Source organism: Mytilus edulis, chromosome 11, assembly GCF_963676685.1.
Source record: "Mytilus edulis chromosome 11, xbMytEdul2.2, whole genome shotgun sequence".
Lineage (NCBI taxonomy): Eukaryota > Metazoa > Mollusca > Bivalvia > Mytilida > Mytilidae > Mytilus > Mytilus edulis.
In genome coordinates, this window is record NC_092354.1 from 14,086,924 (window position 1) to 14,159,012 (window position 72,089).

Consider the following 72,089-nt stretch of genomic DNA (forward strand, 5'->3'; position numbering starts at 1 on the left):
TCAATCTTGATACCAGGTAAGCTACTACGACAAAAAAGATAAATATCACGATATGTATTTCTCACGGATAAGTATATACTTCCTACTTATACGATATTTTACAGCTGCATTTGTCATCAGGATATATTTGATATATAGTCGCTGTTTACAAGGTAGTATTAAACTAAGATTTCTAAACAGGGATGTCGGTATTATCTCTTCGCCCGTTTTGGAGATGCCATCACTAGTTATTGAGAAGTTGACTTTTATGAAATGTATGTTTCACACAAAACTACACATTATGTTCTAATTGTTTTGGTTACTGGTTTTGGTCGGTGGCTTACTTTTATAGTAATTGCGCCAAAAATTCGTATAGCATCGATGGATACGTAGTTCGTTTCTGTTTGTGTTAGATTTTAATGTTGTGTCGTTGTTCTCTTATATGTAATGCGCTTCCCTCAGTTTCTGTTTGTAACCCGGATTTGTTTTTTTTCTTTCGATTTATGAGTTTTAAACAGCGGTATATTACTGTTGCCTTTATTTATATTATATTTGAAACTCTGACGAACAGTGGTACGAATAAAAGAGGGACGAAAGATACCAAAGGGATAGTCAAAAATTATAAATTATATATATACTAGCATGCGTATTACAAGAAAAAAACATAGAAAAAAAAACCTAAAAAACACAAACAAAATGATACATCATTATGAATTGTAAAATATCAACTGATAGGTATTTGTTTAGTTCATAATACTGTTCATGTAGTTCACGTGTGTATCATCTGTAAATACATTCCTTCATAAAAAATCAGAAAAAAGGTCCCATTTTTAACGATTTATCCTACGTTAATATAAATGTCTACTAGAACACAGCCGCGAAATAGCGGGAATTTAGAGCTTGGTTGAAAGTATGTATACCGTTGTAGGGAGACATGTTGTAAAAGATTTAGTGTCTGGAGAATTTCAGTAAAAGAGTTCATGTCTGGAAAATTCCAGAAAAGGTATCAAAATGCATAGGTACTTGGAAACAGTTTCAGCCCTCTCCCTTTCTTTCCAAAGTCCGTTATTTTTTTTCTGTTAAAATCCATCATTTCCGCGTTTCTGTATACTATGAACGTACGTATCCTATAAATAAAGTGTTTTTGCTAATAACTATCAATTTCAAGTTTCTTTTCAAACATGTCAAAGGCGATCACTGCATTTATATAGAGAGAGTCTCTGTCAACCCCATATTTATTGTGCTGTCCCGGAGTACTCTTATGAAATTTAGGCGGAATTTTAAAACCGGAAGTCCTGTTTTGCTTAAAAGCGAAATCGCGGACATTTGAAGCCTGGTTGAAATTATGTTTTCTATTTTGGAAGAATTTTTGTACAAGATTTTACGTCTGAAGAATTTAAGAAATGCTATTAAAAGGTACATGGATACAGGACAATATTTTTAAGTCCTCTCTCTTTTCTTCAAAGTCTGTTATCATTTTGTTTTCTGTTATATTCCATTATTTTCGCGTTTCTGTATACTATGAACAGAGACATACATATAATACATTGATGTCTCTGCTATAAACGTACGTATCCATATTAGAAATATTAGAGTGTATTTAATTTTCTATTAACTATTAATTCTAAGTTTAATCTTCATGACGATCACTGCTATATTATATAGAGTGTCTATATATATTATAGTAGTATTTTAATCATAGTATACAGTACATGCAGATAAACGCAAAAATAATTGTCCTGTCCCCGTCTGATTACTTATAAAATTATGTGTAAGTTAAAACCGAGGTATAAAAGTAGTGGTTCTTACGATCTAAAAACCACGATGTGAACAATACTCTGATTGGCTTATTTATTTTTCATTTGTGTTATCTATCATACGATTAGTTCTTAATGTTTAAACCGGAAGTCATGTCAGACATAAAAATCGGTCTGATGACGGAATGAATATCCGGACGCCTTTATTTCCTTTTTTCTCCCACAATAACCCAAACTTAATAGTCATAAGAATGGATGACAAATGCGAATATGCATTGAACCAATAGGACACAGAGGTATGATGATCAATTTATTGTAAGATAAGCGACACGCAAAATGAGGTCTTCTCGTTTAATAGCATAGATACTATATCCCAGTAATGTTTAGTAGTAGTTTGAAGTTGTACAGCTCAAAGTAAACATACTATTTCATTGTTTCTTCCGAATCCCTCTCAAACTATTAACATGTGAAAGGCGTAAGGATAACGTAAATAAGATTAGTGGGTTAATACGAATTAAATATGATCCCTAATGAGCGACATGCCTTAATTGTCTATGATGAGCTTATTACTATATTTTTGTGCATTCTTAAGCTTTAGTTTATTTGTGTCACAGATAACGCATTGATTACCAGTCATATGAAACAAGCTAATACGTAAACAGAAATATTATTTTTAAATGTATATAAAATTTTAAGGAATCAGTGATATTTTTATGTACGTACTGTAAACACCCCTTCTTAAAATTTCGTACTCCAATCTATGTATTGTATCTATGTATGTATACTTAATATTCTGCTGCTACATTTTGTTACGGGTGAATGTTTTATTCAACTTGTGTTTTATTCATTATGATTATTCATATTTAACCCCTCCACATTATTTATGTATATGTCTATCCCAAGTCAGGAGCCTTTAATTCAGTGGTTGTCGTTTGTTTATGTGTTACATATTTGTTTTTCAATCATTTTTTTATATAAAAATAAGGCCGTTAGTTGTCTCGTTTGATTTGTTTTACATTGTCATATCGGAGCATTTTATAGCTGACTATGCGGTATGGGCTTTGCTCATTGTTGAAGGCCGTATGGTGACCTATAGTTGTTAATGTCTGTGTCATTTTGGTCTCTTGTGGACAGTTATCTCATTGGCAATCATACTTCATCTTCTTTTTATAGTTAAAATACGTCTGGTTGACAACCATGTTTGTATTAGTTGTTTTGAACTAGCCTTTAGTAATTAAAAGTACCCTTAGATCGTTACCTTGTAACTTTCGACTGTATGCTAGTTTGATTTGATTAGTGAAGCTATTTCCAACATTTTGTTTCTCAATTTGTTCTTATGTTGCACTGTAATTTCATTGTCCGAGGTTACAGGGAGGGTTGAGCGTTCACGCAGAAGTTAAATTTTGTTACATTTTGTATGTACCATTCACAAGTCAGGAGCCAGTTATTTAGTATTTGTGGCTTGGTGCTACCTCTTATATATGTGTTTCGTTTTATGTTTTGTAATATATCAGGCCGTTAGTTTCTCGGTTTGAAGTGTTTCACATTTTTCCATGTATTTGAATTCAATTGCTGAATGAACGATATAGATTTGCTCATTGTTGTCCGTTAAGGCTGACTTATTGTTAGTAGAGTCTACGTCATTTGACCTTAAATGGATTGCAGTTTCATTGGCAATCAAGGCACATCTTCATATTTTATATCATGCGTTCAACTTCAAACAAATAGCCAAAATTATCCACTTTATTGAAAAACATATTTCAGGAAGGAAAACCTGTTACAATGGATGGACAAAATAATACGAAGGAATTTTAATGTCAGGATACCATGCTCATGCTGCTGCATCAGAATTTGCCTGTGTAGATAGAGACACGTAAGCTATCGCAAGTGGATCTAACAACGAAAATGGAAGGTTATTTTATCCAGTAAAAACACGGTGCGGGTCACTAAAATGTCCGCCATATGCAGCGGATACAGAAGTTTTATGTGTTGTTTTCTCAAAATAGCAATGGCAAGATATTGTTTTGGTTCAATGTTGTTAGCAAATCAGAGAAACATTCAACATTTTGAGACCGCCGAAGGCAAACGTGATCAATTAGTTCACTGTGTAAAAATCTAAAAAAAGGCATTTACTTTTAACATGTTAACACTAAAAAAAAATCATATCATTTAAAGCATTCAGAGCTTTTACCCATCAAGTTGTATTCAATGTTTTATCTGCCACAACAACTTACTTCTGTTACATTTTAATAAATGTTATCAAATTATGCTTAAACTTAAAACTAATACTATTAGCTTAAATATAAACATATTTGAATATACCCTACACACGACTAATTGATTGGTTGTAAGTTGCTTAACCTACAGTGGCAAATATTTAATGTATCTTCAGAACAACAATGAATTAAAAAATGAATTTAAATTGTTGGTCCTGTAATAGAGACCGTCCGGGATTAAGGTCGGGTATCTTTTGACTGCCACTGGAAAATGAGGATCTGTAAGATAAAGACATACATTTTGCCTTGCATTAGGCCACATATGGACCACTCAACAAAAGTTTCAAAATAAAATGTAAATTTATATTCGGGTCTGTTTTCCTAGGACTTGCACACAATAAACTTAACATGTGGACATTCTTTTATTACACATTGCTGAGAGGGTGATAGAGCAAATGTATTATTAAACGATAGATAAAATTAAATCCGTTCTGATTTAATTGCTAATCGTTTTGGAAATGTTTGATTCTTTTCTTACCTTTAAAATATAAAAAGGCAGTATTTTGATTATTTTTCTCAATTTATTTTCATAAGGGGTGGCAACAAGGGCGTGTGCGTATGAGGGTTTAATTTTTTGGATACACATAACTTCGTCATAGTCATGATAGTTGAGTACAATTGTTATGGTACAGAATGTACAAGACTTCGGTATAGTGTGTTCATAGAAGTAGAAATACATGCATACAGCTATACTACATACTATATTTAATATATTACTAAATACGTTCATATTTTGACTTAACTGTAAAATTAGGAGAAAATTTTTTGTCCCCCTACATCTTTCCCATAATTGAAAAAAAAAATGATATTGGTTGGATATTCACAGAACAATAATCTCATGAATCCAAACAAGGAAGTCGGACTGAAGATACCGATGTGGGAATAATCGGTCTATTGTATTGTATTGTAACAGTAATACAAACTAGAACGAATGTACATTATAAATCTATCATGTATTTATCGTTTTGCACTAACTCATCCTCCAATATGATATAGTAACGAAGGAAGTCGGACTGAAGATACCGATGTGGGAGTAATCGTTCTGATGTATTGCACCATAACTGTAATACAAACGAGCATGACTATACATTATAAATCTATCATGTATCTATCGTTTTGCACTAACTCATCCTCCAATATGATATAGTAACGAAGGAAGTCGGACTGAAGATACCGATGTGGGAGTAATCGTTCTGATGTATTGCACCATAACTGTAATACAAACGAGCATGACTATACATTATAAATCTATCATGTATCTATCGTTTTGCACTAACTCATCCTCCAATATGATATAGTAACGAAGGAAGTCGGACTGAAGATACCGATGTGGGAGTAATCGTTCTGATGTATTGCACCATAACTGTAATACAAACGAGCATGACTATACATTATAAATCTATCATGTATCTATCGTTTTGCACTAACTCATCCTCCAATATGATATAGTAACGAAGGAAGTCGGACTGAAGATACCGATGTGGGAGTAATCGTTCTGATGTATTGCACTATAACTGTAATACAAACGAGCATGACTATAACTTATAAATCTATCATGTATCTATCGTTTTGCACTAACTCATCCTCCAATATGATATAGTAACGAAGGAAGTCGGACTGAAGATACCGATGTGGGAGTAATCGTTCTGATGTATTGCACTATAACTGTAATACAAACGAGCATGACTATACATTATAAATATATCATGTACCTATCGTTTAGCACTAACTAATCCTTCGACATGATTTATTAACGAAGTACAGTTTAAACTTTTTATTGATATAGGTGATGTAATATCTATCTAAATATGTAACCATTTATTTAAGAATTAAATGCTTCTTTTTGTAAATGTTTTGGTGTTTAAAAGTGTTAACTACAGTACATTTTATATGCGCTTTATTCTAAAAATGTGCACACGGTCAACTCTTTCACAACCCTTTAAAATTACTGAAAGAAGCTGTCAATACTTATAATTACACTTGTTTGCTAGGATCGTGAAATGCGATTCTTATCATTTCTATTGTGGAAGCTCGTGTCATCATGGATGTAACATTTCATTTTGAAATGTAGATTAATTTAAGAATAACGCGAGACTGCTGTTAGATAATACAAAAATTGCATTATGATGAAACATACATGTAATGTAATTATACTTGTTTGGTATACAGACTCTTGGAATTCTGATTTTAATTTTTGAATTTCGAAATATTTTCTTGAAATGCAGGGTATGTATATAGAACTATTGATTAATGAATATTTTTGTTTATGAAATTTTAATTAGTTTGTCATTACGAACGATCAGTTCGCCATCCAGTATTTAATGAGTTTTGGTTAATATTTTAGAGAATGTGCATTAAAAGGTTGTGATTGATAAAAACGTTCAAAAACAATGGCGATTTAATTAATGAAACTCTCGTATGGTTACGATTCTTATTTTCTCAAATATACTATTAAACGACAGAAGTGTACCCTTTATATGATTGGATAGTTTAGTTTTGTGAAATGATTGATTCTTTTACCTTACAAATATAAAACGACAAATGTTTGATCAGGAACTTTTGATTCGTTTAATATTCATTAGGGAGTTTTCGTTTTTGTGTTTTATTCTTTGGATACATGCATACTTAAGCCTGCCAATTGATACTTTATCGTGTGTTTTTCTATGTTGTGATGTTATGCTATTGTTTCAGAAAAAAGGGAGAAGGTTTGGATCCATTAAAACGTTTAATCCCGCTGCAAATGTTTGCACCTGTTCTAAGTCAGGAATCTGATGTACAGTAGTTGTCGTTTGTTTATGAATTTATACGTGTTTCTCGTTTCTCGTTTTTATATATAGATTAGACCGTTGGTTTTCCCATTTTAATGATTTTACTCTAGTAATTTTGGGGCCCTTTATAGCTTGTTGTTCGGTGTGAGCCAAGGCTCCGTGCGTGTTGAAGGCCGTACATTGACCTATAATGGTTTACTTTTTTAAAATTGTTATTTGGATGGAGAGTTGTCTCATTGGCACTCACACCACATCTTCCTATATCTATTAACTTTTTCCCAGTCGAGTACAGTTATACAAGACTTTAGGATAGTGTTTGCAGAACTGTAGAGATACATACATGCAGCTATACTATATACTATAATCACAATGAATCATGATAATGAATTTATGGATAAAAACGATCATTTAGGAATGTAAACGGAGAAAATGTCCCTCTACGTCTTTTCCTTAATTAAAAGCAAAATGATATGGGTTGGATATTCACGGAACAATAATCTCATTACATTCTAAGTAATTGAAATTCAAATAAGAAAGTCGGAAGTTACCGATTTGGGAATAATCATTACATTGTATATTGTATTTGCCATAACAGTAAAACAAATGAGAATGAATATACATTATAAATCTATCATGTATCTATCGTTTTGCACTAACACATCCTCCAATATGATTATTTTCGAAGGAAGTCGGACTGAAGATACCGATGTGGGAGTAATCGTTATGTTGTATTCCACCATAACTGTAATACAAACGAGCATGACTATACATTATAAATATATCATGTACCTATCGTTTTGCACTAACCATTTTCCAATATGATTAATGATTTATTAACGATAGACACTTTAACCTTTTTATTTGTATAGGTGATGTAATATCTATTTACTAGTATATACCTATATGGAGTTATTTTTTTTTCAGAACAATAGGTCATACTTTCTGAGAATCAATCCGGACGATACTATGTTTCAATGAAATATGCTCCAAGACATAAAATAATGACCTGTGTGAGGTCATTATATTCCTGGATAAAAATGCAATCTATAATTTACTTCAAAATCATATTCGTTTGATAGTTTTTTGTTGCAGATTTGATAATTTATTTTTTAGAGTTCAATCGATGATAGGTGCAAAAGAAATCGTCATTGCCCGCATTTTAATTTTAGAAACAAATATAACGTGAAGTTTAGTTAATTTATCGCTACAATACAGAGACATTATCATATATGTGAGATGAATTTTAATGTGGACTTTCATAAAATAAAGCCAGATTTAACATATTCGTGCGTAAAATTTTGAAAATTTTATTGAGTCACACTGAATATGTTGATTGATTGTTGGTTGCTTGCGTAACGTCCAGTGGCAAATATTTCATGCATGTTCAGGACGATACACACTGAATAAGAAATCATACTGTGACCTACATGTTCTTATATTCGTCTTTGTGTCAGTTCTTAACTTTTTTAAATTTATGTATACCTTTTACTCTATCAAATGATCAACTAATAAGATATTCTTATATTCTATTGAATAACATACACGTAACTCACAATAGGGTTGGGTGGGGAGGGTGTATAATTATATCCTGATTATCTGTTAAAAAAATGTATTGCTATTCAAAAAACAATCTTTCTGAATATTTCATTCGATTCAATTAAAATTGTTGAAAAAAACACTTTTCCGCGATAGAAATGTCATTACAAATTGAAAAAAAAACATACCTCCCCCTTTTCCATAAACTTAGTTGGTAACCATTTATTTTAGAATTGAATGCTTCATTGGCTGATTGTAGCTTGACTGCAGTGTCCAACTCATAGATTGGGCCATTTCATTTTCTTAATTTTGAAACTATAATGCCAATATGTACTAGTTTTATCTATGATAATTTTGATTTTTAAAATCATTTACCAGCCGAACTATTATTATTTGATGTGAACTGTTGTCGGCGAATTATTAAATTTTTATATATTTATATTTTTGTTTTATTGAAACCATACAGTTTTATTGGACAATCATTGATGATGGTTATTCTAAACATTCGATTTACACCTTCAACATTCGTTTTTAACATTTAAAATTCGTAGGTGACATTCAATGCGTCATTGGTTTCATTTCAACACAATCTTAAGAGGTTCCCACACATATTATATTCTTAATTTCCATGCAGTAGTTACATGCTATAGCAACACACATAACTGTACTTGTATTCTTCAGACAACAAGGATACAAACTATATTGGACTTCCTATTTCAAAACATAAACCTTGGAAGATATAGATTTTAACAAAGATATACATAGGTAGATAAGTATAGTTTATTACCAAGTCTTGATGATACAGCATTTCAAGGACACTTCAATCTTTCTTTAAATACATCCTTATTGTCTATTAAGAAATGTGTGTTAGTGATGATCTTGGGTATTTACAGACATTATCAATGAATAAGCAGGTTATGATAGTGCACTTTGTTTTATTGCATGTGTATAAAAAGTATAAATTACAGTCAAAATTTGATAAATGAAAAGGATATCAAATTGTAAGGTAAGACTTGAACTGTCTATTCAAAATATAATCAATCGCTTTTAATTGATTTTCACATGGGAAAGTCAAGGAGGGTCTAAATGAAGTTTATAGAATAGAGGTTAATGAACTGAACGATTAAAAGGAGAAAAAAAGAAAAATAGAAAAGGACACAAAAAAGAAAAAATACAAAAAATACAAAAAGACACAAAAAGAAAAAATACAAAAAATACAAAAAGACACAAAAAAAATACAAAAAATGTAAAAGGCCACACAAATATAGAATAAAGAATATTGGGATGCTAACATATAATGTGTTAAAAGCACCAGGAAAACTTAATATAGAAAATAGGGCTTAATGAGGTTCGCGGGTATAAATTGATTTTTTTTTAAATATAGGATTTCGCTAATTTTTTTTCTACAAAATGAACTTTATCACATACTTCATAGAAAGATAAAACCAAAAGATTGGGTCACCGTTCATTTAAGCTCACAATATTCCTTCGAAAGAAGCATGCATATTAGTTAATGTACTTTTTTCCCGTTGAACTAATAGGAGAAATAGAGGTAATATCGAAATAAAAAGAACTAAATTACAGAAATCGCTTTAATTTAACAATTGTTTAGTTAACGTACGGCTTATTTGAAAAAAATATAATAAAAGATATAGGTCACCGATGAGTTAAAAAAAATATTTCAATTCAAATGCTAACAAATGGCAGGTTTGCACCAAAGGGAGATATTTCGGAGCTTTTCTCAATGAATATCATTTTAAAAGTCATCTGGGGCCAACACGAATATATTTTTTTCATGTTGATTTTTTTACCATATCATAAAGTAACAAGTAGTAGTGTAATAAAAAAATTGTAATGAAAATGTTTCAATTTTTGCTGAAATTTTTGTACCCTCGAGCCTCCTTAAACAAGTTTAATATCAAAACATACAAAAATAAAGACACGAGTGTATTCTTTGAGGGTAAACGGTCGTCACAGCAATTTACGAATAAAACACTTCCGGAGAAATGAATATTTTATTGCATAAAAATTAAAAATTAAAATAACAACAAAAAGTCCTTAAGCAAATGACCAAATCAAAAGCTCAAACCCATCAAATGAATGCTTAAAAACTGCCATATATGGTATCCAGTTATTCGTGGATTCGTAAAATTGTCGAAAGATTTAACAATCTCTAGTAGATAAATCTATTAAACATGGTAGTGAACGTTTGGTTTTGTTGTTTTAATCCGTTGGTATCTATGTTTGTAGGTAATATCCACATATTTAGTTAAATGCAAAATGATGTCGTCCCAAAAATCACCACTGTCAAATGGAACTTTGGATGGATCTTCACATAAACAAGGTAAACACAACGATGAAGCGTCTTATATGTCTTTACATTCACATCGACGTTCAAGTGGATTGTCGAATCAGCAACTATTAAAACAGCTACACAACGGAACGTCCGATTTGCCTTCAAAAATACAACAGGTTAATGCTGATACACGATCACAAAGGCAACGGCCACTTAATGGTAGACTAAAGCCAGGTAATATTATTATTATTCACCCTACAAACTACATTTCTACTAATCAAATACATATGTATATATACCACATATGTGTAGTACATTTATGTGTAGTATACATTGATATTCTACTGGTATCCTGCTGCTGTTGCAAGTAAACAGTTACATTCAAATTACTGTTAACGTCACAGTTCCAAATGGGGTAGTTAAACCAGTCCGTGATGATTTTTTTCATTACAAATTAAACGGTTGGAAAGTTACAATATACGTTTAAGGTCAAAGTTAAAATAAACAAGATAAAAGGAATATCTTACAGTGGACACAAAATATGAAATTTATTTCTACTGACTACGAAACAGCCTTTCATTTTATTTTGTTTGGGAAAGATTAATTTTAAATATGTCTTCACTGTATGTCTATCATGCAATATGTATTATAAGAAGATGTAGTATTAGTGCAAATGAGACAACTCTCTAGGGAATATGTATATTTGAGTGAAGGTAGGGTTTAATAGTTTAATATACAGCATTTAAATTAGATGTTGTTTATTCTTTTGGCAAAAAAAGAAGATAATTTGATACTGTAAACAGAAAAAAATTTGTTAGAAAAGCAATTGATAAATGCTAATGCTCTTCATTAGCAAATGTTTAACATTTTGTTTTTAGTCTATTTGAAATTTTATTTAATTACAGTAGAAAACCAAACACAAAAGGACAATAAATCAAATCAATTTGAAAATACTTTCCCCGTGAATCGCCAAGGAACCTCAATATTGACAATGCCTAGCTCCTGGGAAAAACGTTTACCTGTTAACGGACAAGGAACATTAATTATTACCAAAAACACTCAGACTCCATTTCTTCTTTCTGTTGAGAATGAAAAGGGACATTACCGAATTATTTTGAAAATTGAAAAAGATCAAGTTAGTTTTATAAAATGCATTGGAGACAAAGATGAGGTTCTGTCATCCGTAAGGAAGAAGGGAAGTGGAATTGAAGACGGCAAGATTTCATACTGGTTCAGTTATGATAGAGATAATTTAGTTCTCAAGTATGGTAAGGGATACCTACTGGAAGAGACCACTATCCTTGTTCATGATTTTCTGCAAGGAAACAAACCACAGGAAGGAATGAAAATAAGAGAAAATCTTCATCCATACTTCAATGCAGAAGACAAGAAATTTGTGAGAAAATACGAACTTCTGGATTTTGTTAAATATGGTATGTATGTTAGAATAGAACTTAAAAGTAAACTCTTTAAAGTGTCTAAAATACTTCTTAATTGAAATTGATAATGCTGATGATTTTAAGCTAAAAAGAACATATTGGTGTGAGCCAAGGGTCCCTGTTGAAGACCGTACTTTGACCTATAATGGTTAACTTTTATAAACTGTGACTTGGATGGAGAGTTGTCTCATTGGCACATATCTATGTAGTATACTTATTTCAAAACAAAAAGTTACACGAAGCCACTCAACATTGATGAACCTAAGCGTTAAATAAGACTTATAGTAAGAACAAGACAGTTCTATGCAGTACATCAAATGGAAATCTATGGCATTATTTGTTTAGAGCAACATAACACTATTCCTTTGTACTTACCTTGCAATATACACGTGTTCTTGTTCAAACATGCATTTATACCTGGGAGATGTAAAAGCATATATGTAAAACAACAGACAATATCTTTGTAGAAACAGTTATCTCTAAATTTGTAGTTATTTTAGAATTAAGTGCCGATGAGAAATCGGTTATAGTCTAGGTTAAAAATAATAAAAATAAATTATACTCGGGAGATTTAAATCTTTACCAAGTGTTATCCACTTGTTTATTTGTGAAGAACAGTAGTTGACCTCCAGATGTATTCTGTTTTGTTGTTGTTGTTTTTTTTATAATTCCTTTATATGTTTAATCACTGAAGGTAAATCAACCAACAATAATACATGAATATTTAAAGAAACGGCGAACAAAATCAAAAAATTGAAAAATGACATACAGCTCTTTTCACCTGTTTTTCCTTTCCAGGCGGCGGATTAGGAGTTAATGAGGAATTGGTAGAATTTGAAAAAGACCCGTTCAATACAAATATTTCTCCATTGGTCATGGATAGCTCAAAAGTCAATCTATTTTATCTAGATGAAGGGAATTATATCTTCTAAGCTAGTCTTCCTGTTGCGTGCAGAGAGTTATATGAAAATATAAAAGGTTGTTGTTTAAACTATTCACAAGAAGTCACTGGAGTGTTGCTGTCAGATGCGATTCGATACAGTTTAGAAACCAAAGGATGCATTCTGAACACAAGATTAGAGGAAAAAGCAAGTGGGTTCGGGAAAAGAGATATAAAAGGGACATATCTCCGCATAACTCTTGGCCAACGTTTGGGGAAATCTCCTGGAGTACCATACGTTTTAGAAATATGGCCTAAAGGCCATTATAGTCCAGTTCACAATCATGGAAACGCAAATGCCATCATTAAAGTTCTGTTTGGATCAATACATTTCATGATTTACAATAAACACGTATGTGCTACAGATTCTAAGCCACTGAAAGAGTTTGATGCAATGAAAGACGATATAACATGGGTCGACCGTAACTGGTACCAGACGCATAAACTGATAAACAAGAGCAACGATTTTTGCGCTACTATTCAATGTTATAACTATGACCCTGAGGACAAAACGCATTGGCCGTACTTTGATTACATCAGCAATAACGAAAACATGGCAGAATTCATGCCTGATTCAGACTTTGGATTTCGTGAAATGCATGAAAATATTGTGATGGAATACAAAGGTCGCTCTATTAAATAAGGGTGACAGCGTTTCATAAAAGGCAGAAGACAATTTCTCTTTTTTACCCATTACAAAACATTTATAAAAACTAAACCATTATTGTTCACGAAAAAAATGTACACTACCAAGTATTCTATAAACAACGCACTTGGTTGTACTTTTTTTTTCTTCAGTATTTACAACACTTTATGATTTCAGTCTATCATTTTTTTTAAATAGCAAAAAACCTCAGTATCAGAATACCAAAAACCTCAGCAACACACAGCACATTATGTACGACTAATTGCATTTTAGCGTTTATATAGCTTTTACGGCGTGTTGTGAAAGTACGGCTGCATTACTTTAAAAGTTACACTTTCTAGTAAATATCAAAGCCGGACATTGAACTTAATCAATAAAAGATGCATGTCAATTATTGTGCAGAAAGTTAGGATTTTCAGCTTGTCTGACCTTAGCATTATTTTTGGCTGAATTAACTGTAACTGTGAGTTACGAGTGTCAAAATATAAATAAAATTGAGAATGGAAATTGGGAATGTGTCAAAGAGACAACAATCCAACCATAGAACAGACAAAGGTCACCAACAGTTTTCAATGCAGCAAGAAATTCCAATGCATTTCAACGCACCTTATGACAATACCACTTTGTCAATCAGAATGAAATTCTTTGCAGTGTTTTAAGAAATGATTTTACCTTGAAATCATGTATTATTGATTAAGCATTAAGTGTTTCAGAAATGATTTTACCTTGAAATCACGAATTATTGGTTAAACATTAAATGTTTCAAAATGACAAATTTTCGGTATAACGTCAATAATTATGTAGACTTCGAAGCACAAACTTTTTATCGCCTTAAATACGCAAATAAAAGATCCAAAAACTATAATAATACAGAACGTCGACATATTTTTGAAGATATAGCAAGTATTTGGTTTACAATTTTTATGTCACCCGATCGACAATGTCGGGTGACATATTGCTTTTCCTCCGTTTCTTTTTCTGTATTATTATTATTATTATACTTCCACCTATTTTGTCCGGCATGTTTTTTGGAGTGAAATGGAACCAATCTTAATGATAGTTCACTATAAGGTGGAACAAAAAATTTCGGGGTGCAGGTGGGTCTAAGACCATTAAAATGGCTGCCGTTTCCATGGAAACAGAATAATTGTGAAAAATTCCAGTTTTTGGTTTTGGTGTATAATTTCTAGATTCTTAAACTCAGAATCATCATATTTTGATACAATGTAGGTGCCAGCCATATACTGGTTTTGGATGATTTTGGCAATCATTGGAACTACTATGTTGCCATGGAAACTGCACCAAAAATTTCAAAAATATCAAAATGCTCCAAATTTTTTAAAACCTCATGGTAACGATGAGCAACATTGGTAGATGTGGAATTTGGCATTGGAATTTCCAAAATGTCTGCCGTTACCATGGAAACAGAGCATAAGTGTCAAAATGCTCTAAAAACTTCAGGGTTTGGTGAATAATTTTTATATGCTTGAACTTGAAATCAACAAATTTTTACACAAGATAGTTATCCACTATATACAGGTTTTGATTGATTTTGACAATCATTGGAACTACTCTGTTACCATGGATACAGGATCAAATATCTCAAAAGTTTCAAAATGCTCCAAAATTGATGAAACTTAATATGATAGTTTACTGGCAAGTCTGGATGAGACTTTTGACTTTGGAATTTCCAAAATGGCCACTGTTGCCATGGAAACTGCAAAAAAGTCAAAATTTCTCAAAATGCTTTGAACTTAATGAAACTTTATGTTATTGTTAACTGGCAAGTACAGATGAGACTTTTGACTTTGAAATTTTCAAAATGGCTGCCGTTGCCATGGAAACAGAAGAAATGTGATTTTTTTTAAAATGCTCTGAATGTACGGAAAATTTACAGAAAGATGTATTGCCATGAATACATGTGCATTCACTGTTAAATCATTTTGAAATGGCTGCCGGTTAGTGGCAATAGGGGAAGGGTGACATCCGCTATTGCTTGCAATGGCGATTTTAGTTTTATTTGTTATTCCAACTGTCATCTTCTCCCTACCCAGTTTACCCCTATTACTTATAATGATGTGGACCGCGCATTGTTATTGAATTTTACGTAATTTGATTGGATTAAGTTATTTTTTGTTCACCTTCAAACTGTTTATGCTTTTTACACGAGTATATTGATTACATCAGACCGTTCACGAATGTGAATAATAACTTAAATAACCTTTGAACTGGACACTGAACGAGTCTATATTACGTTTTATCAGTGCAACTTAAGGTATGAATGGAATGAATTGCCACTGCTGATATTTCACAAAAAATTTCCTCATACACAGTAGATAAAAAAAAGTTTGAGACTATTGCGAAGAAAAGAGACAGCTTACTAGTAAGACGTGTTATTCCTTCAAACAATTTATTTTTGAAAGCGAAACGCCGAAATACATTTAACACATGGCTACGACAGGTAAAGTTACTGTTTATATTAACAAAAATAACATATTTTTCAGTCTCATTGGAATATTATAATTACAATTATCCCTAACTTATGTAGTCAGCAAATAAGGTCAAAATATGTCCGATCTGCCCATTTGTGGACATCAAAAGTCAATACGATTGGTCAATTTCGTCTACCTCACACAATCTTGTTACGCACTATAGTATTCGAACATTTTCTTGCATTCTGCAATACATAGAACAGAGTAGTCTGGTTCAGTATACACGTTTGGCAGCATTACTTTGAAAAAATATTATCTAGAAAATATCATACCAGTACATTGAAATTAATCAATAAAAGATGCATAGTTATCATTGTACATAAAATGAGCATGTTAAGCCTTTCAGCTCTTTGAAAATATGATAATATTAATTGTAGCTGATTAACTGTAACAGTGATTAACATGTTTCCCATTTTAAATACATTGAAATCGAGACCAACTGCAATTCAGAAGCAGATACACCAACAGAATGTCGTTTGCAAATAAAACAAATAGTTAGAAAATAAAAACCAATTGTTCAATTGGAGGTCTATCCACATCAGTTTTCTTAATAATTGATGAGAAGCTATGTCTGGTTAACTCAAAACTACTATTTACACCGAATCATAGGTTTTTTCATACTGATTCCAAAAATTAAGGGTTTATATTTTTTACTTTTTTCTGGTTAAAGGGAGATAATTAGCTACTTCTAGTTTAGAAAATGTCACTGCTTGTCTCATATGAAAGCTTTATTCGCACTGATTAAAAAATATATAGTTTGTTTATACTTATGCCTGTAATTAGGAAGATAATATGGTACGGTTTATAAAATGTCTCTTTCGGTCTAAAATGATAGGTTTGTGTATGACCATTCACAACATAAATGGTTTCAATGTACTTTGCGAAAAATTACTACTTCCGGTTGACATTTTTCAAGTCATACATCATCTGACATTTTACAAAATTTAAAAGATCGTTTGGCTTTATGATGTTCAAATCTGAAGAATAAATCAAATAAGATAATACATCACACTATCATGATAGTACAAACATTAAGCACTAGTTCTTTTGAAGATAACATTAAATTTGTTGGAGAAAATGCAGAAACAAGATAAAGACAAAATTCAGAACATGACCTTGAACGCATGTACTAAGTTAGGACCCAATGACCTCGACTTAGACAATATACGTATAGTATATTTCCCGTTTCGTGCCGAATACAAATAAATTTCATTTTTCAAGACACTATACGTATATTATTTTTATACTGAAATCGATAAAAAAAAAATAAGAAAAATAAAAAAATATGTAACAAATATTGTTAAAAAAAAGTGTTTTGGAAGTTTCCCTCTTGGGGTACCATTTTAGGGTATTTCCCTTTGAGCGTAGTCTAGGCGGTAAGACATTGAAATGTTAAGGAATTAGAAAGGGAAAATGAACTTAATTGATAACATTTGATACACATGGTATATAAATTACCAATTTGAAGACATAACAAGTTTAAATACATAAAGTTTGACCATTGTTACTACACGTTGTCATGGTTGTGACGTGACGTTGTTAATGAAATACAGTAGTTCCGGTAAGTAGACGGGGCTTACAGGTTAGTTGAGGCCATTGACGTATAAAGCTAACGTCTATACGTATAGCTTTATCTGTATAGTAAAATAGGTGATTGCAGTATAATATAGGTTTATACGGTTAAAAAGTTACAAAAACGTTACGACAAATTTATTGGATAAAGGTAGATACCACCTATGAGATTGCACCGCATTGCTTCACACCAAATCACACAAATATTCTGTCGAATGTATCGAACAAATATGAAAAAGAGTTTTGTCGTTATCTTTTTTGGTTACGGAGAATATACGCTAACAAAAAAAACCAGTGTTTATAATAAAAGTCTTCACCTTAACAAGATGAGTTTTAAAAGCGCGCTCGATATGATGTCCAAAATATCCAAGCAACATTTCGCGAAACTGTATAATGTTTATAATGCATGATAAGGATTTTGCGGTAGGAGAAAAAAAGTAATAATAATGATCAGAACAAAAACAATAGGTCCTTCCAATAATAATCATCCATGTCATCATTATCAAATAATAATGGCAACTTTATAAATTTAGTACGTCAGAAGCACTTCTCGATATAAGGATTGACCGGGAACGCTTAAATATACAAATATTTAAATGAAAATATGTACAAAGACCTGCTTACGTAATGGACTATATGAACAAAGACTAAAAAGAATAACCAAATTAATCGTAGGTCAACATTGACTGCAGAAAAAAGTATAATTGAATGACAGAGACTGCAAATAGTAAAGCTGATCATCATTATAAGCTCTAAATAAAGGCAACAGTAGTAATGAACCAGGTTGAAGTAATAATCAATTAGCCTCATAATTAGACATTTCAGGGGCACTAACTCCTATAAGATGCCATTAGATTGTTTGAGAGCTTTTATATCTTAATTACAATAAAGCAAACATTTTGCACTTGTTTTGTTATAAATATCTTTAAAAGTGTTGGGGAAAACGCCAAAACAAACAAAAGTCAAAATTGAGAACTTGGCCTTGACCATTTAACTTGACCTCCTTTTTTATTTTAGGACCTAGGGGACTCAAATAAAAAGATTTTAGGGCAATACGGCTAACGGTTTATGAGTTAAAAAACATACCGACAAATTTTATAGTAAAGGTGGATAATTTTTATGGAATCAATTCGATCCAAATTGGCCAACAATTCCAGAGGATGTAAGAACAATTAAGAAAAATAATTTTGTCGATGTCTTTTTTTGTTACGAAGAAGTGGTACACACTTGATAAACAGTGAATTACAAAAAAAAATTGATCGGCTGAGCAGGGTGAAATTTAAAAGCGCATACACTATACGATACAATAAAATAATATATAAGCGACATATTACGAAAATTGGAGAGACCTAAATATTGATCTGACTGAATAAATTTGTATTGACTTTCCGCTTTGTAAATTCCTTGGAGTTCTGTATTTGTATTGTATTTTTTCAACTGCTATAAATTATAGTGCTTCCGAAGATGTATAACAAAAGTGGCATTCTATAGGTTGCCCTTTGTAAATACAGCTGTTTCTCAAACCACGCCTCTTTTGGGGAGATTTAGAATATTCATAGAAAATTAATTTTGTTTACATACTGGTTCCCAGTTATGCTCTCTGTGTTCCATCTTATAGAGACATTACTTGGCGATGTTACCAGTAAATATACACGTGCATATTGTTTACATTGAAATCTGTGGTAACCCTTCATTTGAGGTATGGGTAGTTAAGAATATTAGTGTTAGTTTAAACTCTGAAAAGTTCAGGGTATATAAACGTTGAAAATATGCCGCACAGCCCTATATTTTGACCTTTGAAAAAAAATTGTAGTGCATATGAACTTTCAATTCTAGGATAAGATTTTTTTCAAAACTTCATAGTAAAAGTGGTACAGTTTTAGCCATAAAAGGAGTTCCTATGGGAAATTGCATTGTCAATATTTACAGAAATGCAACCTATAGCTTTGTATGTGTGTCTGATCGTTTCAGGGTGTTTGAAAGTTTGCAACAGTGTACACCAGTACATATTCTACCATTTAGTTGGTTCAGCATACATTTGTATGTAGCTACCTTTAAATTTTAGCAGTTATACGTAGTATTTCCACAACTATAACATCCCTGTGTTACCAGAGTCATTATCTGTATCAACCATTTGATAAGCAAATATACAATTACAGAGGTTGACTCTCTACGTGTTCAGTACTTTTAATTATTTTAGTTATTCCCCATTCATACATTAATGATGAATTCAAACTGTTTCGAGATACTTTTAATGTTCCAATCATTGCTGAAATACTTTTTGAATCATAAATTATTGTTTGAAATGAAATAAATAGTTTTGTCGCTGTTTGACTTTTAATGTAGATATTTCTCAAATGTCATTCACTTACAGAAGTGAAAAATAAAAAAAAAATTAAAAAAAACAAATATCAAAATAAGGTTGTCAAAGACAAGATTCATTAGAAAGGTTATCAAAAATACCAGGATTATAATCAATTACGCCAGACGCGCTTTTCGTCTACACAAGACTCACCAGTGACGCTCACATCAAAATATTTGTAAAGCCAAACAAGTAAAACGTTGAAGAGCACCGAGGAATAACTCAGTCATAAAAAACAATATAACATTTAAAAAAAAAAACGTTTAAAGAGTTTATTCAATGACGTAAAGCTTATCCAAGGACAAGTTTAAACTCGTAAATAATGTGATGTGGTATGATTGCTAATGATACAATCCACCCTGTTCATATAACAAGCATTATCTTTTAAAATTTCAATATCTATATTGTGAAGATAGAGGAGTTAAACGGCAAAAATGTATCTTATCAAAATAGGCAAATTGCCAATAAGACAATCCACCCTGTTTAAATAACACGCATGATCTTTAAAAATGTCAATCTCTATATCATGTATATTGTCAAGCTAGAGGACTTAAACGGCCAAAATGCATCTTATCAAAATTGGTAAATTGCCAATGAAGCCTCCCTGTTCAAATTACACGCATGATCTTAAAAAAATGCAATCTCTATATTGTGAAGATAGAGGAGTTAAACGGCAAAAATGTATCTTATCAAAATAGGCAAATTGCCAATAATACAATCCACCCTGTTTAAATAACACGCATGATCTTTAAAAATGTCAATCTCTATATCATGTATATTGTCAAGCTAGAGGAGTTAAACGGCCAAAATGCATCTTATCAAAATTGGAAATTTGCCAATGAAGCCACCCTGTTCAAATTACACGCATGATCTTAAAAAAAATCAATCTCTATATTGTCAAGCTAGAGGAGTTGAATAGCCAACATGCATCTTATCAAAATAGGCAAACCCTTCGGAAGTTAACAAGAGAGAGTGACAACCTTTCTTTCGAGAATTTGAAGACATGAATGTTACAAATTCAGGTTAAACTAATGATAATGTGCATAAACATCATTGGATTTCAAATGTTTGGCATTAAGGGTGAATGTTCACTTGCAAGTGAATAATTCGACCTCATTGAGTCCGTATTCATGTGAACTTCAATTTAACCCCTTAGCTTGAGATGGATAACACGTGAATTGTATGTGGAAAATTATTTAAAAGAAAATAATGTCAACATTGAAAGAGAAACAAAAATTAATCATTTGATTGACTGATTCGATCCACAAAACAATATTCTTATACAGATAAAAACGATGATTAACATTTATTTTTCGTCTATAATGTGAAATTAAATAGACCTAGAAAAATCCAACAGCACGAGTTTGCTTAATCTATTTTTATCTACATTTATGTTTACATAGCTTATATAGTCATCTCGATAGTTAATTAAATGGCGTCTAGACTAAAATACCCACGAAACGAAGCTACGCATCATTATGCTCGTGCCCTGTTAATTAATTATTTTAGACTTTTAATAGTTAAGATAAATGTTTTACATTGTTATATATCAAATATGATAAGTTGATCCAAATCGGTGAGCACGAATTTGACAGATAGTGCCGCTTTAATACATTTGCTGATAAAAAAAATAGTTGACAGTCAATAAAAACGTTGATCATTTGTTTTTGTTTCGTGTTCGTATTGTCAACAAATTGAGTTCTAATTATGTCATTAGACATTTGGTTTCCCGTTTGAATGGTTTTACACTAGTAATTTTGGGGACCTTTATAACTTGTTGTTCGGTGTGAGCCAAGGCTTCGTGTTGAAGGCCGTACATTGACCTATGATGGTTTACTTTTTTAAATTGTTATTTGGATGGAGAGTTGTCTCATTGGCACTCACACCACATCTTCCTATATCTATGAAATAGAAATTCGGCAAGTCAGTCGGCAAAATAGAATACAAAGTTGTAGATGTTAAAAAACGGAAAATTAAGAACAGTTGAGCCAAAAAGGCTACCACAATTTTAACGACAATGTTTCAATAAAACGGGAGGTTTTGCTAGCTACAAAACTAGGTCTTACCCACCATCTTTTCTTAAAAGGTCCTGTACCAAGTCAGAAAAATTACAATTGTTATATTACAGTTCGTTTCTATCTGTGTTGCATTTCAGTGTTTCTGTTGTGTCGATGTTCTCCTCTTATATTTGATGTATTTCCCCCAGTCAAAGTTTGGAACCCGGATTTTTTTTTCTCAATAAACTTATGAATTTCGAACAGCGGTATACTACTGTTGCCTTTACATAACCTTTTATAATACAAAAGTTGTACAAACTCAAATAAACAAGAAAAACAATTCAAATAATTTATTTCAACTCCCTAAAGGAGATTATCATTTTAAAGCTGGGAAAAAATCTGTTCTTATAATGATAAATACAGTAATAACAGTTATTTCTAAATAAAAAAAATAATGAATAGTAGAACAGGCGTACCAACACACTAATGACGCTACTGCCGACTCTTACAACACACATACAAAAAAAAAAAAAAACACGGAACAATATATAAATATTAACTTGGAACACGCAAGGTTGAAAAAAATCTTCTGTTCTTATAATTTTAAATACAGTGATAACATTAATTCCTAAAACAATATGAATCGTAGAACATGTCTACCAACACACCAATGACGCTACTGCCGACTCCTACAACACACATACACAAAATTAAAAACAAAACACGGAACAATATATAAATATTAACTTGGAACACGCAAGGTTGAAAAAATCTGTTCTTATAATTTTAAATACAGTGATAACATTAATTCCTAAAATAATATGAATCGTAGAACAGGTCTACCAACACACCAATGACGCTACTGCCGACTCATACATCACACATACACAAAATAAAATAAAAAAACACGGCACAGTATATAAATATCAACTTGGAACACGTAACGTTGAAAAAAAAATCTGTTCTTATAATGATAAATATAGTGATAACAGTATCTCCTAAAAAAATATGAATCGTAGAACATGTCTACCAACACACGAATAACGCTACTGCCGACTCCTACAACACACATACACAAAAAAAAACAAAAAAAAACACGGAACAATATATAAATATTTACTTGGAAAACGTAAGGTTGATTTTTTTTCTTATAACGATAAATACAGTGGTAACAATAATTCCTAAAAAAATATTAATAGTAGAACAAGCCTACCAACACACTAATGACGCTCCTGCTAACTCCTACAACACACAAAAAAAATAAAAAAAAGAACACGGAACAATATCTGAACCATAAATATTAACTTGGAACACATACGAAGTTTTGTTTAATTCTTTTTGAGTGTTTAGAATGCCAATACATTTTCACCTACCGGTTAAAAAAAACATTGAACTTAAACAAAATACTAACTTTATCGGTAATTTATAATATTTTCTATATTCCTAAGTCCGAAGATCATAACTTTGCGGCTATCCTCATGGTACAATATTCGAACTTGTTCTAAAACTTGTCAGGGTTACACTAGACAACATACATTATCAAGGACCATAAAAACCATCAGACCGGAAAAAATTCATACTTGACTCTGTATTTTGTCGATATAACACTATATACCAAAAATCAAATCAGAATCTTCAAACACGAAGAATAAAGTGGACAGCTGATTTTCTTGACTGCCTGAGGAACGGATGGACGTAGTACAAACATACATAAAGAAATAGGTATAAATGCAATCTTTATATACTCCTCATAAAAAGCATTGTAAAATGAATTCAAAATTATATAAAACATAACTGATATACATACACATTTTTTTTTTGTAGTTTGTATTTTTTATATTTAAAAAAATAGACATTTTTATAACTAAAATACTGAATTCAAAGTTAAATTTCCCAAAATAGAGCTCCATAAAATCCGTCAAAATCAAACGTTGGACTGTTTCAACCATCTGAACGAATAGAAAACATAAACCTCCTGAATTGGTACATACATTGTCCGAATAAAATGGTGGATTAAACCTGGTGTTATATGTAGCTTATCCTCAAACTTGTGTGACAATTGTTTATAATTCCGTTATATTGACAAAATTGTTCAAACAACTTTAACAAACATATTTGGTCTACATAACAATAATATGGATCCATCAACTAATCTTGTTTTACAACACACGTTGACACATATAATTCAGCATTTTATCTTTTTTCTTAATATGCCTTTCCAAACTTTCTGCCAAAAAACCGAACTCTGAGGAAAGTTTAAAACAGAAAATCTGTAACCAAATGTTAAAATCAAAAGGTCAAACACGTCACACGAATGGATTACAACTGTTAAAACGATCGTCCGATTCGAACAAAATTAGAACTTTGTCTATAACTGTGGAAAATGATTACTTGCGTGACCAATGACTATAAAAATCATCAGTCTGGAAAAAAATGCAAACTTGATTCTGTGTCTCGTTATGATAAAAATATATGATAACAAATCAAACACGAAGAAAAAAGTGGGACAGCTGATTTTCTTGACTGCCCGAGGGACGGACGGACGTGTAAACCTATAATAAGTAGAAGTGGTATAAATCAAATTGAGAATGAAAACGGGGAATGTGTCAAAGAGACAGCGACCCGATCAAAGAGCAGATAACACGAGATGGCCACCAATGGGTCTTTAAAGCAGCGAAAATTCCCGCACCTGGAGACATGCTTCAGCTGACCGTTCGAGGCCTGGATAGCCAGTTAAGTTCGTTAAATCTCCGATCACCAACATGACAACTTAATATTCTCATATATATAGAGCTCCATAAAACCCCTCAAAATCAAACGTTGGACTATATCAACCATCGGAACGAACACTTCCTGACTTGGTTATCGGGTGGATTCAACCTGACGTTATATCTTGCTATTTTCTAACTTGTGTGACAATGGTTGATAGTTCCGTTATATTGACAAAATTTTGGGCAAACAACACTAAAAAGCAAATTTGATTTATGTGACTATAATTGTGATCCATCATCCAAACTTGTTTCACCACACATTTAATTCAACATTTTATCTTTTTTCTTATGCCTTTCCAAACTTTCTGTCGCAATTGTTTACTCATTCCAATGTAAACTACAAAATTCAAAGAAAATCCAATCAACAAAACTAAGTCTGCAATTGGACTCACCCAATTATATAGTGTATAAGCATCATAGATACCACTCAAATTCATCAACAGGTAAATCACAATAAGGATAATGTAAGGTAATTCTGATATCAGAAATATTATGCAAATAAGAACCACTATTATTGTTGAAATTCTGTTCCTTTTCTGAACGACTTCATTATCAGTCCATGGAAGATTTCTTCTTAGTATTGTCAATTTACAGGATATGTAAATAGTACATGCAAATACGACTAAACACGCTAGACATATGCAGATATTAGATGTCAGGTACATATACATGTAAGTATGTTTGAAATAAGGAGTAAGTAAGGAATTTCCACAACACATACCATTTACACTCTCATAATAAAATGCAACTTTGAGTATTGGACTAAACAGAGCGAGGCTAAACAATAATATAAACAAACACATCAGAGCACTCACTTTGCTTGTAAGATATCGATTGCTCCACATTGGAAATAAGAGAGCTGATGTTTTTACTAGACACAACAGCGAAGTGATGAGAACGGAAATCAAGTGGAAACAATGTTTGATATTTGCAAGAAAGTTATAAACGGCACATTGTGGATAGTTGAAATAAAAAACATAAGCTAACATTGTGTCATCATAATAATATATATGGTGGTAGTTCTGTACATAGGAAACGAGCGCAGGTACAGACATACCGATTGCACCTAAAGTGTCAGATAAAGCTAGTGCTGATAAAATGACTGTCACTGGAGATCTCTGGTCCTTCTGAATGAATAGATATATAACGAAGGTGTTGACTGCTATAACTTCGCCTACAATAACAACTCGTGAGTATATGCGATTGCTTTGTCTGGTATTTCAACAACTGATTCCTGGCCATTAAGGCATCCAGGTCGAACTTCTAAACAATTGGTTTTCGAGGTGAATTCAATTATGTAATCAAGCCCGAGAAAGAACTCTGCTGTTATTCCAGTAAAGTCATCCAGATAGTTGTTGGAGAAAAAATGTTCAATACAGGAGTGTTGCTTAGATGAAATGTAAAAAGCTCTTTTAGATGAGAATAAAATGCCATAGAAAAAAAGCCCCTGATCTGAGCTGATGTTGCCAACATGGAGTTTTATGTTCATTTGGTTTGTGAAGTACATAAATTTCCAGCAGGCAGTTATGTTTCTGAGGAAGAAGTTAATATCATTATTATTGAGCGAATGATTGTTTCTTTCAATAAAGCTTTTAAACTGCGCAGTGCAGTGGGTCAAATCGTCTGTAAAATATATTCCTACATCGGAAAAGTACGGAAATACTTCGTGCTCATTATAACTAATGTTGTAGGTAACCATCGGATCACAAAACAATTTTCGAAATGAAACTTCGTTTGTACAGTTACGAAACAAGTCCTGTATGTAGTGGATTGGGATCCATTGAAAGAAAAAACTTCTCAATGTTTGTAAACTATGAGAACATTTCCTATTGATCGTTATTTCTACAGCAATCAAATTTGAATCATTAAAATTTATCAAAACAGATTCCTTTGGTTTATTAAGAGGATATATCATTCCAAGAGTCCAAGGTGACCTAGCAAGCTCTTCCAGATTTGTTGTGTCACAAGTTGTTTGTTTCTCAAATTCTGAAATTTAAAACAAATACTACATGTATAATACTATTTAAATACTCGGGCATGTATTTTGTGTGATGGTAATAATGAGAATGGCTAGGATGATCGAGAATCTTGTATGATAATAATAAGAATGGCTATGATGATCAAGAATCTTGTATGATAACAATAGGAATGGATATGATGATAGAGAATCTTGTATGATAATAATAAGAATGGCTAGGATGATCGAGAATCTTGTATGATAACAATAAGAATGGCTATGATGATCAAGAATCTTGTATGATAATAATGACAATGGATATGATGATCGAGAATCTTGTATGATAACAATAGGAATGGATATGATGATCGAGAATCTTGTATGATAACAATTAGAATGGATAGGATGATAGAGAATCTTGTATGATAACAATAAGAATGGATATGATGATCGAGAATCTTGTATGATAACAATAAGAATGTCTAGGATGATCGAGAATCTTGTATGATAACAATAGGAATGGATATGATGATAGAGAATCTTGTATGATAATAATAAGAATGGCTAGGATGATAGAGAATCTTGTATGATAACAATAAGAATGGATAGGTTGATCGAGAATCTTGTATGATAACAATTAGAATGGATAGGATGATAGAGAATCTTGTATGATAACAATAAGAATGGATATGATGATCGAGAATCTTGTATGATAACAATAAGAATGTCTAGGATGATCGAGAATCTTGTATGATAACAATAGGAATGGATATGATGATAGAGAATCTTGTATGATAATAATAAGAATGGCTAGGATGATAGAGAATCTTGTATGATAACAATAAGAATGGATAGGTTGATCGAGAATCTTGTATGATAACAATAAGAATGGCTAGGATGATAGAGAATCTTGTATGATAATAATAAGAATGGATAGGATGATAGAGAATCTTGTATGATAACAATGAGAATGGATAGGTTGATCGAGAATCTTGTATGATAATAATGACAATGGATATGATGATCGAGAATCTTGTATGATAATAATAAGAATGGCTAGGATGATCGAGAATCTTGTATGATAACAATGAGCATGGATAGGATGATAGAGAATCTTGTATGATAACAATAGGAATGGATATGATGATAGAGAATCTTGTATGATAATAATAAGAATGGCTAGGATGATAGAGAATCTTGTATGATAACAATAAGAATGGATAGGTTGATCGAGAATCTTGTACGATAATAATGACAATGGATAGGATGATCGAGAATCTTGTATGATAACAATGAGCATGGATAGGATGATAGAGAATCTTGTATAACAATATGAATGGATAGGATGATAGAGAATCTTGTATGATAACAATAGGAATGGATATGACGATAGAGAATCTTTTATGATAACAATAAGAATGGATAGGATGATCGAGAATCTTGTATGATAACAATAAGAATGGACAGGATGATCGAGAATCTTGTAGGATAACAATAAGAATGCATAGGATGATCGAGAATCTTGTATAACAATAGGAATGGATAGGATGATCGAGAATCTTGTATGATAACAATAAGAATGGATATGATGATCGAGAATCTTGTATGAGAATAATAAGAATGGATAGGATGATCGAGAATCTTGTATGATAACAATAACAATGGATATGATGATCGAGAATCTTGTATGATAACAATAACAATGGATATGATGATCGAGAATCTTGTATGATAACAATAAAAATGGAAATGATGGTCGAGAATCTTGTATGATAACAATTACAATGGCTAGGATGATCGAGAATCTTGTAGGATAACAATAAGAATGGACAGGATGATCGAGAATCTTGTATGATAACAATAAGGATGGCTAGGATGATCATCTTGTATGATAACAATAAGGATGGTTAGGATGATAGAGAATCTTGTATGATAATAATAAGAAAGGCTTGGATGATAGAGAATCTTGTATGATAATAATAAGAATAGCTAGGATGATCGAGAATCTTGTATGATAACAATAAGAATTGATAGGTTGATCGAGAATCTTGTATGATAACAATAAGAATGGATAGGATGATCGAGAATCTTGTATGATAACAATAAGAATGGACAGGATGATCGAGAATCTTGTATGATAACAATAAGAATGGCTAGGATGATAGAGAATCTTGTAGGATAACAATTAGAATGGATAGGATGATCGAGAATCTTGTATGATAACAATTAGAATGGATAGGATGATCGAGAATCTTGTATGATAACAATTAGAATGGATAGGATGATCGAGAATCTTGTATGATAACAATAAGAATGGATAGGATGATATCGATAATCTTGTATGATAACAATAAGAATGAATAGAATGATTGAGAATCTTGTATGATAACAATAGGAATGGATATGATGATAGAGAATCTTGTATGATAATAATAAGAATGGCTAGGATGATAGAGAATCTTGTATGATAACAATAAGAATGGATAGGTTGATCGAGAATCTTGTATGATAACAATTAGAATGGATAGGATGATAGAGAATCTTGTATGATAACAATAAGAATGGATATGATGATCGAGAATCTTGTATGATAACAATAAGAATGTCTAGGATGATCGAGAATCTTGTATGATAACAATAGGAATGGATATGATGATAGAGAATCTTGTATGATAATAATAAGAATGGCTAGGATGATAGAGAATCTTGTATGATAACAATAAGAATGGATAGGTTGATCGAGAATCTTGTATGATAACAATAAGAATGGATAGGATGATCGAGAATCTTGTATGATAACAATTAGAATGGATAGGATGATAGAGAATCTTGTATGATAACAATAAGAATGGATATGATGATCGAGAATCTTGTATGATAACAATTAGAATGGATAGGATGATAGAGAATCTTGTATGATAACAATTAGAATGGATAGGATGATAGAGAATCTTGTATGATAACAATAAGAATTGATAGGATGATCGAGAATCTTGTATGATAATAATAAGAATGGATAGGATGATAGAGAATCTTGTATGATAACAATGAGAATGGATAGGTTGATCGAGAATCTTGTATGATAATAATGACAATGGATATGATGATCGAGAATCTTGTATGATAATAATAAGAATGGCTAGGATGATCGAGAATCTTGTATGATAACAATGAGCATGGATAGGATGATAGAGAATCTTGTATGATAACAATAGGAATGGATATGATGATAGAGAATCTTGTATGATAATAATAAGAATGGCTAGGATGATAGAGAATCTTGTATGATAACAATAAGAATGGATAGGTTGATCGAGAATCTTGTACGATAATAATGACAATGGATAGGATGATCGAGAATCTTGTATGATAACAATGAGCATGGATAGGATGATAGAGAATCTTGTATAACAATATGAATGGATAGGATGATAGAGAATCTTGTATGATAACAATAGGAATGGATATGACGATAGAGAATCTTTTATGATAACAATAAGAATGGATAGGATGATCGAGAATCTTGTATGATAACAATAAGAATGGACAGGATGATCGAGAATCTTGTAGGATAACAATAAGAATGCATAGGATGATCGAGAATCTTGTATAACAATAGGAATGGATAGGATGATCGAGAATCTTGTATGATAACAATAAGAATGGATATGATGATCGAGAATCTTGTATGAGAATAATAAGAATGGATAGGATGATCGAGAATCTTGTATGATAACAATAACAATGGATATGATGATCGAGAATCTTGTATGATAACAATAACAATGGATATGATGATCGAGAATCTTGTATGATAACAATAAAAATGGAAATGATGGTCGAGAATCTTGTATGATAACAATTACAATGGCTAGGATGATCGAGAATCTTGTAGGATAACAATAAGAATGGACAGGATGATCGAGAATCTTGTATGATAACAATAAGGATGGCTAGGATGATAATCTTGTATGATAACAATAAGGATGGTTAGGATGATAGAGAATCTTGTATGATAATAATAAGAAAGGCTTGGATGATAGAGAATCTTGTATGATAATAATAAGAATAGCTAGGATGATCGAGAATCTTGTATGATAACAATAAGAATTGATAGGTTGATCGAGAATCTTGTATGATAACAATAAGAATGGATAGGATGATCGAGAATCTTGTATGATAACAATAAGAATGGACAGGATGATCGAGAATCTTGTATGATAACAATAAGAATGGCTAGGATGATAGAGAATCTTGTAGGATAACAATTAGAATGGATAGGAGGATCGAGAATCTTGTATGATAACAATTAGAATGGATAGGATGATCGAGAATCTTGTATGATAACAATTAGAATGGATAGGATGATCGAGAATCTTGTATGATAACAATAAGAATGGATAGGATGATATCGATAATCTTGTATGATAACAATAAGAATGAATAGAATGATTGAGAATCTTGTATGATAATAATAAGGATGGCTAGGATGATCGAGAATCTTGTATGATAACAATAAGGATGGCTAGGATGAAAGAGAATCTTGTATGATAATAATAAGAATGGATAGGATGATCGAGAATCTTAATAACAATAGGAATGGCTAGGATGATCGAGAATCTTGTATGATAACAATAAGAATGGATAGGATGATCGGGAATCTTGTATGATAACAATAAGAATGGCTAGGATGATCGAGAATTTTGTATGATAACAATTATATTCATTAGAGAATATGATTATTATAATTTGATTATAACGAAACTAAGGTTTCAACTCCCTCAGGCAAAGTTCAACTTAGATGAATTTGGCTATTTGTTTTAGGTATTTTTGTCAAAAATTTCTTCAACTGTGTCGGTACTTATACATCCCTCGGATTTCAAATGTTTGGCTTTGAGCGTTCCTGATGAAGGTAAATCCAGAAAAGCGCTTCGGGCGCATGAAATTATAAACCGTGTTGTTTTCAATTTTTAGCATTAGAAGCAAGACCATATAGTGGTACAATTATACTAACATCAACCCAGTCATGTTAGTATGACTATGAATGTTACAATTATACTAACATCAACCAGTCATGTCAGTATGACTATGAATGTTACAATTATACTAACATCAACCCAGGAATGCACCAAATTTAGAATTTGTTATTGTATTCATGAGTATACAAAACGAAAAGTTTAAATATATTCATTATTCTATCGATACCAAAATATTTGTAATATCGATAGAGTAATGAATATATTTAAACTTTTCGTTTTGTATACTCATGAATACAATAACAAATTATAAATTTGAACAGTAATGTATTTCTCGCTTGCTTATGATCACAATGAATTGCAGTGTATTTTCCAATGTGTATTAGACGCTTCATTCTATAAAAATGTTCAATTAAACCCTTGGTTTAGGAGAGTGTCCATTTGGCTGTGCGACGTGTTCGACTTTGGAGTCAAATCCGGATAGATGGAGAACGTTAAATTCGATGCATTATATAGGGAGGCTCTTTACAAATCATTGAACCCTTGTAGCAACTCTCTAGGGGAATTGTCTATAAATAGCCTGATAAAAGGTTATTTGTGTTATCATTTCCTTAATACCGTCACGTTCCGTCCTTTATCATCGGCTTTTCTTGTATATTGAAATAATTGACAATTGCTGTCAATGAGTTTGAAAATAGAACAACCGATCAATCAATATGAATACCTTTTAACATGCAAGGATCATATCATATTATATGACATATACAGCTTAGTAAAACTGTTATTGAGTAGGCAAAAAGCTGTATTGTTCGTAAATCAACATTTCAATTTTTTTTACACTGCTTTATATATGTGCTTAACCTATGCCCAAATATAAATAGTCATTCGCTGATATATCAACATGCAAAAGATGATTGTAAACATATTTTGTCTTAACCCCTAGAAATGACATATATAAAAACTTATACAGTCGGAAACCAGGTTGAAATAGAACAAAAGAATCGAAGCTCTTTGTTAGAGAAGGAGATAAATGTGTACTGTATTGTTTACTATAGTGACAAAAAGTTTAAAAGTTAATAGAAACATAAAAAATTACAATTTTCTTCTCAATTACGAGGTGTTTTATTTTATAAACACCATTTGCATTAGTTTTCAATTTATCTAGTACATGGTTAAGCAGAACAATTAGATTTCAAGTCGACGACATGGGTATCTTTCAAGTTGAATGAAGAAAATGCATAACCTCCGATTTTTAAAAAAAAATTACCACTGACGGAAAACATATCAATCTATTAGTTCAAAAATTTTCGTGTCTGCCCTTCCATTATGTGACTCAAGAAAAAATTCCAAAACATGGGTAACAATTGTATCGAGAAGAGAAAATCGAGTGCACCTTTTTATGTTAGGCCTTGTTTGAGTTGAATATTTTGTCTTGATATCGTACAAAGTAATAATTTTTCATACATCGTCTTGCTTCAGATTCTATTATTTTTATATATCAAAGCTACAGATTGACTTTATAACACAAAAAAATAACAGTACTAAAAGATGAAATATATGGGTCATGTGAAATACCTATTTAATGAGTCACAAAAAACAGAGGTGTGTTCGAATAGCTATTTTTTTACTGAAAGTACTTGACGACAGTCTTTCAAGTTGGATGATGAAAATGCATATCTTTGAAAAAAATTATTTTTTTGTGTGTGAAAACTAGGGTTTATAGTCTTTATGCACTAAAAAAATCTAGTCTGCCCTTTCACGAATTTTTTTATTAGAATTTTTTAAAATGTTTATGAATTTTCGAAAATTCCACCTGACAACCGATCAGACAATAGTTTTAAGTTGAAACAATGCAGACAAGATCATTAACTGATGCTCATTAGCTAGTTGATACATTTGTCTTTTACAATACAACTGACATATAAGGATCGTAATGGTACAATGTGGATAAATTTATCGGTTTCCATGAGCAAAATTGGTAGCGCGTCATCCCTACAATGGCTTCCATTTCTACGATTGTGAAAATGAACTGGCGTAATGGGGAGATAATTCTGACGAAGTAGAATCCTGACTGTATATAAATACCTGATTAATTGTTGGTTGCTTAACGTTCGGTGGCAAATATTTCATGCATATTCAGGACGAGAACAATTTAACAATAAATACAATAGGTAGATTTTGTAATAAAGGCCATCCGGGATGACGGTCGTGGAAATTTGGACTACCACTGGCAAATGAGGGTATATTGGATAGGTACACAGACATTTTGCCTTGCAACAGGCTACCTACGGTCCCATCAAAGACGTTGAAAGGGTTCGTAACGTGCAAAAAGCGCGGCACTCTCTTTACACTAGACATAGGATTCAACGTCCCCAATCTGACCGGATGTGACTGCGAACTTGATACATCCCGCACAGCCAAACGGACGCCCTACTTTGGCAAGCGTTTTACTGCCGGTCGGGAAAAGACCAAGTGACCACATTTCATTTTCCCCTTGGGGCTAAATAGGTTGATATGACGTATTTAAAAAAAATAATTGTACTTTATTACATTCCAATGAAAAATGCAAAGTGTACACACTCATTATATAATATTGCTCTCTTAAAGAGGAGAATAACTTTTATATTAGAGATGACGGACTCGCTTTTGTGATGTTTTTTTTTTATTCATTCAGTTATTATGTACATAACAGATAAGTCATTAATTTGAACAATAATTAAATAACATCAAAGTAACATCTTAATATTTACCTGATATAGATGCTTCCGAATTCGAAGACGACTGAAAAAAGGTTGCGTTTTTAAATGATGCATTGTCGACTTTTTCGTCCAAAGCGTTTGAACATATTAATGCAGTCAAAATAATTATTAATCGTAGATATGTCACTATTTTCATATTTGTATACATGTTCAGTAAGCTTGTTGTCTATAAGCGTATGCATGTGGTCTTACCTCATCTGCAGGTTTTTATAAGGGTGATAATCTTTGATGAATCACTATTAATAATTTATGTATTTTTCGACAGAACAAGATCACTCGACATTTTTTTTAAATGAGGATCTATGAAACGTTTCTCATAAAAGAAAATAATTATTGAAAAGTACGTTTCTGCTGACATTATTTTAATAACTAAAAATCATCGCCGTTGGCAAATGTTTTTTTTTATTGAAACTCATAGAAAATGTGATTGTTTTCTTCCAACCCCATTTACACGAAAGCAATGTCATTTATTAATACTGTCATTTGACTATTTTTTTGTTATTACTTCCGAGTGCTTCTTCTCCAAGAATATAAGTTTTTAAAAGAGAAGTTAAAAAGTTTCTAATAAAAGAAAATAATTATTGATAAGAACGTTTCTGCTCATATTATAATAACTAAAAGGAACCGCCGTTGGCATTTTTTTTTTATTAAAACTCTATTCCTTTTATCACCATTTACACGAAAGCAATGTCACTTAAGAAGGAACAACTAATACTGTGATTTGAGTATTTGTATAGTTTGTTTTACAGACAACTTCTGAGCGCTTCTTCTCTCAGAATATAAGTTTTCTATTGTTTACTCAAATGCTTTACAATATTTACAGTCAACCATACTACATGACTATTTTGCAGTCTGTTTTTTTTTTTGTCATCAGTTCATTGTTTTTTATTCTATACTATTCAATATGAAATCGGTATATGGTATTTAACATTTACACTTGAGTACCTCTTGATCTACAACTGTGTTTCATAGCTTAGCTGTATTTGGCCAAACATGGTGTAACTTTAAAAATAGGCCAGTTGAGATAAGAACAATCATAATTCCAGATAAAGATAGCTAGAAAATTCGAAGACTTCATCTTCAAAATTAAAATGTTATTTCAAATGTTCTTTTAGATAAATACTTTGAAGAAACAAATATCAAAACCCATTATAACATATATATATATATATAAACATATTGCATATTGTTATGCATTTAAACCCATTATAAAATATATATATATATACATATTGCATATATGCATATTGTTATGCATTTACTTTTCTACATTGGCTAGAGGTATAGGGGGAGGGTTGAGATCTCATAAACATGTTTAACCCCGCCGCATTTTTGCGCCTGTCCCAAGTCAGGAGCCTCTGGCCTTTGTTGGTCTTAAATTTTTTGATTTTAGTTTCTTGTGTACAATTCGGAAATTAGTATGGCGTTCATTATCACTGAACTAGTATATATTTGTTTAGGGGCCAGCTGAAGGACGCCTCCGGGTGCGGGAATGTCTCGCTACATTAAAACCTGTTGGTGATCTTCTGCTGTTGTTTTTTCTATGGTCGGGTTGTTGTCTCTTTGACACATTCCCCATTTCCATTCTCAATTTTATAGTGATACCATGATGTTTGTTTTTTTCAGTGTGTCTGTATTTGAATAATTGTTTCTTTAAAATTTACAAATGAAATTTAAAATAATTGTTCAATCTCAAATATAAACTGCTATCACATCATCATTATTCCAATTGTTTCCCTTAATTATTTTCTAATGATAATATTGTATAATAGTTAAAAAGAAAAAGAAAAGAATGTATATATACAACTGTTGGATATTTTTTTTTTCACTTCTAAAATTTAAAGAAAACACATTCTCTTAGACTTTTAATATCTATACAAAACTTATCTCCAACATGTATTTTTTCTACTCATTAAGAGTCATTCTTTATAAGCATCAAAACATGCTGGAAATGGACCTTCACAGATCTTAATAATATTTGGTACAATTATAGTGTACTAAGACCCTTTCATTATGCATTAAATATTCATTTTATTTATGCGTTTCCATAGTAACCGACCCAATATTATCTTGTATTTATGTGAATTCTGGTATTCTCAGTTTTTAACCAATATTATGGTAAAATGTTGGTTAAATTTCAGTATATTTAATTTTATTTGTTTGCCTCCCAATAAATCACATATTCCTATTTATTATTATTTTTAATGCACTGCAATCCTAAGAAATAAATATTCTTAGTGATAATAAGGTCCCAAAAGTGATGAAAATGTGAAAAATGACTTGGTCAATTGTTTAAAAACGCGGCTACTGATAGCAAAACTTGACAGATTTACTTGTAAACTTCATTTTTCTGAACAACATATAAAAAAATGGAGTGGTAATATTTGTTTAAAGAAAATAAAATAATGTTAATGATTGCTTGTTTCTGACAATTTCACAAGGTTTTGTCAAGAGTTATTTCCCTTGTTAGAAATCTTTTCTCAGTATTTTGTACAAGTGAAAGTAGCAGCAGACGTTTATATTGTGTGTAATTTGAACTGAATATGAAGTCATTGCTGAAGTATTTTGATGAATTGGCAAATTAACAAAACTTCCCTGTGATTTATACAGTTTTTTAACAGTTTTGATGGCATAATTCTGTATTTATTCAAATTAATGGCCGCATCATGTCCTGTCAGTGTCATTTCACTTCATCAACTGCATGTTCCGGGAACATTGTTTTATTAAATGCTTGTTCTAACAGAGATAAAACAATAATGTTAACTGAAAATGGATTGCCTCCCACAAAATTTAATATTCAGAATGTGGCTATATGCACTGAACATTTCAGCTATTTCTTAAAATTAAATGTAAACCGCTCAAAAAGAACACTATGCCAACTGCCACCACCTTTGAGTTACCATCCAGGGCTGAACTATAAATCAAGCTGGTCTTTGCGAATCTGTGACGTTGAGTTGATCCTAAGCAGCCGTGGAATTATAATACCAGTTTGAACCCGTAAGTATAAACAATTCTGACAGTATCTTTAGCTGTATCTGTTGCAAAGAAGTATGTTCTTTTAGGATAAGGAGAAGTGCCCTCCTTCTTTGTATACTTCATCTTTTTTTGTCCATTCTTTTAAGGCCCATACTATAGGTTGATGGAATCTTTATTAATGATGATGTGCTTGTTTTCAAGTGAAAAACAAATGTCAATGAAAATATTGACTTATTATTGTCCGCTATGATTACTATGGAGTATGGTATTTGGTCAGTTCACTCCCATAAAATTCCCATCCAACAAGTTTTTGATGAAGTAGAAATCCAATCAACTCGAAATCTGCTGTACATGCATGTTCCCTTGTGTTATGATCTTTCTAATTTTAATGACAATTTAGAGTGTTGTCCCCAATATCTCGGTCAGGCATATAAAAATGATATTGTTAGTCGAGGGGTATCCGCATACTAACTACTATAGACACATTCTTATTTAAATTCTTGGTCTTAAGGAAAATGCAACTGACCTGTACATTTTAAAGTTTTCAAACTCTATAGCAAAATAACCCTTAATATTAATTCAGGCCTGATTTCCACCACTATTCGTCATTAAGACCCACATGTGATTTTGCTCAAATCAAAAATGTCTATACTTTCAAAAAGCGAATTGTTGATCTGGTCTTAATCAGTGCTACTCACAAATTCCAGCAACAAGTATTATCATGCTAGTTTTTAAAATTCTATAAATAAGCAGTCCCATTTGTTCCTTTTCCCTCTACCCCTTACGCAAAATGTTTTTTTATATGGTTTTCATATATCTTTCACATGTCTTTCGGCGCGTTTTATATAACTTTTGGTCCTCAACTTTCTTAGCTTAGCTGTATTTGACAAAACCATTCGGATGTTTGGGTCTTCATACAATAAACTAACTGTAAGGCCCATGTGAGTTATTGCCAATCATCATTTGGCGTCCGTCCGTCCGTTGACCACAAGGATAACTGGGTGATAGAAATAAGGTCTTCTTCCGAATAACAATAAAACCTTTAACCAAAATTGGGCGTCTGTTTGGCTCTGCGGGAAGTACAGGTACGCAGATAAGTCTGATCACAATGGAGACGTTTAATCAGTTGCCGTCTGTAGAGAGAGTGCCATGCCCTCAACACATCAACCTGCTGTCTGCTGCATGGCACAATTTATGACCCTATTTAACATGCCCTCAATTTCTAATGTGAATCAACATTTTCGAACATTCTGAAAGTCCTATATTACAGGACTTTCCTATTGAATTTATTGTTAACATGTTCTCATCCTGAACAAATGCTTAACACTGAAAGTAAAGCAACTAGCAATCAATGAAACATTAATACTATCTGAATATAAAGTGATCCTTGTGATTGTCAACCACACATGAAAACTGGATTTTCCTTCAATGTACTGGATACCAGAATTACATACATGTACGTATCCTTACCAACAACGTTTTATTGATGGTGTTTGCAAAGAGCTCGAAGAAACATTTTTTTCTAAAACAATAAATTCGATCAGTAATATGAAAGCCGGGACCCAGATTTACTGTAAACTACATGCCGTCTGAATTAGATGTTGATCCTGAACATTCTAAAGACATGTTCGAGTACCTAGAGTCTAAGTAACTTTCCCCATGCAAACGTTAACCCACATTTCATTTTTCAACCTTTCCCCCCTAATTTTAACTTGATAAAATAGATTCTATTTCTATGTCTCGCAGTCTCGAGACTGACGCCTCACTTTGGCATGAGTTTTACTTTCTGGTCGGAAGAAGATTTAAGTGACCTTATTTCTATTCCCCAGTCACCCTACGTGGGATATCTCAGAAAATATATCACACAGGAGCTATATAGCTTATCTGATGCGTCCATAAAGTAGAAGCTGCGTGTAACAGACATCAGTGGAACGGGAGGGTTACACCAACAAGTGGTCATACCATTCTTAGATAGATACACGTACTCTATGTACTGACATATAGATCTCACTGTGCATGAATGATTATCTAGTTTTACCTATTGACACTACAACGTACTTTACATATACACACAGTTAAGTGGTCTAAATTTCACCGGCAACGATAACAGATTTTATTTTTTCTGTATTATCAAAAACTGCATTAATAAATATTGTACCAATTCAATAAGATTTAGTAGCAATACAAGCTCACACACGTTATAGTAATCTTTTTTTCTAAAAAAACAGAAGATAATTACAAAGAGGAACACCCACTCTTTAATCCAGTTAAAATCCTCAAATCCCTTCAATTTTCAATTTTGTAAAGACATATGTAAAACCGAAGCATACCGGTCCCCAAACCGATCGATTGCAACAATTATCTAGTAGTCGGATAGTGCTTGTGCATCAATAAGAATTTAACAAAAGTTATTTCCGAGAAGAATTTGTGTAAAAGTAAAAGGACGACAACGGACGCCGGTCTCCACGTGATGAGAAATGGGCAATGTGAAATAAGAAGAATTATTGCTCCATATACAGAAAGCTAGAAAATTGGAAGACTTCAACTTCAAAATTGAACTTTTATTTCAAATAGTTCTATTTTCTTTTAGCTAAATACATTGGAGAAACAAATAATAAAACACATACAGATGGAGATGATGATTTAAAAGAAATGTTAAAGGACAGTGAAAGCACAATTAAACATTTCCAAAATCAAGGAAAGTTTTCAAAAATAAATAATGATTTTCAAACCAAAATTGAGCAAAAGCTGAAAAATATTGAAGATACTATTTCTTTTAACCCGGAGACAGACAGGCCTATTACTTGCTCTGAAATTAAATGTATTTTAAAAAACTTAAAAAATGGAAAAGCGAGCGGTCCAGATAGTGTGTTGAACGAGGTAATTAAATTTAGTAGTCCAGTAACTACCAAAGCATATGCTAAACTATTTAATCTTATGTTAAAAACAGGACACTATCCAACTTCATGGAATTCTGCATACATAACTTTAGTACATAAATCTGGTGACAAATGTAATCCAATCAATTACAGAGGAATTTCTTTAATCAACTGTATATCCAACTTATTTAGTAGTATCTTAAATCAAAGAATGATTAAAACTATGGAAAAAAATTTAACTAATGCCCAGTTTGGATTTAGAGTTAATCATAGAACTGCAGACAGTGTATTTATCCTTAAAACTTTGAACAGAAATAAAGTGGAATAAATCTTTCACCTCTTTAACAGTTTTATACACAGCACAATGCGGATATTTAAACAGGTGAATAACATGCATAAACAGGTGTGCGCACGTATAATTAATATGATGGTAATATGTTTGATATACAACAAAAACAGGGAGAGCTATAAGAATTGCAGCTATAGTATCCGATACAGCTAAGACTGACAAAATTATTGTCACTGGTGTTCTATTGTTTTTTTGAATGAAGAGATATAAATTGAATGCGTTTACTACTATAACTGCGCCTGCTATAACTACTTGTGAATATGCTATTTTTCTGTTTGGTATATCGGACATTACATAACCATTAAGGCACACAGACCAAATTTCTAAACAATTGTTTTCAGAGAAATATTTAAGAAAAACATATCTTTCGAATGAAAATGATGTAAAACCAATCACATGGAATAAAATATTTTCATCCGAGTTCAAGCTTCCCCAAGACAACTTTGTGATCACTTGATTAGTGAAGTACATATATTTCCAACAAGAAGTTACGTTTCTAAGGAAAACACTGATAGCATTGTTATTCAGCAAACTATTCTTTGTTTCAAGTACACTTTTAACCTGTTCTGTGCAGAAGTTTGAATGGTCTGTAAAATATATTCCTACATCGGAGAAGTACGAAAATAATGCATTTGCAATGTAACTGATGTTGTACGTTTCTAACCGATTGCAGAACAGATTTCGAAATACAATGTTATTCGTTACATTATGTAACAGACTTTGAATATCTTGGACAGTGATTACTTGAAAACTGAAATCTGTCAATTTACGTATAATTCGAGAATATTTTTTACTGATTTCAATGGATATCTAATTGGAGTCGTTAAATTTTATAACAAACATTTCCTTAGACTTATGCAGAGTTGTTTTTCATTGTCATGTCGGGGCCTTTTATCGTTTTGAGTATGCGGTATGAGCTTTGGTCATTGTTGAAGGCCGTACAGCGACCTGTAGTTGTTAATTTCTATGTCATTGTGGTCTCTTGTGGAGAGTTGTCACATTGGCATTCATACCACATCTTTTTTTATATCAACAAAAAAACACCTTTTATAGTTACTTTGTAATTCTGATTGGCTAGATATTACCAGATAATTTAATTTTGGATGTAACACGTCTTCTGAATGACTGACGCTGTTTAGTTTATCAGCTCACAGACATAATTTAGTTATGTGCCTGTGACGTCATCAACGTTTTTTCATGGGTTAGTTCTTTAATTTGTTTTGTTTTGTGTCTCTAGCATATCTCTTATATTCTGGGCATTATTAAATGTTTGTTGTGCTTTAAAGACAATTGTGTATACTAGTTGAAAACGTTTGCGTTGCTGTATAGATGTTATTAAACTGTCATTGTTCAAGTGTTGCAGTTCAACTATACTAATTTTCTTGGATTAAAACACCTCGTAAGTAATGTCTGAGTAAAATTTACCAACATTAACATATTTTAAAATACCTCGTGCGTTATTCAGTGTGCACCACATTTTTGATGTTATTACTTAATAGACAGAAAAAACATATAACAGTTATTCCTTAAATCAATTTTCGAACGATAGTATTTCAGAATGGATATTTTATGGGTCCAATATGAAAATTACACAAAACTTTTATTTGGATTATTCCTACAAAACTTTTTTATTACAATAGTCCATTTGCCAATTCCCATAATTGATCCTGTAGTAGAAACTTTCTTTTTAAGTTGTCTCACTTAGGAGGGACAATAATTTTCATTGACAATGTAGAGCTAGCAGAAAGAGCAAATTTACCTGTGCTTACTGTAAGTAATTTAAAAGCTTTTGAATTTTTTTAATAATACATTTATTTGTTGTTTAGCTTCAAATGTAAATACTTACGACATCAGAAATTATTTTTGATTTATTATACTTTGCATAGAATCTGAGTCCAAGATTGACAAAGGGAATTAATTTGTTTAAAAAGTGTGAAATAACAGAATGAAATCGGTAATTGGCCAATGGACTATTCGAGGTATTCTTTCAAATTAAGTTATATAGTTTAAACATAGTGATAAAGTTTACAAGTATGTTTTTTATAATATTATTGATTTTGAACAATGAAAAAAAAGATAAAAAAAGGTGGTTTTAAAAAAATGTTAAAAGAAATTTTAGTTTATTTAAATCTTTTATCATTGTCTCTAATTTATAAAAGTCTAAAAAGATGTAAGTTGTTGGAACGGGGACAGCAAAGAAAACATAATTAAACTGGTTAGGAAATATAAATATTCATATTACCGCTTGCTTAACATGGAAGTCGGGTAACAAATGGCTTTTTTGTATATTAATTTAAGTACAAACAAAGCAAAAATGTATTTGCATACCTGTTATTTTTATAATAAATAGATATTTCTAATGCAATTATTTTGTATCAATGATTCTGATTGGATGACAGCTAGCAGAAAATTCTCAATCTCCTTTTCTGTAACTAAGGAAGCCGACATTTTGAATTGCTGAATTCATTGACATGTAATTTTCACATTAATAAGCAAAAAAACTCAAATGTTGCACCTAACTTTCTACTTTTTATCAAACTTTATTACATCATCTAAAGCGGCACAGAAGCCAGAAAATACCCGGTGTTTATGTTTGAAGCCAAAAGCATACCTAATACGTCACCTAGTGTAGGGACCAAAGAAGATAACATCTTTTCTCTGAATTTTCTTTAATGAAGATTTTACACCGAAATTATGATTGAAATTTAATTATGAACTTGTTTTGCATTATAATAGAGATAACTGTATGCTTCATATACAATACAGCTTAATTGAATGATAAACTAAAATAGTAAATGAACTTCTTTATTTCTCTTTTCAGATGAAGAAACTTGATGATTTAGACACACAGAGAGAAAGATATTGCGATCATATGACACTTAATTTTGAATACATTTAATGTCATACTGGAAAGTGTTGTTTTTTTTCTTTTATTCTATAATGCATGTCTTTTATAGGGAAAAATATACCATTTTTCAATTTTGAGCTAAAACATTTTATTTAATCCACCAACAGATTTGGTTAGTTATTTTAAAGATTGATTATTGATAAACCTGAAAGGGACACAACTCTTGCAGAGTCTGAATTGAAAATTAGCTTGACTATTTTGAATTGTGGTTTTATATACATTTGTTTTTTATATATTTGTTGCAACTGTCATTTGAAATGACTTGACTTTATCATGAAAAAAAACCAGAAAGGTGTGAAATGTTTCCTTAAATTGAGAATGGAAATAGGGAATGTGTCAAAGAGACAACAACCTGACCAAAGAGCATGAACACAACTATAATTAGAGCCACTAATGGGACTTCATTGAATACAACCAGAAAATATAATTTGAAGTACAATACATTGATGGATGATCCAGCTGCAAATATTGCACACACAGTGTCATATATAAGGTAGCTAATAATCATTTATTATCAAAAGATGGTTTAAAACTGTTTAACAATAATTCAATTGAGAACCAAAATAAAATGACGAAGAACAAAATGACGTCAATGAGTGCAACAGACAATATTTCAATTGTTCCATGTGTCTTCATAAATTTTACGTTGTATTATCACGTTGATATCAAGTGGCATTATACACAACGTGATTTGGATTAAAATATATTGTAATTATAGTTAAGTTTTGATGTATGCTTAACATCCAGCTGCAAATATTACATACATATTCAGGATGATAACAGGTACATTAAACATGCATATGAGGTAGCTGATAATCAGTTATAACCTACAAGACAATTTATTGATGTTTACATCACTTTTACCCTACTTTTAAGATAAAGAACCAAAGAACCAGAGAATCATCTTCAAATAGAGATGTCCAAGAAAAAAATGATATGTCAATAAGTACAACAAAGACAATATTTCATATTTTCCAATGGCTGCTTCACATAAATGTCCTGTTGTATTATCACGTTTATATCACGTGGTATATATTAAACGTGAATATCACGTTGTATTATCACGTTGATATCATGTGGCATTATACACAACGTGAATATCACGTGTGAACAACGTTTTGTCACGTTTGTGCTCACAACGTGATTATTACGTTTCTGCTCGTTTCACGTTCTACTCACGTGGTGTGGACAACGTGAATATCACGTGATTCTCATGTTAAAATCACGTTGGAAAAAATTGCCTGTGTAAAAGAGCTAACAATATCAAATTGTTCATATTACATGTTTTTTTCTAACATCACATGTTAAAGCACTCCTGTCATTTCACTAATTTGACGTTATGATACGCAATATTGGTTAATATTCAGACGTTGTCTCAAAGCACTCGTATTACATCTTCCTACATGTAGTTATAACATGCAGCGGACATGAATGGCGATGGTTTTGAAGTTAAACATTAAATAACATTTTCATAAACCCATTTACAATTTCGCAAATGCTTAATTGAATTTGACGTTTTATTCAGGAATTAGACAAACCATGCAGTTCACTCCCATGTATTACGTGTAGCCATGTCGGCAATTTAGGTCGAAAATCGCGGTCATCAGACATATCTTTTAAATTAAATACTCATACCCTTATGGTGATTGAAGCAAAGTTTGGTTCAATGTTGCTGATTAGTTTCAAAGGAAAATATTAACGACGACGGCGTACTCCAAATGACGAGAAAAGCACACTTATCCCTGTGAGCAAATCAAACTAAAAAGCATGAATAATCTATTTCAACTTTGGACTAGATAATATATATATATTACTTTATCTGGCTTTTTCATTCTCGTTGTTTGCCTGAGAACACTGTTTCTGTAGTGAAATTGAAAACATCTGAATGTAACGTTCAAAGACAAAATATACGGCAAAAATGGATTTTTAGTTAACAATAGTCAGTATATTAAAGGATAATTTCAGATCCCTTTCAGTTTCACGTAAAAAAAAGATACTTTGAAATTTGTCCTCACTTTTTAGCTCACCTGACATGACGTCTGTCGTCGTCTGTGAACTTTTACAAAAATGTTCTTCTCTGAAAATACTGGGCATACTTTTAACCAAACTTGGCCACAAAAGAGGGACGAAAGATACCAAAGGGACAGTCAAACTCATAAATCTAAAACAAACTTGACAACGCCATGGCTAAAAATGAAAAAGACAAACAAACAACAGCACACATGACACAACATAGAAAACCAAAGAATAAACAACACGAACCCCAAACAACCATCACTAGAGTATCTAGTTTAAGAAAATGTGTCCGAATAAATTTTGTAGTTCTTGGTTATTATCTCGAATAGAGATAAACTGTAAACAGCAATTATGTACAGCAAAGCAAGATCTACTAAAACTTGACGGATTGAAAACTATTAGACATATTTCCGGTTGTCATCTGATATTTGTTAACTGTGTCTGCTGTCTCAAATGATGCGTGTACATTTTTGACAACTTATGCAGTAAAAAAAAATATACAAAAAGTTTCTCGTCCTCAAACTACCCCTTATGAGGTACATAAAACATATTACTGCGAACAATACTATAACTGCTACAAAAACAAATGTTTCTAGTACATATAGTATCATGAGTGAAAATTTTTGCAAATGATTATCATTTTATATTTTGTGGTGACACATGTGGAGTAGGACACCTAATATCACAGTCGCTGTTGTAGCTTTTAATGTGTCCTGACTATTTTGTGTTGTGATTACGTCAGTTTCATCTATGATTTTATTGTCAATAGATTTATAACTCATGACTTGGTTTGGTATTTTTTTTTTCTTTTTTCTTTTTTTTAATCGTTGTTTAAATTGTTTTATCAGACTCGTTTCGTTTCGTCTCGTCTCTTCTATTTAAAAATTTTTATTGACAATTTGCAGGAAAAAAATTTAATGAGTTTCAAACTTACCCAGCAGATATGTCAGAATACCTTTGATGGTATCATCCAGGTCGGTTCATGATGTGCTCTTCAATATTTTAATACAAAGCAGACAATAATTTCAAATGCAAAAAGGAAATACAAAACTTTCTATCTTACAGAAATTAAAATAACAAAAAAACTGAACTCCAAGGAAAAATTCGAAAAGGAAAGTCAATATCAAATGGTAAAATCAGAAGCTCAATCATATCAAACAAATGTAAAAAAAAAAACGTCATATTCCTGACTTGGTGAAGGCATTTCCTTATGTAGAAAATGGTGGATAAGACCTGGTTTTATGGCATTCGTTTTCTTTTTTTCTAACTGAAATATCTTACCTTTTTTTTTTACAACTTCTGTGCAAATATCAGAGCTAGCTTGTCTCGTTGTCATTCTTGTCCTCGATGTCGTGTTTGTTGCTGTCTTTTTTTGGACTGGTCTGTTTTCTGATTCTAGTTCTTGACATCTTAACGTTTAAATGAAAACCACGTTCAATATATTTTCAATATTTAAAAATTAATTTATCAGCTATCTATCTATACATGCTATATATTGTGCTAGACCACTCAACCACCTTGGCTTCACAAAAAATAAAGCTTTTGGTGGCCGGGGTTTTCCATTCCTCGTCAGTTTTATTGATTGATTGATTGATTGTTGGTTGCTTTACGCCGCATTAGCACAAAAAGGCTATATCGCGGCGATCGTCAGTTTTATCCTAGCGTCGTAATTCAGTACATCATATATAAGACATGAAGATGGTATTATTACAGATGAGCTGAATTTTTTATTGTAAAGGATCCTACAAATATATAGACGATGTAGTTCAAACGCACAATATTAACTGTATGTGTGTTATTGTTTTCTTTTGTTTTTATCTTATATTTGATGTGTTTTTATTTTCTTTCATTCTTTCAGATAATCAGGCAGCTGACGCCAGTTAACAGTTTGGGAGTAATGATCACCTTAAACCAATTATCATGACATTAATACGACATTAAAAATATCAAGCATATTGCACCTCATGTATAGTATCATTTGTTTTGATTATATATTTAGATTAAAATTGAGACACTGCGTACAGGAAAAGAAAAAAAAACAAACACATACGCTAAAAAATTATAGACATTACAAAATGACTATTAAAAGCTTTCAAGTGATACTGCGTTCAATAGTTATTTAATACTCAGTATGGCCACAACAATGTCAAAGAAGGAACGCTCCCACATACACAAAAATGACACAAATAGACAAAAAAAAATTACCATAGCACAATAAGACACTAGCGGCATGTATAGTACCAAGCAACGCTAAAAAGCATATTACCAAAATTTGACTTATAGGTTAGAAATATACAAGAACAAATTCCAATCAATATTTCAAGAACAGAAGGGTTTTGATACCCTGCAATGTTAGGGGGTCATGTATTTTCTCTAAGTAGCACTGTGTTCAAAAGTTATTTAACACAATATACGGGGGAGAGGGGATATTAATTAGTTTAAAACAGATTTTATTTCAATTTGACAAATTATTTTCACACAGTTTTATCAATAAAATAATTATAGAATTTTAAACTGTTGAAAATCTTAGAAAATATAAAACTTACCAACAAGGGATAGACCCGGCAAGTCTCCTTACCAGCTTGAATTCTTATACTGCTCAAATCTGTAATAATAACATGACAGCTCCCCACTATAGCAAAAATTCTACTCAGATTTGGTATGATTGTTTTTTCTAAATATTTCGAGTGGAATCACCATCTATTTGGATTGTTTTTATATTTATAATGTAGACCTGGAGATATAACGGTTGTCCAACTATTTGAGTTAGGAAAGATCTTCTTTGGTTCAATTGGTTAGAGCGCTGCCTTGCTCGCAGCGCCATTGTTGTGAAAATCTATGGATGGTACCAGCCGGACACCAATTGAGCCAAAGAAGATCGGAAAATCCCTAATTCAACTAGTTAGACTACCGTAATATCTCCAGGTCTACAACACTCTTTCCCCCTTTTCTTTTTTCGTACCATCCATCCGAGCAACTCACAGGTCCAATACTGTACAACCCCGAGACTTCTACTCGGAAATCGTCGGGCGAGCTCCCTAGATGTCACCTAACTTGTCATGGTATCCTATGACCGGCTGGTCAAACCTCATGACCAATTCTAACATCTCACTGCCAGGCAATATTCTATATACAATTTTTGTACCAGTAGCAGATGCTCGCAGCGCCATTGTTGTGAAAATATATGTCTCGTTGGCTCAATTGGTTAGAGCGCTGCCTTTAGATCCCGAGATTGTGGGTTCGAATCCCGCTGGAACCATCCATATATTTTCACAACAATGGCGCTGCGAGCAGGTACAACAATTGTATATAGAATATTGCCTGGCAGTGAGATGTTATAATTCGTCATGAGGTTTGACCAGTCGGTCATGGGATACCATGACAATTCTAGGTGGCATCTAGGGAACTGGCCAGAGGGTTTCCGAGTAGAAGTCTCGGGGTTGTACAGTAGTTGACCTGTGAGTTGCTCGGATGGATGGTACGCAACCCGAAAAAAGAGTGTTGTAGACCTGGAGATATAACAGTAGTCTAACTAGTTGAGTAGGGAAGATCGTCTTTGGCTCAATTAGTAGGAGCGCTGCCTTTAGATCCCGAGATTGAGGGTTCGAATCCCGCTGGTACCTCCATGGATTTTCAAAACAATAAGATGCACCCGACTTTCTCCTCGAATAACACTGTTACTTTTATCAAATAGTGAGCTTTTACACTCGTACATGCTTTTTGTAAGTTCTTTACATTGTCTTCCTTCTTCTTGACAGTTATAATTCCGAGAATGCACACTAGAGCGATTACAATATTCATCATGGTAGCTGGAGGATACATTTTAAATTTAAGGGAACTGAATAAAATTGGGAGTGGAACGAATAAATAGGTATTAGTAGCAGGTAAATATATCAAGCAGCATTCCAAGACTTGAGTTGATGGCCGCAGTTTTAGGATTAAAAGTAGCACTTTCAGTTAAACACGCATTAGAAGTGCCCAAGGATAACATGACATTCTGGTCGGACAGTATGAACGTTTTGCTTTGGATTAGAGGCAGGAGTAGAGCGTACAAGTCGTTTGTAGCTAATCGAATCGGAGAAATTCACACTTCATCGCATCCTAAACAATGGCGACATGTGCCAACACAAATTAACCCGTATCTAGAGGTAGAACAATTAAACAATTACAGTCAGACGTAATTTGGTGGAATGGACCAGAATTTCTACAAGACAAGGAACCGCAATGGCCGGAAACTAATAATTATAGAAACGTACATGATAACGAACTTAAGTGTAAAAAACAAGCGATAACTTAACTAACTGTACTACACTGAAAATTAATCATACTAGTGATTCAGGTTGGCGGTTAGATCCCGTACGCTATTCAAGTTTTGTAAGACTAATTCGTGTACAAGCGTATGTGTACAGATTTATTAACAATTGCAGACTAAAGCAAGAACAACGTCGTCAAGGAAGTTTATCTGCCGTCGAATATACAGATGCCGAATCAGAAATAATAAAAAATGCACAAAGGGAGGTATTTGCCGACGAATATAACGCTTTGATAAAAAGTAAAGATTTACCGATAACTAGCAAACTGTTAGGATTACCACCGCGAATTGATGAAAATGGATTAATTAGATGTGATGGACGTTTAGAGTACGCCGATTTACTATCATTTGATGCAAGATATCCGATTATATTACAACGAAAAAGGGGGGACACGAAACCATGCACAATAAAGCCAATACAGAAGGGAACATTCAAAAGCTATATGCAAGTGGGGTATTATAAGTCGATATTTCTATAACTTTACAAAATAACATCTTCTTGGATATTGCTTTCCATTTTGGACTTCATCTTCTCACTCGCAAAAGTTACGCAAAATTCAAAGACGATAGAGATCACGAGTAGAACAAAATGACGTGTAACGAAAGTAACAAGACCAACCACGGCATTGATGTATGCGAACTATGAAAATTCCGCAATCGGTCTTCACCCATATATTGGTAAACTCCGTAACTAATGCGACTTCTTATTCCAGCAACCTCTACAATACATTCTAAGGCTGACAAAACGACCGTGATTTTCCTTTTAGCATCTCAATAATTCACGGCAGTCGTATAATTGTTATGATTTAACCATTAATTTTGCATTTATATTCGTAGTTTAATCGTATATAAATGCCTAACTCCTGGTTAATCCTCGGTAACACTCGGGATAATATAATCGGATAACAAATATACAGATCGCTAACGCTTGGTGTAGAATAATCGAATATAAATGCCCAACCCATAGTTAAATGAAAATAGTTCTACTGTTGTTATGATTTATTACTTGATTAAAACAAAACAATCTTCTATTTATCCTAGGTGTTGCAGTATTATCGATTATATTTATATGTATATGTAGTAAATTGAATGCAATTTTTGTACGGAACATTAAGCAACAGTTAACAAACGTATCAGTAGTTTAAAATGATTTAATTGATTGATTGATTGTTGGTTGCTTAACGTCCAGTAGCAAATATTTCACGCATGTTCAGTACGAGAATAATTTAACAATAAATACAACAGTAGATATTGTGATAGGACCATCTGGAATAGAAGTCGGGGACATTTGGACTGTTAATGGAAAATAAGGTACATTGGGACAGGGCGCCTACGGAACTCTCAAATACACAATGTTGATGCTTCTCAAATTGGACGCATGGCAAGAAAACTGATGATAGAACAGGTGTCGGATGAAGAATAAAAACATATTCAAGGGTAAGAATTGGGAGAAGATAAACAACTGAAAGAATATGACAGTTATACGTAACGAAACTGAAGCTGACCTTCATTCATTTGGGGTTTTATCCATTCTTACATCGACAAAAGGCATGATTTTGAATGATCAGAAAAGATTGATTGATTGATTGTTGGTTGCTTAACGTCCAGTGGCAAATATTTCATGCATATTCAGGACGAGAACAAGTTCACAATAAATACAATAGGTAGGTTGATACAATAGAGGCCATCTGTGATGATGGTCGGAGAAATTTGGACTGCCACCGGAAACGGAGGGTATATTGGATAGGGACAGAAATTTTGCCTTGCCACAGACCACCTACGGACCCTGATCAGAAAAGTATACTCATGAGAAAACATCAAATGACTGCATCACAAAAAAAACAGTATACGATTCCTTTATGTCGTATGAAGGCAATCAACTCTTAGCATTTGTTACTGGTCCCCGGGGCTGTGGTAAATCTTCTCTGCAACACACCTTAGTTCTACAGTGTGAATTTAATTGATAATTGTGGCAGCATTGGAAACATCAAGAAATTCTGCATTAATGGTAAAGGGCCGCGCTCTGCATTCCTTTTAATTTTGAAACATCTATACAATACAGAAATACCAACTGGGAATCAATTTGTGATGACTGCTGAAATTCTAGACAAATTGAGTCAAATTTGTAATTAAACTCGACAATGATAAATGAATTGCAATTGATTGGAGGATGAACAGTTAATTCTATTTGCGGATCTTTTACAATTGCCGACAGTTTCAAACAGTACCTCACAATAAAGGCAAATTTATGAAAGCCAACTATGGTCTAAACTTCAACCCTTTTTCCTGAATGAAAATTGTACACAATCACAGGACATAACATATGCAACATTATTAAATCGTGTTTGTTTGGAAAACCACACCTCTGACGACCTTGAATTACTACAAACACGTGTATGCGGGAGTGGACACGACCAGGATCACGAGTTTAAAGATATGACCTCATCAAATAGCATTGCTATCTGCTGAAAACATGTTGAACGCATGAATTTAAATGAACAACTGCAGAATTCATTATTGCCAACTTCTACATTACACCATATGCACGCCAATGATGCAAATAGTGAATGGTATAATGGGTATTTTAAAAACAATAAATAAACAAGTGCTCATGATTCAAAGATTAGCATCTGATGAACCAGTATCAAAAGTTAAACAACAGCTATTAGTTACCGTAATAAATACTCCAATTTATAGAGTCCAGTTTCCAAATAAGTAGCATTTGCATGCTCAGTTCACAGAATGCAAAGTGCAAAATTAAAAATGCATTTGATTCTCTTGACAGTTCCTTGTTTGCTGCTGGACAAGCCTATGTAGCTCTTAGTTGTGTGCAGATCTTGTAAGATTTACATCATATAAAGTAACCATTGATACATCAAGGATTACAGAAAGTGTAAATGCTACAGCATCATCTTCTGTTAAAACATAATACTGAACAATAGATTAATATGACAGGGGTAGCTGTTTCCGAGTTAATTGAAGACCCAAATGTCAGTTAAAAATGTCATTCATCTGTCCCCTCTTAATATATACCCGTTCAAACACAAGCAAGATGTAACTGCTTCTGGTAAAGGAGTTCAATGTAACTGCTTATGGTAAAGGAGTTCAATGTAACTGCTTATGGTAAAGGACTGCAATAAGTTTCTGTAATTAAAAAACAAATCTTAATAAAAACTCTACGTGTGCTAACAGCTTACACTTTACTGGAACACCAAAATCTAGTTGCTCGCTGCAGAATGAAGTATTGCAAAACCAGTCCTGGATAGATGTGATGATATAATCAAAACTACTTTGACAAATAAAGCATGGAGGAACGAGTACCATTTGTATGCTCTGAGCCTTATTTTACAGAGACCTATTTATATTTATTCAACATTCAAAATAAACGGTATTTTCAGATACGATTGGTGCAATGCAAGTGAATTGAAAGTAATGTTTGACAATAAATCAATTCTAATTGACAGACATCTGAAATATATCTTAGATTTACAATTAGGAATACAAGTGAATACCAGTATACTATTGAGTGGATTTTCCTGTCATTCTCATTACACAGCTGTTTTATCATGCACAAATCAATCACTCAAATTAGCGTATTAAATAATTATCCTGTTACATTTGATAACTATTAGCCCACAGTGCTTTATTTTACCAAGATAACATGAACTTCACTAACTTTATCACCAACATAAATTATCGTTATTAAAAAGGTACAATTTTTTTTTTTTTCCTTTTGTCAAAACATATCACGAATATTGGGAGTTTTCGTTCAAGGGAATCTGCCACTCTTATGTATATTGTTGTAATGAACGAGAAACACCTAAAAACTGCAGAGGTTAAAAATGCAAATTTGCTCACTTAAATGTACTTTGATACGATTCACACTGCCATTTAGATTTACTGAAGCGAGACTATCACTGTTACATTGATTCAATCAATATGCCGAAATATTTTGGTGGATGTATTTCAAATTTCTGTTTCCCCATTGATTACGACCGATGGCAGAATTTGCAATCTGTAAAATTCACCACATGTTACCATTGGACTTCTTCCTAAATGTGCAAACGTATTCGATAGTAATACTAGACTCAAAATTGAAGATATTCCAACTAACAAAGATTGTGTAGCTATTGGAGAATGCGGATGAGATTCTAAACCTCCTGAGTGCACTTGTGATAGTTCCAAATTCACACATAATCCGGCATTTAGCAAAGGGTTTTCTTACAGTGGAGAGTTGAGATCGTTGTTTCCAGATACATCTATACTGGTTCTTAGCGCCATACACACGAACAAATTTCAAAGAGCATATTAAAAGTTTTGCAGTTGGATCAAAATGCAGTTGAAATAAGTATTTCTCCAAATAAACCAAATATAAAATTAGTTGTGAACAAAATATTGAATACTATAGAAATGGTCATGTGCTGGTTAGTTGATGGACTCTGTGACAATGTTTTCCCCAAAACAATGATATGTTGTACATCAATCAAGGATGCGGCTAACATTTATGCATATATATCAACAGAAATTTCAACTTGTAAAGAAGTCCAAATGTTCCATTCTGAAACTTCGCCAGACAGTAGAAAACAAATATTGGAACGTTTAAACAATCCAGGCAGTAGCATTAAAGTTGTTATAGCAACAAGTGCCTTAATAATGGGTATAGATATGACCGGCTTTTCCAACGTCATAATGTATGGTGCACCAAAATCAATAGTTGATCTCATTCAATAAATTGGACAGGTAGGGCGTGATGGAAAGGAATGTTGAAACTAATGTAAAGGATATATTTAAGGCAACTACATGTCGCATAATTTCATTGTTGGCACTTTTTTCGTCATTTAACGAGCCGTAATTGCGGACCTATTTTCTATAAGAACTTATTGTGATTGGAGTTAATGCTCCCGCTTCATTTAGCCAAAAACAATTACAACCTTGTTAAACTCTAGTCGTCATGATATGCCTGGTGTTAACATGTAAACAAATGATAACGCAGAAGTCGATGGTATTGTATCAATGAACACAATTAGTGAGCTATCGGCCAATGTAAAAATCGTTGACCGAAACTGTTAAAAGTCAGGTTGAAATTCTTCAAAAGAATAAGATTCATTGTGTACTAGTAATCAACTCAAATATTTTATACATAAGGAAATAGTGATTCCAGGAAAGTGTCTGCGGGTAGTTCCCGCACTTACATACAGTTACAATACTTTTAGATATTTGGATGATATATTGGCTCTCAATAAAGACGACTTCAGTATGTATACTACAGAAATTTATCCTGTTCAACTTACTTTAAATAAAGCTAATACTAACAATGACCACTGCCCTTTCCTCGATCTTGATTGATTGATTGTTGGTTGCTTAACGTCCAGTGGCAAATATTGCATGCATATTCAGGACGAGAACAAGTTCACAATAAATACAATAGATAGGTTGTTGTAATAGAGGCCATCTAGGATGATGGTCGGGGAAATTTGGACTGCCACTGGAAAACGAGGGTATATTGGATAGGGACAGAAATTTTGCCTTGCAACAAACCACCTACGGACCCCTCAAAGAGTTGTTGCAAGGGTTCTTAACGTGCAAAGACCTTGATATCTATATCACTAAAGGAAAGCTGAATACTAAAATTTATGATAAAAGAGATGATTTTACATTTCCTATCGTCAATTATCCATTTTTAGATGGTGACGTTCCATTGTCACCATCTTATGGTGTTTATATATCTCAACTTGTACGATTCGCTCGTGTATGTAACAACGTATTAGATTTTAGCGAGAGAAATTTATGTATTACTGAAAATTTATTACACCAGGGTTTCCGATATCACAAACTGGTCAAAACATTTACTAAATTTTATCGCCGGTATAAGGAAATAATTCGTAAATATTATTATGTTATTCAGGTCTCAGACAGGGTATATACTGTGACATTCCCGGCTTAGAGTTTATATCCCCTGAGCCGAAGGCGAAGGGGATATAGGCCCTAAGCCAGGCATGTCACATTATATACCCTTTCTAAAACCTGAATTACACATATATTACGGATTACCCCTGACTTAATGTTATTTTCCAGTGCAGGTATTTGTTGACAACACATATATATTGAAAAACCAACCTGATCTGTTTTGCTGTGAACATAATTTTGTCGTGTATGTAATAATTTATAATAATACTTTTAACATTAAATTTAAGTATTAAAAGACTAGTGTAAATTGCGTGATTTTGTATCAAAAATGTATTATTGACTGTAGCACGTCATTATTTCCCCTCTGTGAGCCTCTGGCAGTCTGATAGCTTTTTACTACGTCACATAGTAACCGGTGTTATGATGACGTTTTTGAGGTTCCAATTGGAGATTAAAACGTCGTATATACCCCGGCAGTTTCCTGAATATATACTGACATCTCTGTGTTGTTATCCAATCACAAACCTCGACACATTTGTAATCCGTAATATAACTCAACATGCAGACATCTTATACGTTCAGGTATTTCACATCCAATTTTTTATGGTAATATTCTTTACAAAGCACAAAAATGTCAGTATTCACCTCAAAAGCTCACAAAACCTTTAAACAGACTTATTAAGAAGGGATATAGTTACGATACTGTTGTCAGGTCATTAAAGATTGCATATTTTGGCTTTAATATTGATTCACTTATAGGGTCTTTGCATCGGAACTAAACACATTTATTAAAAAAAAAACAGTTGTTGGCATGACACAGGTAATGTTTTTCTCATATATTTTATTTTATGATAGTATGATACTAAACCCCTGACGGGAGAGATTGTGCATGATATTCATATGATGAAGACATAACCTTTAAATCGGTTTAATTGATGTCTGGAGCTGGCATGTCAGTTAACTGCTAGTAGTCTGTTGTTATTTATGTATTATTGTCATTTTATTTATTTTCTTTTTTCATCGGACTCGGACTTCTCTTAAACTGAATTTTAATGTGCGTATTGTTATGCGTTTACTTTTCTACATTGGCTAGAGGTATTAGGGGGGTTGAGATCTCATAAATATGTTCAACCCCGCCGCAATTTTACGCCTGTCCCAAGTCAGGAGTCTCTGGCCTTTGTTAGTCTTGTATGATTATTTATTTTAGTTTTTTGTGTATAATTCTGAGTTTAGTATGACGACCATTATCACTGTACTTGTAAACTTATTTTTTAGGGGCCAGCTGAAGGACACCTATGGGTGCGGGAATTCTCGCTACATTGAAGACCCATTGGTGGCCTTCGGCTGTTGTCTGCTCTATGGTCGGGTTGTTGTCGCTTTGACACTTTCCCCATTTCCTTTCTCAGTTTTATTGTCACAAACTCAGCGGCCATGTATAAAAGAAGGCAAGTACATTAAACAAGTTTCTCTGCTAATTCCTGTAAATGAAAATCAAATTGATTCTCAGCAAATAGATGTAGATTGTTCTATTCGCCTTCTAAAACCCAATCATCATCGCTTGCAGCGTGACTTATCCATACATGAATACATACAGGCATTTAAAAGCAAAAACATTGTTTGCGAATTTGAAGATTGTCGTGTTGAACTCAACATGTTTTTACAAGATATCGTAGAAATGGCGACGAAGTTTAAAGGCAACAATATAAATGATACCACAAGTCGTTTGCTAAGAAAGTCGCGGCAATCAAATTATTTAAAGGTTTGAACGTTGTCTGGTCAATAAGAGATCAGAAACTCTATGCTTCAGTTTGCCCAGGGAGAGCTATTAATACATGTGGCGTATGTGGAAGTTCTTTGCATAGCACTGAACTGTGTTACTTATCTGATACCTCACTGGGCAAAATCAACCTTTCTCAACAAAAGCGCATTCTTACAACACCTTATTCTAAGCCACATTCAGGTGTCGACAAAGACACAAGCTTTTTCGCAAAGGGAAAAAAATCTGCAATTTATGCAGATAAATTAGCATGGGAGCTACAAAGACATCCAGATAGAAATTTCGTTTACTTATTTATAAACAGGTTATGTAACATGGCTACAGTCTAAACTATAAAGAAAGGAAGACCTACATCACTAGAAATTATGAGATTGATAGACGTTTAACTTGGTGCTCCGCAAAATATAATTTTATTAATTGTTCACGCTACTCATGTAGCTGGAAAATGTTATACTATAGCAGATGCTATTTCTCGGTTTCAGATGGACCGTTTTTTTCAACTTTGTCCGACAGCATCAGTGGAACCTTGTCACTGCCCGCCCAACAAAGACATTCTGTGGAATTGAGTGGCGTTCGACGAGTAGTAAAATGTGCCATAGTGCAACGTTTCCCACGGGATAATTTCAGATTTAAGAAGGATGGATACAATCGGGAAATTAAATTGTCAGAGATAGGGCAAACAAGAATGTGTATTTCGAAAAATCAGAAAAAATATAAAAAATGATAAAAAAAAACGAGGTTGAAAAATCATCGAAATGTATCTTTTGGGATCATAACAAAAGATTTTCCTTTGACACCACAAACAAATGATTGTAAGCGTCGTATTAAGTTTGCATTAGTATATTTCAGACATTGCCTCCAAAAAGACAATCATCATACGGAGTGGCAGGTGCCATTAAAAAATTGGAGATGGCCGCCTAGAGAAAGAAAACATCAACTGCTATACCAAGTAGGCCTTCCACCCCAATCCCAAATAATGCAACAGATGTCACGGAGGAATTGACCAATAGGGTAACAGAGAGAGAAGTTAGTCGAATGGAAAGTAGGATGGAGGAAATGTTGGACAAGAGTACTTCAAAAGTAAATCATGCAAAATTCAGATGTTCAGGAGGCTGAGGTCCAACATCATGTGGAAACTCTGAACAGAAGCATCCAAGGTACATGTAATGGAGAGCAAAACCATGACAATAACAATGTGGTTGTCAGCCCAGACGTCCTGGCTATACAACCAACAGTTTATAAACAAATTGTTGGGGGTAATCAGCCTTTGTCAGTTGCTCTCTGAAACAGGGGGAAACATAACGGATAAAATAAAACAACAAATATGGATGGGTACATCGACTTCCATTCCCTTTGAAAATTACAAGACCAAATTTCGATTATAACTTGTTCAAGGGGCCGACAATCCCGAACTTTCCATTACAAAATAGTGAAACAAGAAAACATTAACCCTAAACCTATGGCTATCAGCCTGGAATAAATTTACAGCAATATTTTGTACTAAAAACCCAGAATTATGGTCTGTATTTCCCCATCATATGGAAATACTCCTGAAAATGTCAGAAGGAAGAACTGGCAATTTTATAATATTGAATTCAGGAAACTATTAGGGAGAAGCATAATGGGGGTGTACACTCCTAGAACTATATCTTAGAGCAAAATTGCAAGTAAATGTTAAATCTAGGAATGAAAGCAACAACTATGGCAATACTCGCTGGGCGGCTGCAGTATGTTGTTCATTCCATAAGAGTTCAGGTTGTAAGTTTTGTGATAAATGCAAGGGTCAACTCAGATGTTTAAATTGCGGTTTCAACCACTCATTCACAACATGCAAAAAAAAACCCCAGTTCGGCTTCATTAATAAGTTCACATAAATCAGTAATAACTCAAAAAAGATACAAGGCGGGAATAACCAGCCTTTTCGGGACTCTCCCTGTCTAATGACACCTCTTCCCCAAAGCTAATATTTTTGATGATATATAATATTTTGTTTTGTATCATATTGCCAGTCAGTGTTAGGGTTGAAATCTACTACTATCAAGATATATCTTGCTGGAATACGTAAATTTTCTATTTAAAGTTGAAGTGGCAATACTTTATTCAGAAGGTACCAAAACCTTGTTGATAAATATTCCGTTTCAACTTCACAAATAATACATGATGGTATAGATGTATAAATTATGCTCACTGACGTTGTTTATCATCTTAATGTGTTGCGGTGTTCTTTCATTTGTCTTTGATCTACTATTTATTTTACTTTTATTGTTTGATTTGTTTTCTGCGATATCCATTATTGATTGATTGTTGGTTGCTTAACGTCCAGTGGCAAATATTTCATGCATATTCAGGACGAGAACAAGTTCACAATAAATACAATAGGTGGGTTGTTGTAAAAGAGGCGATATCCATTAAAAAGAGGGACGAAAGATACCAAAGGGACAGTCAAACTCATCAATCTAAAACAAACTGACAACGCCATGGCTGAAAATGAAAAAAGACAAACAGAAAAACAATAGTACACATGACACAACATAGAAAAACTAAAGAATAAACAACACGAACCCCAACAAAAACTAGGGGTGATCTCAGGTGCTCCGGAAGGGTAAGCAGATCCTGCTCCACATGTGGCACCCGTCGTGTTGCTTATGTGATTACAAATCCGGTAAATAGTCTAATTCGGTAGGTCACATTCATGAAAGGGAAGGGGATTGTAGTTACGACGTAAGGAACATATCCGATATCATTTGTGAAACGGTTATTCCATAACGGTCAACCAACTCGTGATGGCGTCCGTAAAATTTACGAAGGGATGATTTCAACTTCACCACTTGGAACTCTTGGTTTAATAGCTTCCTTGTGAGCAGTAACCGTGGCGGCTCGGTACTTTTACATCCCGTTAATGTGTTTGAAATTGATTCTAACAACTTTTGATTTTTTAACCCTGTATGCCAACATTCCCCATGTGAAATTATAAAATTGTTTTGTGTAAACATTGAACGACAAAATTACTGACATATAAATTTTCTGACGTCAAGACACGCGAAGCTATGAATGTGTTTTTAATTTGATGTATGCTTCAGTGCTTTTTTGTAAAATTGTTTATTTTAAGATTGTAAAACAGTGATGACTGCTGTACCCATATTTTGACTACTTTATTTATTATGTCTGTTTTGTTCTCGCACCGTTGTAAATATAACGAAATTTGATTAGACTGTCGTTAAAGTAGGAGGTTAAGCGCTGTAAAACCAGGTTCAATCCACCATTTTCTACATTTGAAAATGCCTGTTCCAAGTCAGGAATATGACAGTTGTCCATTCGTTTGATGCGTTTCGTCATTCGATGTTGCTATGTGATTTGGGACTTTCCGATTGAATTTTATTCGGGAGTTCAGGTGTCATACCACCAATTAAAAGTCCCTATCTGTTCAACCAAATTTTGCAATTTTCACAGCTTTCTAAATATTTTACCTTAAGTTTAACTTCATAGAAACTAGGTATATCCTGAATTGTACAGGTGTCACCTTTCTGCATGCCAATTTTCAACATACATTCAAAATCATATAAGAAAGCAGAGAGCTTCCGAAAGGAGGTACCACTAAAAATAACCCCTGGTTTTCTGGAAATCTTAAATTAGTATACTATGGAGCGCATTAATCCTCAATTTTTAATGCAAACTCATAGACAGGTAAATTTTGGCTCAAAATGGTCTTAATATATTTCTCTTTCAACAAAACTTTCATTTCTGCAAATTTGTTAGTTAGTTTAGGTGAACAATGACATCAAATGCACTTTTTTTTGTCCGAGTAGGCCTACTTTCACATACGTTCTAAATTTGAGGGAGTAATTGGTGGTATGACACCTAAAGAGACAAAAAAGTTGATTAGAAATCTTTTATTTTGCTTTATTCTTAATCCTTAGTCAATTTGTAGTTAAAAACAGCCTATCTGAGCATTATGCGACTTATAATAAAAATTTCACAGCTCAATTTAAACTGACTGTAATGTATGACTTTGATAGAAAATACTTAAAAATTTCATTTTGGGCTACAGGAACATAAACTTTCAATATCAAGATCATTGTTTGCTGATTTTTTCTTGTTTGTTCTACTTCTTTAAAGACTTCCAACAATTTTTGCAATGAATTTAGTAAAAAATCCAAGGTATTGAAGTGTCAAGGAATATTGACCCCCCTTTTTTTCATCTGGTGTCAGTAAAGTACTACAAATTGATCAAAAGTGCAGTCATGGTCATTTAACTGTGTTTATTTACATCAGTTAATAAAATTTAAGATATAAAAATTTCATTTGGAATAATAAATGGTGCTTTTGTGAGGTTCTGCAGTGCTTACATTAGGCTATGCTATCTGCCAAGTACATAGTATGACGCAATGCTATAAGGGGTAAAAATCAAATAATTTCATTAAATCTGCATGACAAAATTTTTTTGGGGGTAGTAAACAACTTATGTTTCAATGTTTAACACCACAGAATAACTTTCTGTGCATTTATAACATTATTTAGGACATTTTTTTATATAAAAGCCTATTGTCAGGATGGGAAAAGCTAAAAATAGGACAAACTCAAGTTTTAGGCTCTAAATTTGCAATATGTGACATTTTGCCCCCAAAAAGATTGAAATGTGGCTACTATTATCTCAAATGATCAGTTCAGACAAAAAAAAAAACAATTGTTTTCTGATTTTGATGTTTCACCGCATTTTGCTTAAAGGTGTCATACCACCAATTAAAAGTCCCTATCTGTTCAACCAAATTTTGCAATTTTCACAGCTTTCTAAATATTTTACCTTAAGTTTAACTTCATAGAAACTAGGTATATCCTGAATTGTACAGGTGTCACCTTTCTGCATGCCAATTTTCAACATACATTCAAAATCATATAAGAAAGCAGAGAGCTTCCGAAAGGAGGTACCACTAAAAATAACCCCTGGTTTTCTGGAAATCTTAAATTAGTATACTATGGAGCGCATTAATCCTCAATTTTTAATGCAAACTCATAGACAGGTAAATTTTGGCTCAAAATGGTCTTAATATATTTCTCTTTCAACAAAACTTTCATTTCTGCAAATTTGTTAGTTAGTTTAGGTGAACAATGACATCAAATGCACTTTTTTTTGTCCGAGTAGGCCTACTTTCACATACGTTCTAAATTTGAGGGAGTAATTGGTGGTATGACACCTTCAGTATTTTTGTGATTTTACTTTTTAGTTGATAATGTAGGTAAACGTTTGCTACGTTTACAAAATATTCTGAATGGTTTAAAGAAAACCGAAAAACAAATATGTGTGTAATGTACCTCAAATTTGTTAACAGTTGTTCACACAATATTACAAATTATTGGACGCAATGTATTGCAGGATCAAACAAAGGAATAGAGCCAGACATGGCATGTTCAATGATTCAAAGACTTGATAATGATGGATATACGGTTGGAACTTTACATGCTGATAATGGTGCTACTACTCAATCAAGACTACATCAGTCAATAATAATAAAAAAAGATGATATAACACATGTGAAGAAAAATCTCTCTAAACGTCGCTTTGGTCTTTCAAAAACCACAAACAGTTAAAGTCAGCAAGAGTCATCCCCTTCAAAGTGAGGTGTTTTATGTGTTCTATTTCAAGACACCAACATTATCTTCAGAGAGAATAACTTTGCGTATAGTGATGTTTTAGATAAAATCGGACACATAAAACTATGTGTGTGTAAGAACGTTCGTCTCGTTATGGGTTCAAAAGGGAGGGATAGTAAAAAAAGAACACGTGGTCCAGTGCTAGACTAATAATCCAAATAAATCATCAACAGAGTTGAGAGATAAACTACCTTCGCTATAAATCAAAATATCAAACAACTTTACTAAAGACGTATTGTCTTTGATAACCTATAAAGAAGTCCAAAATATTTCGACAATATACATACTGAAACAAACAACACCAGTACAACTTTCAATGCTTCTTTAGCATCAAATGTAGAAGATGCTTTTATTTTATCGTCTTTAGATACCAGATTTTCGAACTTTCCAGCCAAACTCCGACAGCATCTACCTCGATGCTGAATACAGTTGAGCCAACGCCTTAAACAGTAGAAGGTACTAGTGCATTTTTACCCAGGGTTTAACTCAAAACTTTTGACGATTCTCTTGTCAATAACAGATTACAATTGTGTCAACAACTCATTGCCGGTGTTCCTAAACAGACAAATAAATGTATTGGGCACAACTGTTTGGAATTGTGGATCCTCAATGCTCTTCAACTTTGTACTTATTTGGTTTTATAAATATTTTGATATAAGCGTCACTGATGAGTCTTATGTAGATAAAACGCGCGTTTGGCGTACTAAGTTATAATCCTGGTACCTTTGATAACTATGCAACTTGCATTCCGACATGAACTGGGTCTGAATAAAAAATTCCGGTCAACCCAAAAAGAATTGATGTTAAACCCCAACTAGATGAATGTCTCTAAAAATTTCGCACCACAAGTTCCAATAATTTCCATTTAAAACCATAAACCTGAACAAGTGCAAATGTCAAAACATAGATATTGATGTTAAACCCCAACTAGATGAATGTTTCGAACATTTTCGGACCACAAAATCCAATATTTTCCATGTAAAACCATAAACTTGAACAAGTGCAATTGTCAAAACATAGATATCCTATTGACGTTTCCGGTGGTGATATGGTATCTCCATACATTCGAACTAATACTATCTCAAATAAAGAAATCTACTTAAACATGCTCCTTCTTCCGAAGTATGAAACATCCAATAACCAAAAGTTTAAATAACGATGATTGTTTAAAACGAACTTTAACAATAAACTTAATGTGTTAAGTATTTCAAAACAGGACAGAAGAATTCGATTCTTACCTATCCCACTTCATCGAAACAAATTTAGAAGAAGACTCTGTAGTAACTAGGGAAGGATGGAAAATACAATAAAACCTAGTTATTAAGAGAATGTTGTATAAAGTTGATGAGGAAATAGAAGAGTGGGAGGTAACTGACGAAATAGGATTTGAAGATGACATTCGTATACATTTCAAAGAGATAAACTAAATTTACCAGATTTGTAATCACATAAGCAACACGACGGGTACCAGATGTGGAGCAGGATCTGCTTACCCTTCCGGAGCACCTGAGATCACCCCTAGTTTTTGGTGTGGTTCGTGTTGTTTATTCTTTAGTTTTCTATGTTGTGTCATGTGTACTATTGTTTTTCTGTTTTTCTGTTTGTCTTTTTCATTTTTAGCCATGGCGTTGTCAGTTTGTTTTAGATTTATGAGTTCGACTGTCCCTTTGGTATCTTTCGTCCCTCTTTTAAAAAAATTTGTTGCTAAGTGGTAATTGTCAATGAGACAAAACAAAATGTAAATTATTATTTAAAATGATTATGTCTTAGTGATAATACGTATCGCAATATTTTATATTATTCTACTTCTTCTTTCATGGTGTAGAATCTGTGTCTACAATACAGAAAGCAAAGAATGCAAAATATACAAGCTCAGGCTCGTCCTGGACATGCAGATTGCAATAGCCAAGGCAGTTGACGAGGAAATTTTTGAAGACATGAAAGCCTCTACTTACTACTCAGTCATGCTTGATGAATCAACTGACCGTACAACAGAAAAAAAAACTTGAATATTATACGTACGTTACATAATATCAAATATGTCTGTAGATTTTTATCTGTTCTTGAACTGTTTGGTGGTACTGCTGTTGCTATATTTACTGCTGTAAAAACGCTTTTTCATATATATGACTTAGATTTTTCAAAGTGTATATCCATATCTACAGATGGTGCTAGTGTAATGACTGGTATGCGGTCAGGTGTAACTATTACGTTTTCAGAGCAAAACTTTTTCATTATTAAGACACATAGTATTGCACACAGGTTACCCTCAGAATCATCACAAGCAGCCAACTCTATTAATTATTTGAAGAAAAAACAGGGTTCTCTTAATGAGGTATACAAATATTATTAACATTCATGATTTGTCTTCCGTCCTTTGACATCATCAGGAAAGAATGTTCAGGTGGATGTTCCTGCTACACTTACTGAATCTTGAATTCATAGGTAGCCATTTCCATCTGGATTTATTTTTTTCTGAAATTCAATTTCCAACTGGACATTATAATTAGTTTGATGATCTAAAAAAAATAGTTCTATCAAATTTTACCAAAAAAATGAGTTATTATTGGTTGGCAAATTTGTTAATTCTAACCAGATGAATTTCTCGAATTTTGTATTTCAACATCAGGCGGTGCTTCTGGTGTAAGCAGTAAGCCAGAAACAACATGAACAATCACCTGATCCCATTGGCGTTAGTTATAACCCCGAATTCAGTTTCTGTAAACATAGTGATTTCTAATCAAACTTGACAAGACCCTCAGATTTATTTAAAATCTGCTAACATAGACTGTAAAAAAGTATACAATGACATTTCAGAATTTGTTTCATATGATATAGATGGACCAGAACGTCTTAGGAGCGCTTTGATTCAACAGTAATTTCAAATCCAAACGAAAGGAGGCAACCGTAATTGAAAATGAAGCAGAAGTAATTCCATATATCGGAACTCAACAATCTCAATCATCAACCCAGAAACGGAGGCTATTCCTTTAAACAACATGTGTAATGCGTTCGTCTCATTTTTACGGGTCTATGTAATATAATTACCATAAAACAGATATTTCAGGGGGACTTGTTTTTAAATCTGGCCCTTTAAGACCAAATATTGAGTCCCTGTCTCTGTGGTCTAGGGCAAATTTGTATATCATGTACAAATTACTTAGCACAAGAGAACTGACACACTCAGGACTATGTATCCTATACAAAAACAGGAACTTGCCACGTATATCCTTTCAGATCAGTGTGTGGCTATTGATGAAACATGGTAGATTTATACCACTAATTAATTGCGAGTGTGTCAGAGGAGGCTTCCGTTGTCTCAGAAAAATATTGCAAAGAACGAATCGGAGTCAACCAGGAACAAGGCCAGCAATTTTTTTGAATAGCACAAAATATGTAGTGCTAATTATTCACAAATTAGAACTTTTTATAGTCTAAGATGGATGACAAATAAGATATTGTGGATTAAAAACGTGAGCGAACACATACTGAAAATGGACTAGAATATACATTCACTTCGAAATATTAGTAGGCTGAAAGATCAAGACTGATTAAGGTCTTAACTGTAACACGTAATGATTTGCAAACACTGAAGTAACCAATCAACAGACCCAAATGACGTAAAACCTACATATTGTAAGTGGTTAGAATATGAGGAACTATTAAATATTCATGATCAGTATCAAAAGCTCACTGAAAACCCTAGTGAAAAACAACTTGACGATGCATGGTTTCAAGAAAGAAACGGATTAATATAAGCTAACAACTTGTTTCCAGATCCTATTAATTATTAACTTGTATTAATATATAAATGCCAATGTTTGTATATTACTTGAAATGAATTTAATTAATAAAATATGTTTACACTAAGAAAGACATGGTACATTATCTCTTCGAAACAATCGGCACAGCAGTGGTTTTCTGTGAACAGTCAGAAGCCAGTTCGATCTCTAAGATCTCATAGAAGTTCTAGATCCGTTAGTTCTAGAAGAAGTTCCTATTCTGGTCAAATAGTGATGGCAACACTTAATGGTCAATTATGTTAGAAGAACACAAAATTAAAATGTACTGGTGTAGAGGTGTTTTGGAGATGACACCAATGGTTTGTGCTGGCTCAACTGTACATTTGTGTAATTTTGTTCATCAAGACTACACAGGGGTCAACAAAATTCTACTATTCAACCTCCGTATCAAGACAAATATGAGAGAGATATTTGGTTATGATAGAATGCATATTTGCAATATTTTTAACATCCAAACGGTTGTGTTAAACCTTACTGCCCGATACGCCCACGTTTATAAGTTATATAAAATTCAAGAGATAAGATCTAAAGATTAGATCAAATCTGCATGACGATGAACTCAGATTGGGGATAAGTTGTTTATTGATTTGAAAAGATCCGGGCTCTATTATGCATGTATTGTCTTATTTAATGAACAAATGTTTGTGTATAAACAGTTTTATTATTTTTCATATGGATTCTGTTTGGTTTAAGCCTTTTGGCAATAATAGGATTCACATTCTTGACTTCCCATATCGATATGCAGGTGGTACAATTATTGTGTAAAGCTACACAACCTATAAATGGAAAAGAAAATAGTTGTAGTAAAAGTTTATATTAATGACTATCAACATATATATAAAAAAAAATGCGAGACATTTCAGCGTGTGAACTCCATTTATCCTAACCTCTTTCCGGTTCAAACCAAATGGCGTGGGTTAAAGTTGTAACGTTTTGCTTAATATCTCTTTCAACTACAAATGATCAGTGTCAGTGTGTCACATCTTCAGCCGTTTGCTTTTGCAACAAGGCAGTTGATGTGAGGGAAGTGGTGATAGAGCAAGTTATGTCTGAAAGTTGTGATTGTATTATCCATCTCGTCGATTACAGTGAGCCCCTGCTGTGGCAAACATGTATATGCACTGAACTTGTTAGGAGTTTAAACTACTTCAGAATCCATTTTAACCGCAATAGTATGTTTTATACTTGTAACAGTCCCATGTTATATCTCTATGAGATGAAACATAGATATCATATCTTGGAATCAGTATATTAACAAATAAAATTATCTATGCCAAGAAAAGGTCTGACACCACCAACTGCATATCGTCAGTTTGGCCATAGTCTTTTGTCAGGAGGCATTGTTATTGTTAAAGAGGACATTCAACATCCACGAATTCCCATTTATTATATGTCATTGATATAATGATTATTTATTTTTACAAGAGTAATAATACTCTATGAGATATTCGCCCTTATTCATATAATAAAATTTGTAGCTGCTTACATCAGTCCTACTGTTTAAATAACTGTCATACAACATCCACGAATTCCTTTCAATTAAATGTCATTAGTATATAGATTAATTATACTTATTGTATTCACCCTTTTCATAATATCAAATTTGGAACGGCTTACATGTGGATGTTGAATATTATGTTATTTTTTTTAACATTCTCATCTCATTATTGTTGCTTAATCGATTGGATGTGTCAGACTGAAACAATCCTCAAGAAAATGAACAAATTGTCTCTATCGAAGAAAGCCGCCGAGGAAATTCCAGGCAAGAAGAAGGGCACTGTCAGCTCATGCCAGGCGTTTGGAAAAAATGCTTCTGAAGATGACGTGTTGGACTTTTCTCTGAATGTTTTAGAAATTAAACCCGTCGTCGATGTGCTTATCAAGAGAGAAGAGAAACCCAGCGATTATTTCGCTTGCGTAATTTCATCAGCAGTAAACATCAGTTTATTTCTACATTCAGGTTGTTGAAGTAATTGATGGGGAACCTTATATATCCATTTTGAAAGATATGAAGGATAGTGAACTCAAACAGTGGCCTGATAAAGCAGATCTTTCATTGGTGGAGCCATCCATAATAACCGATATTTTAAATTGCCAGAAACTGTTTAAAGTGGCAGAAGACTACTGCTCAAATTCAATTGAATATGGTTAGTGCTATTGTCGTGCGATTTTAGACTGCTACTTATTTTAATCATGTTGAAAGCATAGTTTTATAACTAAATGATTTTTTGTATCCGTTAAAGTTTCTTGTGTGCAATGTGTAATTATTAAGAAAGTTACAAAATGTATGTTAGTAACTTTAGTGCTTGTCCGACATAAAAGTGCAATTTGTTGCGAAAAAGCCATCAGTATTGGTCCCTATTAATCACTTGAGACGGTACTTCTTTAGCCCAGTCATCACTAGTACTCTGACAAAAAAAAGTCCCAGGAATAAGACGAGTTAAAGGGAACACAACTTTTACTTTGCTCCAACCAGGTCTAGATCTTCACGACGATAATGATGAAAATCGAGAAAAAAGTAATTCTGAAATTGATTTTCCATGTGTCAATCCTGCTACTAGTATTGGAGATGATATAGATAAAAAAAAATGTATGGATTGCTGTTGCTTTCGAGAACACCTGGTATCCAGGTCTTGTAGACATAATTGAAGCCGATGGATTACTCGTAAACTTCATGCATCCTTATCCTTTAGAAAGAAATAAGTTTCAATGGCCAAGAAAGTTAGATTTAATGAAAGTGGGAAAAAAGTTTGTGTTGTTTGTATGTTTACCTTACACGTTTTCAACGGGGCGAAAAACATTATTTGAAGAACTCAAACTTGGTTTGAAATTATATTTAAATTTAAAAAAAAAAACATATATTTTTGAATACACGTATCAGATCCAGTGTCTGTCTTACTTTTATAATTCCAGTATCGCATATATGTGTATGCACTTCAAGAACCAGAATATTCTATATGTCAAAACAATATGCATCATTACATAGTGTAGTAATAATGCTAACTCAAGTTTTTTTTTCAAAGACCATTGGCTTGAATATACACAGAAGGTTGGATATTTACTTTGCATCTAACCAGTATTTTCTAGTAAGTATGTTTTTTTTATCATATAAAGAAGGTGATAATCGTGATTATCCACATAAATTTTCTTTTAAATTTTATATGCGCCAAAACTGGCATTCTTGGACTTCTGTTAATAACGCAAACGTTATAATTTGTGAATCAATCATCGTCAAATCATGTAATTGTTGTAAAAATTGCCTTTAATTTTTAATTTATTTTTATACTTTTATCTGATTTTTATGCATGTCGAACGGTTGTTTTACCTATTAAACCTTCTTAATTAAAGCTTTTACAATGTATGTAACAGTAGCTGTTAACATGTTTATAAAAAAAAATAAGAATAAGTTAACATGAATAATTTGTATATTATTCATATTATCTATTTTCCTAGTAGGTATTCCATGGTTATAAAATTTTAAAATTCAAATATTTTAAGACCTTTTTAATGTTTTAATTTTACGTTATATTTACACTATAATAGTGTACTAAAGTTTGGTTCAAAAATACTATTTGAATACGACCCGAAGATATAACAAGACTGAAATTTAGCTCAAGGCAGCGTGAGTTGTTATGGTATAAAAGGATGAAAAGTAGACGGGGTAAAACAATGGCGATTTGAATGCTTACATTACGCATTTTCAGCCCTCGGAATAGGCAGAAATGATTGGTGTGTTCCAGGTTAGAAACCAGACACACTAGCATGTAAAATTGTGGAGTGATATTCCCAAACAATTCAACTTAATTAATAGGTTGTTGTATGTGAACTTTTAACAACAACTTAACCTTGGAATATTACAGCAGGTCACCACGAGAATAAAAGGTAAACATTTATCCTGGTTGATGACAAACAGATTTTTAAAATATTTAAGGCTGATTGCAAGTACATTAGTCTGCATTAGGAATGAAAACATATTATTATTATTATTAAAACATATTATAGAAGTTTACGTCTTAATTGCAGGTAGATTTCTTAGTCACGTTAGGCGGAAACGGTATTGGCGATATTGTCAGAAAAGTTTGCCGGATATTAGCTGGTTATAGCCATAGCCAAAGTTTAATTTGAAGAGGGAAAAAGTCACTCCAGACAGACGGGCTGTACAAAATTATAATCGGTAAGTAGTAAACAATAGTGTAATCAACTCCTTGTTCGACAACACAGACATTTGGAGGGTATCTTACAGAAATCGGACTAATCACATGTCATAACATCATTTAAACATTCACAATTCAGAATAATATGTAAACAACTTGTAAACGTATAACAAAATGAATATCGACATTTTTAACAAGAAGGTATTTACATAACCTTATGAAATGTGATATGTTGTTGTTACAATTTTTATAGATTGTTATGAGTTAAACGTGAAATTGTGGACATAGATGATTAGAAAATAATTACATGTCAAAGATTTTGTCTGAACATTTCAGAATCTTCATGTTGTCAACCAGTAGAAACCCGGTACAAGGTAATAAATATTATTTGACCACAACGGAATTAAGTTGAGACTAGTTTTAGTGCTCCAACAGTGATCAAATGGTGATTACAGACAACATTTGACGATGAATCATTGTTTCTTGGATACAGAGAGTGTCAATGTCATTTTCAAATTGCCGATATCAGATTTTCTTGGTTGCAATGGGGTTTTGTAAATAACGAACTAACTTCAAATACATGAAGTTCAAGATACTAAACAATATCATGGTTCCTGTCTAGTTTTCTTTATTATTGTAAAATACCTTTACTCATGGCAATCGGTCTCCAAAAATCATTCATGTCACATATAAAGGAAAATATATTTGTCACTCTCGGTCTTCTACCGTACTTACTTTATGAAAACTATTGTTCAGTTTACGTCTAAATTGACAGACCGTGCAAGGAATGTAGAGCCAGTGAAGGTCGTTTAAATTTCTGTCAATAGCATGATCTT

At 32.7% G+C, this 72,089-nt stretch overlaps 1 pseudogene; it reads left to right on the top strand.

Annotated features, from left to right (window-relative positions):
- Positions 1-48,998: 48,998 nt before the first annotated feature.
- Positions 48,999-54,730, top strand: LOC139494000 (probable ATP-dependent DNA helicase RecS; annotated as a pseudogene).
- Positions 54,731-72,089: the final 17,359 nt, after the last annotated feature.